The 72,089-nt window shown below is 39.7% G+C and overlaps 2 protein-coding genes across 2 annotated transcripts; one reads left to right on the plus strand and one right to left on the minus strand.

Moving 5' to 3' along the window:
* Positions 1-27,684: 27,684 nt before the first annotated feature.
* Positions 27,685-54,749, plus strand: LOC143490881 (adhesion G protein-coupled receptor E3-like). The gene is made up of 12 exons (XM_076989422.1): positions 27,685-27,713; positions 29,966-30,031; positions 30,146-30,326; positions 30,936-31,052; positions 36,687-36,868; positions 43,407-43,574; positions 43,804-44,007; positions 44,226-44,458; positions 44,560-44,626; positions 44,723-44,816; positions 44,907-44,998; positions 53,436-54,749. Exons 3-12 carry the CDS (start codon positions 30,167-30,169, stop codon positions 53,520-53,522), a joined length of 1,404 nt encoding a protein of 467 aa, XP_076845537.1. The 5' UTR covers positions 27,685-27,713; positions 29,966-30,031; positions 30,146-30,166; the 3' UTR covers positions 53,523-54,749.
* Positions 54,750-59,918: 5,169 nt separating this feature from the next.
* On the minus strand, positions 59,919-71,964 carry LOC143490882 (protein NLRC3-like). The gene is made up of 7 exons (XM_076989423.1): positions 71,840-71,964; positions 70,401-70,696; positions 68,309-70,067; positions 67,611-67,781; positions 67,320-67,493; positions 62,610-62,656; positions 59,919-61,810 (listed from the first exon to the last, which is right to left on the minus strand). Exons 2-7 carry the CDS (start codon positions 70,693-70,695, stop codon positions 61,281-61,283), a joined length of 2,976 nt encoding a protein of 991 aa, XP_076845538.1. The 5' UTR covers position 70,696; positions 71,840-71,964; the 3' UTR covers positions 59,919-61,280.
* Between the last annotated feature and the right edge of the window lie 125 nt (positions 71,965-72,089).

Below are 72,089 nucleotides of genomic sequence, written 5' to 3' on the forward strand. Positions count from 1 at the left end.
TTATGCAATTTCATTATGTTCTTTTAGTCATGATAACATCATCATCTGCTGAGACAACAACTACCCCAGCTACTACTACTACAGGTTACTCTTGGTTGTTTATTACTAATATACTATATCCACTAAACACATTAAATCCATAAGCCTACCTTTTACATGACACTGACTTGACTTCTGTTGCTGGTTTGTTCAGGAATCACATCTACCACTACAGGTATATGAAGCATATAATAAGCAAAATAATAAGTAGCAATTATTAGTAGCAAAATCATTTCAAGGGGCCTCAGATTGTATGTCTTCCTTTCTTGGTAGTTTCTGTCTACAATAATAAGACATACAGTATGTATGTAGTCATTTTGTTTTAAACAGTCCTCAGACGGTCTGTTTCTCTTTGTTAGTTTCTGTCTTGTTACATCATTTTTTCGTAAATATAACAAAGCTGGCAGTCTGAAGGTATTTGTATAGTTTAATTTATGTGCTGTCAATCAGAAATATTTCTTTCTACATATACAAGTCCTACACATTTCCTTGTTTCTCTAGGTGGTTTATCATCGACCAGTACAGCAGGTACATTCATGAATTGTTATCAAATGTGCAGTTGGTAGTTTTGAACTTTTTTTGCTGGTGATTTAACACTGAACGATGCACTAGCACACCATTTTATGATGTTTTAGTCATGAAAATGTCTTCTGCTGAGACAACAATTACCCCAACATCGACTACAGGTTACTGTACTTGTTTGTCATTACTGATAAACCGTGAACTAACCCATAAGCCCGCCTTTCCTTGACACTGACGTTTCTCTGTTGATGGCTTGTTTAGGAATCACAAGTACAACTACTCCTACAAAGAACACAGGTATAGTAATTGTACATTTTTGATGTCCAAGGTTTTTTCTAATAAGAAAACTCGTAATCTGAATTTCAATCAATCAATCAAAATGTATTTATATAGTGCTTTTTACAACAGTTGTTGTCACAAAGCAACTTTACTAGTGTCCAAATTTATATTTCTATATTAATGTTGTAAATCTGGAAAATGAATGCATATAAAATCTAAGTTTTGTGCAAGTCCTGCATATTTACTTGTTTCTCTGGGTGGTTTGTCATCAACCCGTACAGCAGGTACATTCATAAGTTGCTGTTGTGAGAGCTGTAGTTGGGAGGTGGGGGGTGGGGTTGAATATTTTCTACTGGTGATGGAGCACTGAATATTATTAACCATTATGCAATTTCATTATGTTGTTTTAGTCATGATAACATCATCATCTGCTGAGACAACAACTACCCCAGCTACTACTACTACAGGTTACTCTTGGTTGTTTATTACTAATATACTATATCCACTAAACACATTAAATCCATAAGCCTACCTTTTACATGACACTGACTTGACTTCTGTTGCTGGTTTGTTCAGGAATCACATCTACCACTACAGGTATATGAAGCATATAATATGCAAAATAATAAGTAGCAATTATTAGTAGCAAAATCATTTCAAGGGGCCTCAGATTGTATGTCTTCCTTTCTTGGTAGTTTCTGTCTACAATAATAAGACATACAGTATGTATGTAGTCATTTTGTTTTAAACAGTCCTCAGACGGTCTGTTTCTCTTTGTTAGTTTCTGTCTTGTTACATCATTTTTTCGTAAATATAACAAAGCTGGCAGTCTGAAGGTATTTGTATAGTTTAATTTATGTGCTGTCAATCAGAAATATTTCTTTCTACATATACAAGTCCTACACATTTCCTTGTTTCTCTAGGTGGTTTATCATCGACCAGTACAGCAGGTACATTCATGAATTGTTATCAAATGTGCAGTTGGTAGTTTTGAACTTTTTTGCTGGTGATTTAACACTGAACGATGCACTAGCACACCATTTTATGATGTTTTAGTCATGAAAATGTCTTCTGCTGAGACAACAATTACCCCAACATCGACTACAGGTTACTGTACTTGTTTGTCATTACTGATAAACCGTGAACTAACCCATAAGCCCGCCTTTCCTTGACACTGACGTTTCTCTGTTGATGGCTTGTTTAGGAATCACAAGTACAACTACTCCTACAAAGAACACAGGTATAGTAATTGTACATTTTTGATGTCCAAGGTTTTTTCTAATAAGAAAACTCGTAATCTGAATTTCAATCAATCAATCAAAATGTATTTATATAGTGCTTTTTACAACAGTTGTTGTCACAAAGCAACTTTACTAGTGTCCAAATTTATATTTCTATATTAATGTTGTAAATCTGGAAAATGAATGCATATAAAATCTAAGTTTTGTGCAAGTCCTGCATATTTACTTGTTTCTCTGGGTGGTTTGTCATCAACCCGTACAGCAGGTACATTCATAAGTTGCTGTTGTGAGAGCTGTAGTTGGGAGGTGGGGGGTGGGGTTGAATATTTTCTACTGGTGATGGAGCACTGAATATTATTAACCATTATGCAATTTCATTATGTTCTTTTAGTCATGATAACATCATCATCTGCTGAGACAACAACTACCCCAGCTACTACTACTACAGGTTACTCTTGGTTGTTTATTACTAATATACTATATCCACTAAACACATTAAATCCATAAGCCTACCTTTTACATGACACTGACTTGACTTCTGTTGCTGGTTTGTTCAGGAATCACATCTACCACTACAGGTATATGAAGCATATAATAAGCAAAATAATAAGTAGCAATTATTAGTAGCAAAATCATTTCAAGGGGCCTCAGATTGTATGTCTTCCTTTCTTGGTAGTTTCTGTCTACAATAATAAGACATACAGTATGTATGTAGTCATTTTGTTTTAAACAGTCCTCAGACGGTCTGTTTCTCTTTGTTAGTTTCTGTCTTGTTACATAATTTTTTCGTAAATATAACAAAGCTGGCAGTCTGAAGGTATTTGTATAGTTTAATTTATGTGCTGTCAATCAGAAATATTTCTTTCTACATATACAAGTCCTACACATTTCCTTGTTTCTCTAGGTGGTTTATCATCGACCAGTACAGCAGGTACATTCATGAATTGTTATCAAATGTGCAGTTGGTAGTTTTGAACTTTTTTTGCTGGTGATTTAACACTGAACGATGCACTAGCACACCATTTTATGATGTTTTAGTCATGAAAATGTCTTCTGCTGAGACAACAATTACCCCAACATCGACTACAGGTTACTGTACTTGTTTGTCATTACTGATAAACCGTGAACTAACCCATAAGCCCGCCTTTCCTTGACACTGACGTTTCTCTGTTGATGGCTTGTTTAGGAATCACAAGTACAACTACTCCTACAAAGAACACAGGTATAGTAATTGTACATTTTTGATGTCCAAGGTTTTTTCTAATAAGAAAACTCGTAATCTGAATTTCAATCAATCAATCAAAATGTATTTATATAGTGCTTTTTACAACAGTTGTTGTCACAAAGCAACTTTACTAGTGTCCAAATTTATATTTCTATATTAATGTTGTAAATCTGGAAAATGAATGCATATAAAATCTAAGTTTTGTGCAAGTCCTGCATATTTACTTGTTTCTCTGGGTGGTTTGTCATCAACCCGTACAGCAGGTACATTCATAAGTTGCTGTTGTGAGAGCTGTAGTTGGGAGGTGGGGGGTGGGGTTGAATATTTTCTACTGGTGATGGAGCACTGAATATTATTAACCATTATGCAATTTCATTATGTTCTTTTAGTCATGATAACATCATCATCTGCTGAGACAACAACTACCCCAGCTACTACTACTACAGGTTACTCTTGGTTGTTTATTACTAATATACTATATCCACTAAACACATTAAATCCATAAGCCTACCTTTTACATGACACTGACTTGACTTCTGTTGCTGGTTTGTTCAGGAATCACATCTACCACTACAGGTATATGAAGCATATAATAAGCAAAATAATAAGTAGCAATTATTAGTAGCAAAATCATTTCAAGGGGCCTCAGATTGTATGTCTTCCTTTCTTGGTAGTTTCTGTCTACAATAATAAGACATACAGTATGTATGTAGTCATTTTGTTTTAAACAGTCCTCAGACGGTCTGTTTCTCTTTGTTAGTTTCTGTCTTGTTACATCATTTTTTTGTAAATATAACAAAGCTGGCAGTCTGAAGGTATTTGTATAGTTTAATTTATGTGCTGTCAATCAGAAATATTTCTTTCTACATATACAAGTCCTACACATTTCCTTGTTTCTCTAGGTGGTTTATCATCGACCAGTACAGCAGGTACATTCATGAATTGTTATCAAATGTGCAGTGGGTAGTTTTGAACTTTTTTTGCTGGTGATTTAACACTGAACGATGCACTAGCACACCATTTTATGATGTTTTAGTCATGAAAATGTCTTCTGCTGAGACAACAATTACCCCAACATCGACTACAGGTTACTGTACTTGTTTGTCATTACTGATAAACCGTGAACTAACCCATAAGCCCGCCTTTCCTTGACACTGACATTTCTCTGTTGATGGCTTGTTTAGGAATCACAAGTACAACTACTCCTACAAAGAACACAGGTATAGTAATTGTACATTTTTGATGTCCAAGGTTTTTTCTAATAAGAAAACTCGTAATCTGAATTTCAATCAATCAATCAAAATGTATTTATATAGTGCTTTTTACAACAGTTGTTGTCACAAAGCAACTTTACTAGTGTCCAAATTTATATTTCTATATTAATGTTGTAAATCTGGAAAATGAATGCATATAAAATCTAAGTTTTGTGCAAGTCCTGCATATTTACTTGTTTCTCTGGGTGGTTTGTCATCAACCCGTACAGCAGGTACATTCATAAGTTGCTGTTGTGAGAGCTGTAGTTGGGAGGTGGGGGGTGGGGTTGAATATTTTCTACTGGTGATGGAGCACTGAATATTATTAACCATTATGCAATTTCATTATGTTCTTTTAGTCATGATAACATCATCATCTGCTGAGACAACAACTACCCCAGCTACTACTACTACAGGTTACTCTTGGTTGTTTATTACTAATATACTATATCCACTAAACACATTAAATCCATAAGCCTACCTTTTACATGACACTGACTTGACTTCTGTTGCTGGTTTGTTCAGGAATCACATCTACCACTACAGGTATATGAAGCATATAATAAGCAAAATAATAAGTAGCAATTATTAGTAGCAAAATCATTTCAAGGGGCCTCAGATTGTATGTCTTCCTTTCTTGGTAGTTTCTGTCTACAATAATAAGACATACAGTATGTATGTAGTCATTTTGTTTTAAACAGTCCTCAGACGGTCTGTTTCTCTTTGTTAGTTTCTGTCTTGTTACATCATTTTTTTGTAAATATAACAAAGCTGGCAGTCTGAAGGTATTTGTATAGTTTAATTTATGTGCTGTCAATCAGAAATATTTCTTTCTACATATACAAGTCCTACACATTTCCTTGTTTCTCTAGGTGGTTTATCATCGACCAGTACAGCAGGTACATTCATGAATTGTTATCAAATGTGCAGTGGGTAGTTTTGAACTTTTTTTGCTGGTGATTTAACACTGAACGATGCACTAGCACACCATTTTATGATGTTTTAGTCATGAAAATGTCTTCTGCTGAGACAACAATTACCCCAACATCGACTACAGGTTACTGTACTTGTTTGTCATTACTGATAAACCGTGAACTAACCCATAAGCCCGCCTTTCCTTGACACTGACATTTCTCTGTTGATGGCTTGTTTAGGAATCACAAGTACAACTACTCCTACAAAGAACACAGGTATAGTAATTGTACATTTTTGATGTCCAAGGTTTTTTCTAATAAGAAAACTCGTAATCTGAATTTCAATCAATCAATCAAAATGTATTTATATAGTGCTTTTTACAACAGTTGTTGTCACAAAGCAACTTTACTAGTGTCCAAATTTATATTTCTATATTAATGTTGTAAATCTGGAAAATGAATGCATATAAAATCTAAGTTTTGTGCAAGTCCTGCATATTTACTTGTTTCTCTGGGTGGTTTGTCATCAACCCGTACAGCAGGTACATTCATAAGTTGCTGTTGTGAGAGCTGTAGTTGGGAGGTGGGGGGTGGGGTTGAATATTTTCTACTGGTGATGGAGCACTGAATATTATTAACCATTATGCAATTTCATTATGTTGTTTTAGTCATGATAACATCATCATCTGCTGAGACAACAACTACCCCAGCTACTACTACTACAGGTTACTCTTGGTTGTTTATTACTAATATACTATATCCACTAAACACATTAAATCCATAAGCCTACCTTTTACATGACACTGACTTGACTTCTGTTGCTGGTTTGTTCAGGAATCACATCTACCACTACAGGTATATGAAGCATATAATAAGCAAAATAATAAGTAGCAATTATTAGTAGCAAAATCATTTCAAGGGGCCTCAGATTGTATGTCTTCCTTTCTTGGTAGTTTCTGTCTACAATAATAAGACATACAGTATGTATGTAGTCATTTTGTTTTAAACAGTCCTCAGACGGTCTGTTTCTCTTTGTTAGTTTCTGTCTTGTTACATCATTTTTTCGTAAATATAACAAAGCTGGCAGTCTGAAGGTATTTGTATAGTTTAATTTATGTGCTGTCAATCAGAAATATTTCTTTCTACATATACAAGTCCTACACATTTCCTTGTTTCTCTAGGTGGTTTATCATCGACCAGTACAGCAGGTACATTCATGAATTGTTATCAAATGTGCAGTTGGTAGTTTTGAACTTTTTTTGCTGGTGATTTAACACTGAACGATGCACTAGCACACCATTTTATGATGTTTTAGTCATGAAAATGTCTTCTGCTGACACAACAATTACCCCAACATCGACTACAGGTTACTGTACTTGTTTGTCATTACTGATAAACCGTGAACTAACCCATAAGCCCGCCTTTCCTTGACACTGACGTTTCTCTGTTGATGGCTTGTTTAGGAATCACAAGTACAACTACTCCTACAAAGAACACCGGTATAGTAATTGTACATTTTTGATGTCCAAGGTTTTTTCTAATAAGAAAACTCGTAATCTGAATTTCAATCAATCAATCAAAATGTATTTATATAGTGCTTTTTACAACAGTTGTTGTCACAAAGCAAATTTACTAGTGTCCAAATTTATATTTCTATATTAATGTTGTAAATCTGGAAAATGAATGCATATAAAATCTAAGTTTTGTGCAAGTCCTGCATATTTACTTGTTTCTCTGGGAGGTTTGTCATCAACCCGTACAGCAGGTACATTCATAAGTTGCTGTTGTGAGAGCTGTAGTTGGGAGGTGGGGGGTGGGGTTGAATTTTTTCTACTGGTGATGGAGCACTGAATATTATTAACCATTATGCAATTTCATTATGTTGTTTTAGTCATGATAACATCATCATCTGCTCAGACAACAACTACCCCAGCTACTACTACTACAGGTTACTCTTGGTTGTTTATTACTAATATACTATATCCACTAAACACATTAAACCCATAAGCCTACCTTTTACATGACACTGACTTGACTTCTGTTGCTGGTTTGTTTAGGAATCACATCTACCACTACAGGTATATGAAGCATATAATAAGCAAAATAATAAGTAGCAATTATTAGTAGCAAAATCATTTCAAGGGGCCTCAGATTGTATGTCTTCCTTTCTTGGTAGTTTCTGTCTACAATAATAAGACATACAGTATGTATGTAGTCATTTTGTTTTAAACAGTCCTCAGACGGTCTGTTTCTCTTTGTTAGTTTCTGTCTTGTTACATCATTTTTTCGTAAATATAACAAAGCTGGCAGTCTGAAGGTATTTGTATAGTTTAATTTATGTGCTGTCAATCAGAAATATTTCTTTCTACATATACAAGTCCTACACATTTCCTTGTTTCTCTAGGTGGTTTATCATCGACCAGTACAGCAGGTACATTCATGAATTGTTATCAAATGTGCAGTTGGTAGTTTTGAACTTTTTTTGCTGGTGATTTAACACTGAACGATGCACTAGCACACCATTTTATGATGTTTTAGTCATGAAAATGTCTTCTGCTGAGACAACAATTACCCCAACATCGACTACAGGTTACTGTACTTGTTTGTCATTACTGATAAACCGTGAACTAACCCATAAGCCCGCCTTTCCTTGACACTGACGTTTCTCTGTTGATGGCTTGTTTAGGAATCACAAGTACAACTACTCCTACAAAGAACACAGGTATAGTAATTGTACATTTTTGATGTCCAAGGTTTTTTCTAATAAGAAAACTCGTAATCTGAATTTCAATCAATCAATCAAAATGTATTTATATAGTGCTTTTTACAACAGTTGTTGTCACAAAGCAACTTTACTAGTGTCCAAATTTATATTTCTATATTAATGTTGTAAATCTGGAAAATGAATGCATATAAAATCTAAGTTTTGTGCAAGTCCTGCATATTTACTTGTTTCTCTGGGTGGTTTGTCATCAACCCGTACAGCAGGTACATTCATAAGTTGCTGTTGTGAGAGCTGTAGTTGGGAGGTGGGGGGTGGGGTTGAATATTTTCTACTGGTGATGGAGCACTGAATATTATTAACCATTATGCAATTTCATTATGTTGTTTTAGTCATGATAACATCATCATCTGCTGAGACAACAACTACCCCAGCTACTACTACTACAGGTTACTCTTGGTTGTTTATTACTAATATACTATATCCACTAAACACATTAAATCCATAAGCCTACCTTTTACATGACACTGACTTGACTTCTGTTGCTGGTTTGTTCAGGAATCACATCTACCACTACAGGTATATGAAGCATATAATAAGCAAAATAATAAGTAGCAATTATTAGTAGCAAAATCATTTCAAGGGGCCTCAGATTGTATGTCTTCCTTTCTTGGTAGTTTCTGTCTACAATAATAAGACATACAGTATGTATGTAGTCATTTTGTTTTAAACAGTCCTCAGACGGTCTGTTTCTCTTTGTTAGTTTCTGTCTTGTTACATCATTTTTTCGTAAATATAACAAAGCTGGCAGTCTGAAGGTATTTGTATAGTTTAATTTATGTGCTGTCAATCAGAAATATTTCTTTCTACATATACAAGTCCTACACATTTCCTTGTTTCTCTAGGTGGTTTATCATCGACCAGTACAGCAGGTACATTCATGAATTGTTATCAAATGTGCAGTTGGTAGTTTTGAACTTTTTTTGCTGGTGATTTAACACTAAACGATGCACTAGCACACCATTTTATGATGTTTTAGTCATGAAAATGTCTTCTGCTGAGACAACAATTACCCCAACATCGACTACAGGTTACTGTACTTGTTTGTCATTACTGATAAACCGTGAACTAACCCATAAGCCCGCCTTTCCTTGACACTGACGTTTCTCTGTTGATGGCTTGTTTAGGAATCACAAGTACAACTACTCCTACAAAGAACACAGGTATAGTAATTGTACATTTTTGATGTCCAAGGTTTTTTCTAATAAGAAAACTCGTAATCTGAATTTCAATCAATCAATCAAAATGTATTTATATAGTGCTTTTTACAACAGTTGTTGTCACAAAGCAACTTTACTAGTGTCCAAATTTATATTTCTATATTAATGTTGTAAATCTGGAAAATGAATGCATATAAAATCTAAGTTTTGTGCAAGTCCTGCATATTTACTTGTTTCTCTGGGTGGTTTGTCATCAACCCGTACAGCAGGTACATTCATAAGTTGCTGTTGTGAGAGCTGTAGTTGGGAGGTGGGGGGTGGGGTTGAATATTTTCTACTGGTGATGGAGCACTGAATATTATTAACCATTATGCAATTTCATTATGTTGTTTTAGTCATGATAACATCATCATCTGCTGAGACAACAACTACCCCAGCTACTACTACTACAGGTTACTCTTGGTTGTTTATTACTAATATACTATATCCACTAAACACATTAAATCCATAAGCCTACCTTTTACATGACACTGACTTGACTTCTGTTGCTGGTTTGTTCAGGAATCACATCTACCACTACAGGTATATGAAGCATATAATAAGCAAAATAATAAGTAGCAATTATTAGTAGCAAAATCATTTCAAGGGGCCTCAGATTGTATGTCTTCCTTTCTTGGTAGTTTCTGTCTACAATAATAAGACATACAGTATGTATGTAGTCATTTTGTTTTAAACAGTCCTCAGACGGTCTGTTTCTCTTTGTTAGTTTCTGTCTTGTTACATCATTTTTTCGTAAATATAACAAAGCTGGCAGTCTGAAGGTATTTGTATAGTTTAATTTATGTGCTGTCAATCAGAAATATTTCTTTCTACATATACAAGTCCTACACATTTCCTTGTTTCTCTAGGTGGTTTATCATCGACCAGTACAGCAGGTACATTCATGAATTGTTATCAAATGTGCAGTTGGTAGTTTTGAACTTTTTTTGCTGGTGATTTAACACTGAACGATGCACTAGCACACCATTTTATGATGTTTTAGTCATGAAAATGTCTTCTGCTGAGACAACAATTACCCCAACATCGACTACAGGTTACTGTACTTGTTTGTCATTACTGATAAACCGTGAACTAACCCATAAGCCCGCCTTTCCTTGACACTGACGTTTCTCTGTTGATGGCTTGTTTAGGAATCACAAGTACAACTACTCCTACAAAGAACACAGGTATAGTAATTGTACATTTTTGATGTCCAAGGTTTTTTCTAATAAGAAAACTCGTAATCTGAATTTCAATCAATCAATCAAAATGTATTTATATAGTGCTTTTTACAACAGTTGTTGTCACAAAGCAACTTTACTAGTGTCCAAATTTATATTTCTATATTAATGTTGTAAATCTGGAAAATGAATGCATATAAAATCTAAGTTTTGTGCAAGTCCTGCATATTTACTTGTTTCTCTGGGTGGTTTGTCATCAACCCGTACAGCAGGTACATTCATAAGTTGCTGTTGTGAGAGCTGTAGTTGGGAGGTGGGGGGGTGGGGTTGAATATTTTCTACTGGTGATGGAGCACTGAATATTATTAACCATTATGCAATTTCATTATGTTGTTTTAGTCATGATAACATCATCATCTGCTGAGACAACAACTACCCCAGCTACTACTACTACAGGTTACTCTTGGTTGTTTATTACTAATATACTATATCCACTAAACACATTAAATCCATAAGCCTACCTTTTACATGACACTGACTTGACTTCTGTTGCTGGTTTGTTCAGGAATCACATCTACCACTACAGGTATATGAAGCATATAATAAGCAAAATAATAAGTAGCAATTATTAGTAGCAAAATCATTTCAAGGGGCCTCAGATTGTATGTCTTCCTTTCTTGGTAGTTTCTGTCTACAATAATAAGACATACAGTATGTATGTAGTCATTTTGTTTTAAACAGTCCTCAGACGGTCTGTTTCTCTTTGTTAGTTTCTGTCTTGTTACATCATTTTTTCGTAAATATAACAAAGCTGGCAGTCTGAAGGTATTTGTATAGTTTAATTTATGTGCTGTCAATCAGAAATATTTCTTTCTACATATACAAGTCCTACACATTTCCTTGTTTCTCTAGGTGGTTTATCATCGACCAGTACAGCAGGTACATTCATGAATTGTTATCAAATGTGCAGTTGGTAGTTTTGAACTTTTTTTGCTGGTGATTTAACACTGAACGATGCACTAGCACACCATTTTATGATGTTTTAGTCATGAAAATGTCTTCTGCTGAGACAACAATTACCCCAACATCGACTACAGGTTACTGTACTTGTTTGTCATTACTGATAAACCGTGAACTAACCCATAAGCCCGCCTTTCCTTGACACTGACGTTTCTCTGTTGATGGCTTGTTTAGGAATCACAAGTACAACTACTCCTACAAAGAACACAGGTATAGTAATTGTACATTTTTGATGTCCAAGGTTTTTTCTAATAAGAAAACTCGTAATCTGAATTTCAATCAATCAATCAAAATGTATTTATATAGTGCTTTTTACAACAGTTGTTGTCACAAAGCAACTTTACTAGTGTCCAAATTTATATTTCTATATTAATGTTGTAAATCTGGAAAATGAATGCATATAAAATCTAAGTTTTGTGCAAGTCCTGCATATTTACTTGTTTCTCTGGGTGGTTTGTCATCAACCCGTACAGCAGGTACATTCATAAGTTGCTGTTGTGAGAGCTGTAGTTGGGAGGTGGGGGGGTGGGGTTGAATATTTTCTACTGGTGATGGAGCACTGAATATTATTAACCATTATGCAATTTCATTATGTTGTTTTAGTCATGATAACATCATCATCTGCTGAGACAACAACTACCCCAGCTACTACTACTACAGGTTACTCTTGGTTGTTTATTACTAATATACTATATCCACTAAACACATTAAATCCATAAGCCTACCTTTTACATGACACTGACTTGACTTCTGTTGCTGGTTTGTTCAGGAATCACATCTACCACTACAGGTATATGAAGCATATAATAAGCAAAATAATAAGTAGCAATTATTAGTAGCAAAATCATTTCAAGGGGCCTCAGATTGTATGTCTTCCTTTCTTGGTAGTTTCTGTCTACAATAATAAGACATACAGTATGTATGTAGTCATTTTGTTTTAAACAGTCCTCAGACGGTCTGTTTCTCTTTGTTAGTTTCTGTCTTGTTACATCATTTTTTCGTAAATATAACAAAGCTGGCAGTCTGAAGGTATTTGTATAGTTTAATTTATGTGCTGTCAATCAGAAATATTTCTTTCTACATATACAAGTCCTACACATTTCCTTGTTTCTCTAGGTGGTTTATCATCGACCAGTACAGCAGGTACATTCATGAATTGTTATCAAATGTGCAGTTGGTAGTTTTGAACTTTTTTTGCTGGTGATTTAACACTAAACGATGCACTAGCACACCATTTTATGATGTTTTAGTCATGAAAATGTCTTCTGCTGAGACAACAATTACCCCAACATCGACTACAGGTTACTGTACTTGTTTGTCATTACTGATAAACCGTGAACTAACCCATAAGCCCGCCTTTCCTTGACACTGACGTTTCTCTGTTGATGGCTTGTTTAGGAATCACAAGTACAACTACTCCTACAAAGAACACAGGTATAGTAATTGTACATTTTTGATGTCCAAGGTTTTTTCTAATAAGAAAACTCGTAATCTGAATTTCAATCAATCAATCAAAATGTATTTATATAGTGCTTTTTACAACAGTTGTTGTCACAAAGCAACTTTACTAGTGTCCAAATTTATATTTCTATATTAATGTTGTAAATCTGGAAAATGAATGCATATAAAATCTAAGTTTTGTGCAAGTCCTGCATATTTACTTGTTTCTCTGGGTGGTTTGTCATCAACCCGTACAGCAGGTACATTCATAAGTTGCTGTTGTGAGAGCTGTAGTTGGGAGGTGGGGGGTGGGGTTGAATATTTTCTACTGGTGATGGAGCACTGAATATTATTAACCATTATGCAATTTCATTATGTTCTTTTAGTCATGATAACATCATCATCTGCTGAGACAACAACTACCCCAGCTACTACTACTACAGGTTACTCTTGGTTGTTTATTACTAATATACTATATCCACTAAACACATTAAATCCATAAGCCTACCTTTTACATGACACTGACTTGACTTCTGTTGCTGGTTTGTTCAGGAATCACATCTACCACTACAGGTATATGAAGCATATAATAAGCAAAATAATAAGTAGCAATTATTAGTAGCAAAATCATTTCAAGGGGCCTCAGATTGTATGTCTTCCTTTCTTGGTAGTTTCTGTCTACAATAATAAGACATACAGTATGTATGTAGTCATTTTGTTTTAAACAGTCCTCAGACGGTCTGTTTCTCTTTGTTAGTTTCTGTCTTGTTACATCATTTTTTCGTAAATATAACAAAGCTGGCAGTCTGAAGGTATTTGTATAGTTTAATTTATGTGCTGTCAATCAGAAATATTTCTTTCTACATATACAAGTCCTACACATTTCCTTGTTTCTCTAGGTGGTTTATCATCGACCAGTACAGCAGGTACATTCATGAATTGTTATCAAATGTGCAGTTGGTAGTTTTGAACTTTTTTTGCTGGTGATTTAACACTGAACGATGCACTAGCACACCATTTTATGATGTTTTAGTCATGAAAATGTCTTCTGCTGAGACAACAATTACCCCAACATCGACTACAGGTTACTGTACTTGTTTGTCATTACTGATAAACCGTGAACTAACCCATAAGCCCGCCTTTCCTTGACACTGACGTTTCTCTGTTGATGGCTTGTTTAGGAATCACAAGTACAACTACTCCTACAAAGAACACAGGTATAGTAATTGTACATTTTTGATGTCCAAGGTTTTTTTTTAATAAGAAAACTCGTAATCTGAATTTCAATCAATCAATCAAAATGTATTTACATAGTGCTTTTTACAACAGTTGTTGTCACAAAGCAACTTTACTAGTGTCCAAATTTATATTTCTATATTAATGTTGTAAATCTGGAAAATGAATGCATATAAAATCTAAGTTTTGTGCAAGTCCTGCATATTTACTTGTTTCTCTGGGTGGTTTGTCATCAACCCGTACAGCAGGTACATTCATAAGTTGCTGTTGTGAGAGCTGTAGTTGGGAGGTGGGGGGGTGGGGTTGAATATTTTCTACTGGTGATGGAGCACTGAATATTATTAACCATTATGCAATTTCATTATGTTGTTTTAGTCATGATAACATCATCATCTGCTGAGACAACAACTACCCCAGCTACTACTACTACAGGTTACTCTTGGTTGTTTATTACTAATATACTATATCCACTAAACACATTAAATCCATAAGCCTACCTTTTACATGACACTGACTTGACTTCTGTTGCTGGTTTGTTCAGGAATCACATCTACCACTACAGGTATATGAAGCATATAATAAGCAAAATAATAAGTAGCAATTATTAGTAGCAAAATCATTTCAAGGGGCCTCAGATTGTATGTCTTCCTTTCTTGGTAGTTTCTGTCTACAATAATAAGACATACAGTATGTATGTAGTCATTTTGTTTTAAACAGTCCTCAGACGGTCTGTTTCTCTTTGTTAGTTTCTGTCTTGTTACATCATTTTTTCGTAAATATAACAAAGCTGGCAGTCTGAAGGTATTTGTATAGTTTAATTTATGTGCTGTCAATCAGAAATATTTCTTTCTACATATACAAGTCCTACACATTTCCTTGTTTCTCTAGGTGGTTTATCATCGACCAGTACAGCAGGTACATTCATGAATTGTTATCAAATGTGCAGTTGGTAGTTTTGAACTTTTTTTGCTGGTGATTTAACACTAAACGATGCACTAGCACACCATTTTATGATGTTTTAGTCATGAAAATGTCTTCTGCTGAGACAACAATTACCCCAACATCGACTACAGGTTACTGTACTTGTTTGTCATTACTGATAAACCGTGAACTAACCCATAAGCCCGCCTTTCCTTGACACTGACGTTTCTCTGTTGATGGCTTGTTTAGGAATCACAAGTACAACTACTCCTACAAAGAACACAGGTATAGTAATTGTACATTTTTGATGTCCAAGGTTTTTTCTAATAAGAAAACTCGTAATCTGAATTTCAATCAATCAATCAAAATGTATTTATATAGTGCTTTTTACAACAGTTGTTGTCACAAAGCAACTTTACTAGTGTCCAAATTTATATTTCTATATTAATGTTGTAAATCTGGAAAATGAATGCATATAAAATCTAAGTTTTGTGCAAGTCCTGCATATTTACTTGTTTCTCTGGGTGGTTTGTCATCAACCCGTACAGCAGGTACATTCATAAGTTGCTGTTGTGAGAGCTGTAGTTGGGAGGTGGGGGGTGGGGTTGAATATTTTCTACTGGTGATGGAGCACTGAATATTATTAACCATTATGCAATTTCATTATGTTCTTTTAGTCATGATAACATCATCATCTGCTGAGACAACAACTACCCCAGCTACTACTACTACAGGTTACTCTTGGTTGTTTATTACTAATATACTATATCCACTAAACACATTAAATCCATAAGCCTACCTTTTACATGACACTGACTTGACTTCTGTTGCTGGTTTGTTCAGGAATCACATCTACCACTACAGGTATATGAAGCATATAATAAGCAAAATAATAAGTAGCAATTATTAGTAGCAAAATCATTTCAAGGGGCCTCAGATTGTATGTCTTCCTTTCTTGGTAGTTTCTGTCTACAATAATAAGACATACAGTATGTATGTAGTCATTTTGTTTTAAACAGTCCTCAGACGGTCTGTTTCTCTTTGTTAGTTTCTGTCTTGTTACATCATTTTTTCGTAAATATAACAAAGCTGGCAGTCTGAAGGTATTTGTATAGTTTAATTTATGTGCTGTCAATCAGAAATATTTCTTTCTACATATACAAGTCCTACACATTTCCTTGTTTCTCTAGGTGGTTTATCATCGACCAGTACAGCAGGTACATTCATGAATTGTTATCAAATGTGCAGTTGGTAGTTTTGAACTTTTTTTGCTGGTGATTTAACACTGAACGATGCACTAGCACACCATTTTATGATGTTTTAGTCATGAAAATGTCTTCTGCTGAGACAACAATTACCCCAACATCGACTACAGGTTACTGTACTTGTTTGTCATTACTGATAAACCGTGAACTAACCCATAAGCCCGCCTTTCCTTGACACTGACGTTTCTCTGTTGATGGCTTGTTTAGGAATCACAAGTACAACTACTCCTACAAAGAACACAGGTATAGTAATTGTACATTTTTGATGTCCAAGGTTTTTTCTAATAAGAAAACTCGTAATCTGAATTTCAATCAATCAATCAAAATGTATTTATATAGTGCTTTTTACAACAGTTGTTGTCACAAAGCAACTTTACTAGTGTCCAAATTTATATTTCTATATTAATGTTGTAAATCTGGAAAATGAATGCATATAAAATCTAAGTTTTGTGCAAGTCCTGCATATTTACTTGTTTCTCTGGGTGGTTTGTCATCAACCCGTACAGCAGGTACATTCATAAGTTGCTGTTGTGAGAGCTGTAGTTGGGAGGTGGGGGGTGGGGTTGAATATTTTCTACTGGTGATGGAGCACTGAATATTATTAACCATTATGCAATTTCATTATGTTGTTTTAGTCATGATAACATCATCATCTGCTGAGACAACAACTACCCCAGCTACTACTACTACAGGTTACTCTTGGTTGTTTATTACTAATATACTATATCCACTAAACACATTAAATCCATAAGCCTACCTTTTACATGACACTGACTTGACTTCTGTTGCTGGTTTGTTCAGGAATCACATCTACCACTACAGGTATATGAAGCATATAATAAGCAAAATAATAAGTAGCAATTATTAGTAGCAAAATCATTTCAAGGGGCCTCAGATTGTATGTCTTCCTTTCTTGGTAGTTTCTGTCTACAATAATAAGACATACAGTATGTATGTAGTGATTTTGTTTTAAACAGTCCTCAGACGGTCTGTTTCTCTTTGTTAGTTTCTGTCTTGTTACATCATTTTTTCGTAAATATAACAAAGCTGGCAGTCTGAAGGTATTTGTATAGTTTAATTTATGTGCTGTCAATCAGAAATATTTCTTTCTACATATACAAGTCCTACACATTTCCTTGTTTCTCTAGGTGGTTTATCATCGACCAGTACAGCAGGTACATTCATGAATTGTTATCAAATGTGCAGTTGGTAGTTTTGAACTTTTTTTGCTGGTGATTTAACACTGAACGATGCACTAGCACACCATTTTATGATGTTTTAGTCATGAAAATGTCTTCTGCTGAGACAACAATTACCCCAACATCGACTACAGGTTACTGTACTTGTTTGTCATTACTGATAAACCGTGAACTAACCCATAAGCCCGCCTTTCCTTGACACTGACGTTTCTCTGTTGATGGCTTGTTTAGGAATCACAAGTACAACTACTCCTACAAAGAACACAGGTATAGTAATTGTACATTTTTGATGTCCAAGGTTTTTTCTAATAAGAAAACTCGTAATCTGAATTTCAATCAATCAATCAAAATGTATTTATATAGTGCTTTTTACAACAGTTGTTGTCACAAAGCAACTTTACTAGTGTCCAAATTTATATTTCTATATTAATGTTGTAAATCTGGAAAATGAATGCATATAAAATCTAAGTTTTGTGCAAGTCCTGCATATTTACTTGTTTCTCTGGGTGGTTTGTCATCAACCCGTACAGCAGGTACATTCATAAGTTGCTGTTGTGAGAGCTGTAGTTGGGAGGTGGGGGGTGGGGTTGAATATTTTCTACTGGTGATGGAGCACTGAATATTATTAACCATTATGCAATTTCATTATGTTGGTTTAGTCATGATAACATCATCATCTGCTGAGACAACAACTACCCCAGCTACTACTACTACAGGTTACTCTTGGTTGTTTATTACTAATATACTATATCCACTAAACACATTAAATCCATAAGCCTACCTTTTACATGACACTGACTTGACTTCTGTTGCTGGTTTGTTCAGGAATCACATCTACCACTACAGGTATATGAAGCATATAATAAGCAAAATAATAAGTAGCAATTATTAGTAGCAAAATCATTTCAAGGGGCCTCAGATTGTATGTCTTCCTTTCTTGGTAGTTTCTGTCTACAATAATAAGACATACAGTATGTATGTAGTGATTTTGTTTTAAACAGTCCTCAGACGGTCTGTTTCTCTTTGTTAGTTTCTGTCTTGTTACATCATTTTTTCGTAAATATAACAAAGCTGGCAGTCTGAAGGTATTTGTATAGTTTAATTTATGTGCTGTCAATCAGAAATATTTCTTTCTACATATACAAGTCCTACACATTTCCTTGTTTCTCTAGGTGGTTTATCATCGACCAGTACAGCAGGTACATTCATGAATTGTTATCAAATGTGCAGTTGGTAGTTTTGAACTTTTTTTGCTGGTGATTTAACACTGAACGATGCACTAGCACACCATTTTATGATGTTTTAGTCATGAAAATGTCTTCTGCTGAGACAACAATTACCCCAACATCGACTACAGGTTACTGTACTTGTTTGTCATTACTGATAAACCGTGAACTAACCCATAAGCCCGCCTTTCCTTGACACTGACGTTTCTCTGTTGATGGCTTGTTTAGGAATCACAAGTACAACTACTCCTACAAAGAACACAGGTATAGTAATTGTACATTTTTGATGTCCAAGGTTTTTTCTAATAAGAAAACTCGTAATCTGAATTTCAATCAATCAATCAAAATGTATTTATATAGTGCTTTTTACAACAGTTGTTGTCACAAAGCAACTTTACTAGTGTCCAAATTTATATTTCTATATTAATGTTGTAAATCTGGAAAATGAATGCATATAAAATCTAAGTTTTGTGCAAGTCCTGCATATTTACTTGTTTCTCTGGGTGGTTTGTCATCAACCCGTACAGCAGGTACATTCATAAGTTGCTGTTGTGAGAGCTGTAGTTGGGAGGTGGGGGGTGGGGTTGAATATTTTCTACTGGTGATGGAGCACTGAATATTATTAACCATTATGCAATTTCATTATGTTGTTTTAGTCATGATAACATCATCATCTGCTGAGACAACAACTACCCCAGCTACTACTACTACAGGTTACTCTTGGTTGTTTATTACTAATATACTATATCCACTAAACACATTAAATCCATAAGCCTACCTTTTACATGACACTGACTTGACTTCTGTTGCTGGTTTGTTCAGGAATCACATCTACCACTACAGGTATATGAAGCATATAATAAGCAAAATAATAAGTAGCAATTATTAGTAGCAAAATCATTTCAAGGGGCCTCAGATTGTATGTCTTCCTTTCTTGGTAGTTTCTGTCTACAATAATAAGACATACAGTATGTATGTAGTCATTTTGTTTTAAACAGTCCTCAGACGGTCTGTTTCTCTTTGTTAGTTTCTGTCTTGTTACATCATTTTTTCGTAAATATAACAAAGCTGGCAGTCTGAAGGTATTTGTATAGTTTAATTTATGTGCGGTCAATCAGAAATATTTCTTTCTACATATACAAGTCCTACACATTTCCTTGTTTCTCTAGGTGGTTTATCATCGACCAGTACAGCAGGTACATTCATGAATTGTTATCAAATGTGCAGTTGGTAGTTTTGAACTTTTTTTGCTGGTGATTTAACACTGAACGATGCACTAGCACACCATTTTATGATGTTTTAGTCATGAAAATGTCTTCTGCTGAGACAACAATTACCCCAACATCGACTACAGGTTACTGTACTTGTTTGTCATTACTGATAAACCGTGAACTAACCCATAAGCCCGCCTTTCCTTGACACTGACGTTTCTCTGTTGATGGCTTGTTTAGGAATCACAAGTACAACTACTCCTACAAAGAACACAGGTATAGTAATTGTACATTTTTGATGTCCAAGGTTTTTTCTAATAAGAAAACTCGTAATCTGAATTTCAATCAATCAATCAAAATGTATTTATATAGTGCTTTTTACAACAGTTGTTGTCACAAAGCAACTTTACTAGTGTCCAAATTTATATTTCTATATTAATGTTGTAAATCTGGAAAATGAATGCATATAAAATCTAAGTTTTGTGCAAGTCCTGCATATTTACTTGTTTCTCTGGGTGGTTTGTCATCAACCCGTACAGCAGGTACATTCATAAGTTGCTGTTGTGAGAGCTGTAGTTGGGAGGTGGGGGGTGGGGTTGAATATTTTCTACTGGTGATGGAGCACTGAATATTATTAACCATTATGCAATTTCATTATGTTCTTTTAGTCATGATAACATCATCATCTGCTGAGACAACAACTACCCCAGCTACTACTACTACAGGTTACTCTTGGTTGTTTATTACTAATATACTATATCCACTAAACACATTAAATCCATAAGCCTACCTTTTACATGACACTGACTTGACTTCTGTTGCTGGTTTGTTCAGGAATCACATCTACCACTACAGGTATATGAAGCATATAATAAGCAAAATAATAAGTAGCAATTATTAGTAGCAAAATCATTTCAAGGGGCCTCAGATTGTATGTCTTCCTTTCTTGGTAGTTTCTGTCTACAATAATAAGACATACAGTATGTATGTAGTGATTTTGTTTTAAACAGTCCTCAGACGGTCTGTTTCTCTTTGTTAGTTTCTGTCTTGTTACATCATTTTTTCGTAAATATAACAAAGCTGGCAGTCTGAAGGTATTTGTATAGTTTAATTTATGTGCTGTCAATCAGAAATATTTCTTTCTACATATACAAGTCCTACACATTTCCTTGTTTCTCTAGGTGGTTTATCATCGACCAGTACAGCAGGTACATTCATGAATTGTTATCAAATGTGCAGTTGGTAGTTTTGAACTTTTTTTGCTGGTGATTTAACACTGAACGATGCACTAGCACACCATTTTATGATGTTTTAGTCATGAAAATGTCTTCTGCTGAGACAACAATTACCCCAACATCGACTACAGGTTACTGTACTTGTTTGTCATTACTGATAAACCGTGAACTAACCCATAAGCCCGCCTTTCCTTGACACTGACGTTTCTCTGTTGATGGCTTGTTTAGGAATCACAAGTACAACTACTCCTACAAAGAACACAGGTATAGTAATTGTACATTTTTGATGTCCAAGGTTTTTTCTAATAAGAAAACTCGTAATCTGAATTTCAATCAATCAATCAAAATGTATTTATATAGTGCTTTTTACAACAGTTGTTGTCACAAAGCAACTTTACTAGTGTCCAAATTTATATTTCTATATTAATGTTGTAAATCTGGAAAATGAATGCATATAAAATCTAAGTTTTGTGCAAGTCCTGCATATTTACTTGTTTCTCTGGGTGGTTTGTCATCAACCCGTACAGCAGGTACATTCATAAGTTGCTGTTGTGAGAGCTGTAGTTGGGAGGTGGGGGGTGGGGTTGAATATTTTCTACTGGTGATGGAGCACTGAATATTATTAACCATTATGCAATTTCATTATGTTCTTTTAGTCATGATAACATCATCATCTGCTGAGACAACAACTACCCCAGCTACTACTACTACAGGTTACTCTTGGTTGTTTATTACTAATATACTATATCCACTAAACACATTAAATCCATAAGCCTACCTTTTACATGACACTGACTTGACTTCTGTTGCTGGTTTGTTCAGGAATCACATCTACCACTACAGGTATATGAAGCATATAATAAGCAAAATAATAAGTAGCAATTATTAGTAGCAAAATCATTTCAAGGGGCCTCAGATTGTATGTCTTCCTTTCTTGGTAGTTTCTGTCTACAATAATAAGACATACAGTATGTATGTAGTCATTTTGTTTTAAACAGTCCTCAGACGGTCTGTTTCTCTTTGTTAGTTTCTGTCTTGTTACATCATTTTTTCGTAAATATAACAAAGCTGGCAGTCTGAAGGTATTTGTATAGTTTAATTTATGTGCTGTCAATCGGAAATATTTCTTTCTACATATACAAGTCCTACACATTTCCTTGTTTCTCTAGGTGGTTTATCATCGACCAGTACAGCAGGTACATTCATGAATTGTTATCAAATGTGCAGTGGGTAGTTTTGAACTTTTTTTGCTGGTGATTTAACACTGAACGATGCACTAGCACACCATTTTATGATGTTTTAGTCATGAAAATGTCTTCTGCTGAGACAACAATTACCCCAACATCGACTACAGGTTACTGTACTTGTTTGTCATTACTGATAAACCGTGAACTAACCCATAAGCCCGCCTTTCCTTGACACTGACGTTTCTCTGTTGATGGCTTGTTTAGGAATCACAAGTACAACTACTCCTACAAAGAACGCAGGTATAGTAATTGTACATTTTTGATGTCCAAGGTTTTTTTTTAATAAGAAAACTCGTAATCTGAATTTCAATCAATCAATCAAAATGTATTTACATAGTGCTTTTTACAACAGTTGTTGTCACAAAGCAACTTTACAAGTGTCCAAATTTATATTTCTATATTAATGTTGTAAATCTGGAAAATGAATGCATATAAAATCTAAGTTTTGTGCAAGTCCTGCATATTTACTTGTTTCTCTGGGTGGTTTGTCATCAACCCGTACAGCAGGTACATTCATAAGTTGCTGTTGTGAGAGCTGTAGTTGGGAGGTGGGGGGTGGGGTTGAATATTTTCTACTGGTGATGGAGCACTGAATATTATTAACCATTATGCAATTTCATTATGTTGTTTTAGTCATGATAACATCCTCATCTGCTGAGACAACAACTACCCCAGCTACTACTACTACAGGTTACTCTTGGTTGTTTATTACTAATATACTATATCCACTAAACACATTAAACCCATAAGCCTACCTTTTACATGACACTGACTTGACTTCTGTTGCTGGTTTGTTCAGGAATCACATCTACCACTACAGGTATATGAAGCATATAATAAGCAAAATAATAAGTAGCAATTATTAGTAGCAAAATCATTTCAAGGGGCCTCAGATTGTATGTCTTCCTTTCTTGGTAGTTTCTGTCTACAATAATAAGACATACAGTATGTATGTAGTCATTTTGTTTTAAACAGTCCTCAGACGGTCTGTTTCTCTTTGTTAGTTTCTGTCTTGTTACATCATTTTTTCGTAAATATAACAAAGCTGGCAGTCTGAAGGTATTTGTATAGTTTAATTTATGTGCTGTCAATCGGAAATATTTCTTTCTACATATACAAGTCCTACACATTTCCTTGTTTCTCTAGGTGGTTTATCATCGACCAGTACAGCAGGTACATTCATGAATTGTTATCAAATGTGCAGTGGGTAGTTTTGAACTTTTTTTGCTGGTGATTTAACACTGAACGATGCACTAGCACACCATTTTATGATGTTTTAGTCATGAAAATGTCTTCTGCTGAGACAACAATTACCCCAACATCGACTACAGGTTACTGTACTTGTTTGTCATTACTGATAAACCGTGAACTAACCCATAAGCCCGCCTTTCCTTGACACTGACGTTTCTCTGTTGATGGCTTGTTTAGGAATCACAAGTACAACTACTCCTACAAAGAACGCAGGTATAGTAATTGTACATTTTTGATGTCCAAGGTTTTTTTTTAATAAGAAAACTCGTAATCTGAATTTCAATCAATCAATCAAAATGTATTTACATAGTGCTTTTTACAACAGTTGTTGTCACAAAGCAACTTTACAAGTGTCCAAATTTATATTTCTATATTAATGTTGTAAATCTGGAAAATGAATGCATATAAAATCTAAGTTTTGTGCAAGTCCTGCATATTTACTTGTTTCTCTGGGTGGTTTGTCATCAACCCGTACAGCAGGTACATTCATAAGTTGCTGTTGTGAGAGCTGTAGTTGGGAGGTGGGGGGTGGGGTTGAATATTTTCTACTGGTGATGGAGCACTGAATATTATTAACCATTATGCAATTTCATTATGTTGTTTTAGTCATGATAACATCCTCATCTGCTGAGACAACAACTACCCCAGCTACTACTACTACAGGTTACTCTTGGTTGTTTATTACTAATATACTATATCCACTAAACACATTAAACCCATAAGCCTACCTTTTACATGACACTGACTTGACTTCTGTTGCTGGTTTGTTCAGGAATCACATCTACCACTACAGGTATATGAAGCATATAATAAGCAAAATAATAAGTAGCAATTATTAGTAGCAAAATCATTTCAAGGGGCCTCAGATTGTATGTCTTCCTTTCTTGGTAGTTTCTGTCTACAATAATAAGACATACAGTATGTATGTAGTCATTTTGTTTTAAACAGTCCTCAGACGGTCTGTTTCTCTTTGTTAGTTTCTGTCTTGTTACATCATTTTTTCGTAAATATAACAAAGCTGGCAGTCTGAAGGTATTTGTATAGTTTAATTTATGTGCTGTCAATCAGAAATATTTCTTTCTACATATACAAGTCCTACACATTTCCTTGTTTCTCTAGGTGGTTTATCATCGACCAGTACAGCAGGTACATTCATGAATTGTTATCAAATGTGCAGTTGGTAGTTTTGAACTTTTTTTGCTGGTGATTTAACACTGAACGATGCACTAGCACACCATTTTATGATGTTTTAGTCATGAAAATGTCTTCTGCTGAGACAACAATTACCCCAACATCGACTACAGGTTACTGTACTTGTTTGTCATTACTGATAAACCGTGAACTAACCCATAAGCCCGCCTTTCCTTGACACTGACGTTTCTCTGTTGATGGCTTGTTTAGGAATCACAAGTACAACTACTCCTACAAAGAACACAGGTATAGTAATTGTACATTTTTGATGTCCAAGGTTTTTTCTAATAAGAAAACTCGTAATCTGTATTTCAATCAATCAATCAAAATGTATTTATATAGTGCTTTTTACAACAGTTGTTGTCACAAAGCAACTTTACTAGTGTCCAAATTTATATTTCTATATTAATGTTGTAAATCTGGAAAATGAATGCATATAAAATCTAAGTTTTGTGCAAGTCCTGCATATTTACTTGTTTCTCTGGGTGGTTTGTCATCAACCCGTACAGCAGGTACATTCATAAGTTGCTGTTGTGAGAGCTGTAGTTGGGAGGTGGGGGGTGGGGTTGAATATTTTCTACTGGTGATGGAGCACTGAATATTATTAACCATTATGCAATTTCATTATGTTGTTTTAGTCATGATAACATCATCATCTGCTGAGACAACAACTACCCCAGCTACTACTACTACAGGTTACTCTTGGTTGTTTATTACTAATATACTATATCCAATAAACACATTAAATCCATAAGCCTACCTTTTACATGACACTGACTTGACTTCTATTGCTGGTTTGTTCAGGAATCACATCTACCACTACAGGTATATGAAGCATATATTACGCAAAATAATAAGTAGCAATTATTAGTTGCAAAATCATTTCAAGGGGCCTCAGATTGTATGTCTTCCTTTCTTGCTAGTTTCTGTCTTGCTACATCATTTTTATGAATATAACATAATAAGACATACAGTATGTATGTAGTCATTTTGTTTTAAACAGTCCTCAGACGGTCTGTTTCTCTTTGTTAGTTTCTGTCTTGTTACATTATTTTTTTGTAAATATAACAAAGCTGGCAGTCTGAAGGTATTTGTATAGTTTAATTTATGTGCTGTCAATCAGGGGTGGGTTTCCCGAAACGTTCGTAGCGCTAAGTACTTCTTAACCTCGTACGTTTCATACGAGGTTACGAAGTACTTAGCGCTACGAACGTTTCGGGAAACCCACCCCTGAAATATTTCTTTCTACATATACCACAAGTCCTACACCTTTCCTTGTTTCTCTAGGTGGTTTATCATCGACCAGTACAGCAGGTACATTCATGAATTGTTATCAAATGTGCAGTGGGTAGTTTTGAACATTTTTTGCTGGTGATTTAACACTGAACGATGCACTAGCACACCATTTTATGATGTTTTAGTCATGAAAATGTCTTCTGCTGAGACAACAATTACCCCAACATCGACTACAGGTTACTGTACTTGTTTGTCATTACTGATAAACCGTGAACTAACCCATAAGCCCGCCTTTCCTTGACACTGACGTTTCTCTGTTGATGGCTTGTTTAGGAATCACAAGTACAACTACTCCTACAAAGAACGCAGGTATAGTAATTGTACATTTTTGATGTCCAAGGTTTTTTTTTAATAAGAAAACTCGTAATCTGAATTTCAATCAATCAATCAAAATGTATTTACATAGTGCTTTTTACAACAGTTGTTGTCACAAAGCAACTTTACAAGTGTCCAAATTTATATTTCTATATTAATGTTGTAAATCTGGAAAATGAATGCATATAAAATCTAAGTTTTGTGCAAGTCCTGCATATTTACTTGTTTCTCTGGGTGGTTTGTCATCAACCCATACAGCAGGTACATTCATAAGTTGCTGTTGTGAGAGCTGTAGTTGGGAGGTGGGGGGTGGGGTTGAATATTTTCTACTGGTGATGGAGCACTGAATATTATTAACCATTATGCAATTTCATTATGTTGTTTTAGTCATGATAACATCCTCATCTGCTGAGACAACAACTACCCCAGCTACTACTACTACAGGTTACTCTTGGTTGTTTATTACTAATATACTATATCCACTAAACACATTAAACCCATAAGCCTACCTTTTACATGACACTGACTTGACTTCTGTTGCTGGTTTGTTTAGGAATCACATCTACCACTACAGGTATATGAAGCATATAATAAGCAAAATAATAAGTAGCAATTATTAGTAGCAAAATCATTTCAAGGGGCCTCAGATTGTATGTCTTCCTTTCTTGGTAGTTTCTGTCTTGCTACATCATTTTCTGTCAAACACTTTATGCCATCCACCCCACCCTGCCTGCACTCTCTTCTTTACCTCTTTCACTTCCTTCTACTACTATTGAGTATACAGGTACATTATTACAGTCCTGATTTCATGGATTTGATATTTTATTCACACATCTGGTTTTCTTTATAAAATGTTTAAATACTATAACAGAAATTATAGACTACTGTTTAGCACTATAATCATATTTGTTGTATTTTAAGTATTTAATTTAAATTAATAACAAATTTCAAAACATGGTAGCCTCCATCTTCTTAATCATTCATCTGTTTCAGATATGAATTCCAGAGTGTCTGCAGAATGTCAGGTGTCTCACAATTCACACATGTACAAAGATAATTGGGACAATAACCAGTCCTTACTCAATGACTAATATCAGGGATTCTCAACCCACACTTGCTCATTTATGTCACGTTACGGTCCCCGACCCCTCCCTATTGGGCATGTGTTTACGTTGTCTGCGTCTACTCGTCTGCGTCTGTAGATCTCTGTGGGTGCGGTTACGTCTTGTGTTAATCCATCTCACCTGTGGCTCGTCTCGTCATCACTTGGGGTTTATGTTTTTTGTCTATTTAATGTGCGCTCGCAAAGTGTCCTGTGCTCGTCGTTATTTGAGTCTTACATGTCACTTTATGTGTTCTCGTTATACGTGCGCCGTCTGCGCAATTCTGTGTTAATCAGTGGCGCAAAAAGGGGGAATGCAGCGTATGCGACGCATAGGGGCGCTGCACTAGAGGGGGTGCCAAATTGATAAGATATAATACTTAATTTGTGTCCATCTTACGTTCGCCCCCCGTCAACAACTTTCGTTCGGGGGGCGCCAATAGTATGTTTGCATACATCTCAGAAAGTAAGTAATTGCACCCCTGGTGTTAATAAACGTTACGTGTGGAATGAGAGCCGGATTCCTGTCTCGTCCGTCGCTGTCCGCCACACGTCACAATTTACATTATGTCGCGACCTACTTTTATACAATACACATATTATAACAAGTTAAAAGGGTTAACAATTGTGCTTACCATGGCAACAAGAATGGTTTGCATGCAGGGCTCCAGACAAAAATTGCTCAATTACTCAAACCCTAAAAGAAAAAAATCAGGCACCAATAACTTTTTCTAGGCACCATAATAATATACAAACTAATAAGCATTGCAACATACATCAGGCCATCTGTTATTTAGGATCTCTGCCGTCCAACATGCCTGATGTCTTTCTCTTCCTTGTAACTGCAGTAAAGTTGGTTTCATGTTTGCATATTCCCGTATTCAGAATTAGATATGTTATTTTAAATGTACTACTGTCAACATCTACAAATTACCTTATGGACGAAAGTGGCGGTCGTAAAGGCCCCAGAGCACTGCACACTCTGTTTTTCTGCAAAATATTTCAATAGTTTTTAAATGATCCTTCAAAAGACCATAAAACAAGTTGTTACATATTAAGTGCATCTTAAACAACAACCTACTACTCTTGAATGGGTAGTTCTACTGTAACGCTGCTCGCACAGCGGAGCGAGAGGACGGACACAATTGCTGAGATGACCGAAATCAGGGTCAAACAGAAAAGTATTGGTCAAGTCCGATAGGGAGTCCGAACATAAAACACTTAGCGACATACTGAACACTAGGAAATGAAACACGGGAAAACGCAGACGACTGAAACGAACAAATAACACAGGGCAACAGGGCAGCAAACGGGAAGTACTCACAAGAACAGGATAACGACGCATAAAGCACAAACCAATAGATAGACAAAACCACGGATAACTAGACTGGGGAAATACTGGGACTTATATACAAAGAACTAAACTAGGGACAGGTAACGGCAATGACACGGGGGCGTGATAACAAACAAGGAATCACGGAGACAAACGAGTGGGGCGGGATAAACAGGCACAGACACAAGGGAACCCGGAGTGACAGCCAAGGGAGGGGGCGAGGCCATACGTGACATCTACTTATCTCTTTGTGGTGGTCAGTTTTTGTTTAAACATTTCAATAGCTTTTAAATGTCACGCTGACAACTCTGAACCCCTCCTTGTGGGCGTGGCCCTATGTTGTCTGCATGCCGTTATGTCCATGTTTGTAGTTCCGTGGGTGTGGGTTGTTTGTGAGCATGTTCGTTAGTCTCACCTGTGCCTTGTCTCGTGATCACGAGGGTATGTGTTATTCAACTATTTAATGTGCGTTCGCGCAATATCTCATGCTCATCTTTGTCTAAAGCTCGTGCCGTTGTGAGTGTTCTATGTTGAGTGCTTGCGCTATCTGCGCCGCACTTTATGCGTTGTGCACCAAATAAACGTTGTTTGTCAGAAGTTGTGCCTGCCTCCTCCTACCGTTACATTAAACGGTCATAAGACCATAAAACAAGGTCTATTACACAAAATGCATCCTAAATACAGTAACAACCTACAACTCAGATATCGGTATTTCTACCTTGCACCTACCTTGTCATGACCCACCAGTTGAGAATCACTGACTAATATCATTAATGATCAGATATTTAGAGGAAATCTTAACAAAATTTAAAAATGGATTTTTAATTGACTTCTTGTTGTAGGTCAGTTTCACTGTGAAATGTGGAGAAACTTTACTGAATATCACTGATGGACCTCTCTCAAAGGAGGTAGGTAATGAGGAAGCACAATCTGAAAGAAAGTGACCTTTGAAGTGTCATACTTGTGTTCACAGGATGGATGTGCATTTACGTTCTTTATCTTCCCTTCTGCTTACTGATCAGGTTGTGAGCCAAAAACTCAATATGATGTTCAACATCACAAAGAACCTGCAGTATACTAATAATTCAGATGCTCTCATAACCTATGGAAACACAATACTGAAAGTCACAGTTAAACTGGTATCTGCACTGGTGAACACAACAGAAACCAACTACTCCATGTACATCCCTCTCAATGGCTTAGGTAAATATATATTCAATTAAGTGACTTAGCATTCCAGATACTATTTGGTGCTTGGTACAGTGCTTTCTCTGGGATTGCTGTTGAGTGATTACAGTTCTAGAGTTGCTTTTATATTGTGTCAACTGAAGCCTTCTCTAGTTATCTAAATCGCAAACCACATAGAAACATCCTTCCACAAATAAACACAAGAAACCCCTGTATACTGAAAACACATTTAATTATTCAACCATTATTCAAGAACAAATGCGCAGTCTTGCATCGGTAGCCAACTATACCCAGGACGAGATTACTGAAAACATAAGCTTCTTTTGGAAGTCAACTTAAGATCTTCAACATACATAAACCAAGCATTAAATATACTTATATCATATATTTATATAAGAGAAATCCATCCCAAAACCAAACTGAAGTTTATTTCAGTAGACATATCAAAACAGAAGAAACATTACTTTAGGTATTGCTTTAAAAGTTTCACCAGATATGCATGGTAAAGGTTAACCCCTCCTACTTACTGTAATATGTAAAAATATGTCTAATATCTACAGCACTGATGGAACATGGGGCTAGATTACAATTATTGTCTTGTTATTACACTTATTGTCTTGTCAGATATCCAGGTTTTTGCAGTTGGACCAAACACCTCCATAAATGAAGTCATTCATCTTGAACGAAGCAACAACGCTTGGATGGAAATCGACCTTATCAAGATTTCACAAAAAAATAATGGTACCATTGTAATCCTTTCACCTTTACACCAGACTTCTGAGGCTTCCATCCACCAGGGTTGGGTCAGCATCAGACTGGACAGGAGGGGCAGTTGATCCAGTCATTATTCAGTTACCCTTCAGGGCTATACTCTATATATATATTATATATATATATATATATATATATATATATATATATATATATATATATATATATATATATATATATATATATTATGGCAAGCCGTTCAGGAAAAAACTATATATATATATATATATATATATATATATATATATATATATATATATATATAATGACTGCTAAGTCTGAATATATGGAATGAAACCTGAGAATATGGAACGAAAGTCTGAATATATGGAATGAAAGTCTGAATATATGGAATGAAAACCTGAATATATGGAATGAAAACCTGAATATATGGAATGAAAGTCTGAATATATGGAATGAAAGTCTGAATATATGGAATGAAAGTCTGAATATATGGAATGAAAACCTGAATATATGGAATGAAAGTCTGAATATATGGAATGAAAGTCTGAATATATGGAATGAAACCTGATGTCATCGACGCACTCGCACCATTTTGTGACTCACCATTTTGTGACTCGCACCATATTCAGACTTTCATTCCATATATTCAGACTTCATTCCATATATTCAGATTTAGCAGTCATTCTATATATATAGTTTTTTATAGTTTTTTCCTTGCCTAAAGGCTTGCCATATACAGTTGTGATCAAATTTATTCAACCCCCACTGAAATAAAGTGTTTTGGCCAGTTTGACATTGATTTTGATCATTTCAGTCATCTTATTTACAATTATATCAAAGAGGCACTTATAAATTAGACAAACATAACATAATATTTATGATGGAATAACCACAAATGTCTTTACTGTGCTCACATCATTATCAGTTTTATTCAACCCCCTAGTGACATTATTTTTTAGTACTTAGTACAACATCCTTTTCCAGTTATGACAGCTTTCAAGCGTGAAGCATAGCTTGACACAAGTGTCTTGCAGTGACCTATGGGTATCTTAGCCCATTCTTCATGGGCAAAAGCCTCCAGTTCAGTCACATTCTTAGGCTTGCGCACTGCAACTGCCTTCTTTAGGTCCCACCAGAGGTTCTCAATTGGATTTAAGTCTGGTGATTGCGATGGCCACTCTAGAATGTTCCAGCCTTTCATGTTCAACCATGCTCTAGTGGACTTGGATGTGTGCTTCGGATCATTGTCCTGTTGGAAGGTCCAACGTCTCCCAAGCCGCAGGTTTGTGACTGACTCCATCACATTTTCCTCCAAGATCTCCTGGTACTGAAGGGAATTCATGGTACCCTGCACACGTTAAAGCTTTCCTGTACCATTAGAAGCAAAACAGCCCCAAAGCATAATTGACCCCCCGCCATGCTTCACAGTAGGCAAGGTGTTCTTTTGTTCATAAGCCTGGTTCTTCCTTCTCCAAACATAGCGCTGGTCCATTGTCCCAAACAGTTCTAATTTAGTTTCATCTGACCACAGTACACTGTCCCAAAACCTTTGTGGCTTGTCCACATGACTTTTGGCATACTGCAGTCGACTTTTCTTGTTCTTTGGAGTCAGCAAGGGGGTGCGTCTGGGCGTTCTGGCATGGAGGTCTTCGTTATGCAGTGCGCGCCTTATTGTCTGAGCTGAAACTTCAGTGCCCACATCTGACAGGTCTTTTTTCATTTCCTTAGCAGTCACGCGGGGATTTTTCTCCACATTACGCTTCAGGTAGCGCACAGCAGTCGCGGTCAGGATCTTCTTTCTGCCACGACCAGGTAACGTTTCCACTGTGCCCTTTAACTTGAACTTGCGAATGATACTTCCGATAGTGTCTCTTGGAATATTTAACAACTTCGCAATCTTTTTATATCCATTGCCATTCTTGTGAAGAGCAATAACCTCTTCTCTTGTCTTCTGGGACCATTCTCTTGCCTTCACCATGCTTGGAAACACACCAGTAGATGTCTAGAAGGAGCTGAGTATCACAGTCCTTTAAAATCTGCCTAATTGGTGCTTATCATGCTTGATTGCTGCTCGTTGACATCCACAGATGTTTTCAATACCTGATGGAAAACACTGGAATGAACCTCTGTTCTTAGGAGTGGTAGTCGTAAAGGGGTTGAATAATTGTGTCAATGAAGAAATCACAAAAAGGCCATTTAATACTTTATGACAAAAAAAATTGATGCTATCTTAGTTGCATTTAGTTCTTTAACAAGTCCTTGTAAGATTTCATTATGAACACAATTACAAATGTGCACTGAATTCCATAAAACCCTTCGCAGCATTGGGGGTTGAATAAATTTGATCACAACTGTATACAGTGGGGAAAATAAGTATTTAGTCAGTCACCAATTGTGCAAGTTCTCCCACTTAAAAAGATGAGAGAGGCCGGTAATTGACATCATAGGTAGACCCCAACTATGAGAGACAAAATGTGAAAAAAAAATTGAGAAAATCATTTTGTCTGACTTTTAAAGAATTTATTTGCAAATAATGGTGGAAAATAAGTATTTGGTCAATAACAAAAGTTCATCTCAATACTGTATATCCTCTGTTGGCAATGACAGAGGTCAAACGTTTTCTGTAAGTCTTCACAAGGTTGGCACACACTGTTGCTGGTATGTTTGCCCATTCCTCCATGCAGATCTCCTCATGTTTCATCTTCATTGCCCTTGCTGATGGAAGGAGGTTTGCACCCAAAATCTCACAATACATGGCCCCATTCATTCTTTCATGTACACGGACCAGTCGTCCTGGTCCCTTTGCAGAGAAACAGCCCCAAAGCATGATGTTGCCACCCCCATGCTTCACAGTTGGTATGGTGTTCTTTGAATGCAACTCAGCATTCACTGTCCTCCAAACACGACGAGTTGTGTTTTTACCAAATAGTTCTACTTTGGTTTCATCTGACCATATGACATTCTCCCAATACTCTTCTGGAACATCCAAATGCTCTCTAGCAAACTTCAGACGTGCCTGGCTTTAGCAGGGGGACACGTCTGGCACTGCAAGATCTGAGTCCCTGACGTCGTAGTGTGTTGCTGATGGTAGCCTGTGTAACGTTGGTCCCAGCTTTCTGCAGGTCATTCACTAGATCCCCCCTTGTGGTTCTGGGATTTTTCCTCACCGTTCTTGAGATCATTTTGACCCCACGGGCTGAGATCTTGCGTGGAGCCCCAGATCAAGGGAGATTAGTAGTAGTCTTGTAGGTCTTCCATTTTCTGATTATTGCTCCCACAGTAGATTTCTTCACACCAAGCTGCTTGCCTATTGCAGATTCAGTCTTCCCAGCCTACAATTCGGTTTCTGGTGCCCTCCGACAGCTCTTTCGTCTTCACCATAGTGGAGTTTGGAGTGTGACTGTTTGAGGTTGTGGGCAGGTGTCTTTTATACTGTTAACGACTTCAAATAGGTGCCATTAATACAGGTAATGAGTGGGGGAAAGAGGAGCCTCTTAAAAAAGAAGTTACAGGTCTGTGACAGCCAGAAATCTTGCTTGTTTGTAGGTGACCAAATACTTATTTTCCACCATTATTTGCAAATAAATTCTTTAAAAGTCAGACAAAATGATTTTCTTAATTTTTTTTTCACATTTTGTCTCTCATAGTTGAGGTCTACCTATGATGTCAATTACAGACCTCTCTCATCTTTTTAAGTGGGAGAACTTACACAATTGGTGACTGACTAAATACTTATTTTCCCCACTGTACAGTTGTGATCAAATTTATTCAACCCCCACTGAAATAAAGTGTTTTGGCCAGTTTGACATTGATTTTGATCATTTCAGTCATCTTATTTACAATTATATCAAAGAGGCACTTATAAATTAGACAAACATAACATAATATTTATGATGGAATAACCACAAATGTCTTTACTGTGCTCACATCATTATCAGTTTTATTCAACCCCCTAGTGACATTATTTTTTAGTACTTAGTACAACATCCTTTTCCAGTTATGACAGCTTTCAAGCGTGAAGCATAGCTTGACACAAGTGTCTTGCAGCGACCTATGGGTATCTTAGCCCATTCTTCATGGGCAAAAGCCTCCAGTTCAGTCACATTCTTAGGCTTGTGCACTGCAACTGCCTTCTTTAGGTCCCACCAGAGGTTCTCTATTGGATTTAAGTCTGGTGATTGCGATGGCCACTCTAGAATGTTCCAGCCTTTCATGTTCAACCATGCTCTAGTGGACTTGGATGTGTGCTTCGGATCATTGTCCTGTTGGAAGGTCCAACGTCTCCCAAGCCGCAGGTTTGTGACTGACTCCATCACATTTTCCTCCAAGATCTCCTGGTACTGAAGATAATTCATGGTACCCTGCACACGTTGAAGCTTTCCTGTACCATTAGAAGCAAAACAGCCCCAAAGCATAATTGACCCCCCGCCATGCTTCACAGTAGGCAAGGTGTTCTTTTGTTCATAAGCCTGGTTCTTCCTTCTCCAAACATAGTGCTGGTCCATTGTCCCAAACAGTTCTAATTTAGTTTCATCTGACCACAGTACACTGTTCCAAAACCTTTGTGGCTTGTCCACATGACTTTTGGCATACTGCAGTCGACTTTTCTTGTTCTTTGGAGTCAGCAAGGGGGTGCGTCTGGGCGTTCTGGCATGGAGGTCTTCGTTATGCAGTGCGCGCCTTATTGTCTGAGCTGAAACTTCAGTGCCCACATCTGACAGGTCTTTTTTCAGTTCCTTAGCAGTCACGCGGGGATTTTTCTCCACATTACGCTTCAGGTAGCGCACAGCAGTCGCGGTCAGGATCTTCTTTCTGCCACGACCAGGTAACGTTTCCACTGTGCCCTTTAACTTGAACTTGCGAATGATACTTCCGATAGTGTCTCTTGGAATATTTAACAACTTCGCAATCTTTTCATATCCATTGCCATTCTTGTGAAGAGCAATAACCTCTTCTCTTGTCTTCTGGGACCATTCTCTTGCCTTCACCATGCTTGGAAACACACCAGTAGATGTCTAGAAGGAGCTGAGTATCACAGTCCTTTTAAATCTGCCTAATTGGTGCTTATCATGCTTGATTGCTGCTCATTGACATCCACAGATGTTTTCAATACCTGATGGAAAACACTGGAATGAACCTCTGTTCTTAGGAGTGGTAGTCGTAAAGGGGTTGAATAATTGTGTCAATGAAGAAATCACAAAAAGGCCATTTAATACTTTATGACAAAAAAAATTGATGCTATCTTAGTTGCATTTAGTTCTTTAACAAGTCCTTGTAAGATTTCATTATGAACACAATTACAAATGTGCACTGAATTCCATAAAACCCTTCGCAGCATTGGGGGTTGAATAAATTTGATCACAACTGTATATGTGTCTGAGAGTAGCTGTAATGTACAGTGGCCTATTTTATGTTACAGCATTCATATATGTAGCATCTGTGGAAACATTTGAGGATACAGTAGCTGTGTCACTGAGGACTGTAGAAAATAAAAGGTGCAGCAATCTAGTTCTGTCACTTTTGCATGAACTCAAGGAACTATTTGATCATCACATTCAGCATTTAAGTGCCAGTTTGAAGAAGGAATTTCTGCTCATAGTTATATAATTTCAATTGATGTACTGATGTTTCATACTTCAGGATCAGCTGCTGTGGCTTTCATGATCTACACCAACATGTCAAGCATGCTGAATTCCATCTTATTCAATACAAGTAACAATACAGTGAAGACCATCATATCCACGGTGGTGTCAGCTACTCTCCCTAAAACCAACATCACTCAGTTCACCGAACCAGTGAACATCACCCTGCGTCACAATACAGTGAGTTTTATGTCATAAAATTCATGCCTCATTTTTTTATTTTTATGCATTTGAATTATCAAAACCTGAAACACCGTTATAGACACCAGTTTTATATAAACACCACTTTTTGTGATTGTAACATTGCTGAAGTGATAGCAGCATGCAGAACCACTGGTTATTATTATTAGCAATAGTAGTACATTAACTACTATTAGCTACTAGCTACTATGATGTGGTGGTTAGCACTGTCACCTCACAGCAAGGTGGTTTGGGTTCGATTCTCGGTCTGGTCCGCTCTGTGTGGAGTTTTCTGATGCTCCAAAGGAGGCAGTCCATCTGGTTCACTAAGATTCCTCTCTGTGATGCTAAATTAATAAAGTGCAAAGCAAACTATCCGTGGCCCCATTCCAGCTTATATAACTGTATTTACTTGGTTTTTGCCATTATCTGTGGTGGCTGGGATATTTGTATTGGACATTTCTAGCTTCCACTTCACAACTGCTCCTGTCAGTACCTGCGCCAGATGTATGCTCATGCAACTATCATAGAAAGAGCGTGTCTGTAGATTTATGCTTGTTTGACTATCATAGAGGGTGAGTCTTGGGGCAGTCATGGCCTGGTGGTAGGGAACTGGTCTTGTGACTGGAGGATCGTGGGTTCGATTCCCAGACCTGAGGCCATGACTGAGGTGCCCTTGACCAAGGCACCTAACCCCAACTGCTTCCCGGCCGCCGGGCTAGGGCTGCCCACCGCTCTGGGCACGTGTGATCCACAGCCCCCTAGTAATCACTAGAGTGTGTGTGTGTGTTCTAACTGCACAGATGGGTTAAAAGCGGAGGACAAATTTCGATTGCGGTGTAAAAATCACAATTGACAAAATACGGCACATTTACATTACATTTACAGTCTCTAGCACTGAACGTCTCATCTCCCACTCCACTGTGATGAAGTGAGCAGTCACAGTCAGGTAGCTCTCTATTGCCCTGGAGGTCCAGCTGTCTGTGGTTAAGTCGACAGAAGATTTTTTGGATAATTCGTTGACAATTTTGGTATTTTCAGGTTCATAAAGAAAAATCTTCATACTGTGTACGCGCAAGGGGGTTTTGTAAAGTGGCTCAAGCACTTTAATCATACTTTTAAACCATTTGTTTTTCACAACAGAATACGGCCTCATGTCTGCAGTCCCAATAGACTTGGTAATAGCATTAGTTCTGTCAGGGCTGACTGGGATGCCACCCCTTCAGCCACCACAGGAGGGAGCTCCCGAGTCAGGACTAGACTCTCTGATCATGTGCCTGTTACAAGGTGTCTCGCCACCTTCCTCTCTCTTGGTCTTTCTCTTTTTGTCTTTGCTTATTAGAATCCCTATCTCCTGCGCCGCTTCCTGGCCCATCAAGTTTTTCCCCAGCTATATCCTTCCTATCAGTTTGTTACGTCTGAGACTCGCAAAAACTAACATGTTTGCAAAGAGAGCTTACTTTGGTTTTGCACACAAGGGGTTAAAATCTCAGTAGTAGCGGAAAGAGACGAATAACCCACAAGAACACTTGATTGCACATTTAAGTTGACGTTAATTTGAATGTACAGTTTTTATCTTAATTTTGCTCTTAATTTAATATTTATTTTGCACTCAAAGTTGTTAGTTCATACTTATTTTTTGTATTATGTTAGTGATCCCGTGTCACTTCGCGCTTCAGCTTTTGCAAATTCACTCTTTTGCGGATTTTGTGATGGGCAGGGTGAGAAATAAAATGAAAGCGATCACGCCAAGTCTCAGGGAAAATGGAAGGTTTAATAGAAAAGTGCGCAAACCAAAAACCCGTGACATGATCCAAATGAAGGATATAATGACCAGCGGTCAACTGGTACAAAGACAAGACATATATACCCTCAGGTGAGACGGATCGCGGGCTTTGCCCACCTGAGGGACGAACACAACAACACAACAACCGGACAGCTGGCGCTGTGGACGGAGGTAACCAGTAGGGGGCCTGCCGTACCGTGACAGATTTTTATAAGATATTAATGGGGAAAAATAATTTGCAGGTCTTCGCTTTTTCGCCGGTTGTCTGTGGATTCCAATCGGTGGGAAAAACATTTATTTTATGATATATATTTTTTTACATGAAAAAATTTCAAAATGTATAAAAATATATTATATAAGTATTAAATAAGTATTAATTCTAACAATAAAGGAATGTTATAAAAAATAAAATAGTACGAATTACAGTAAATAGTGCATATTTCCCCACGGAAACGAGAAGCAGCATCTTGCCTGAGACGCTACTTGCCTACATGAGATTGTAAACAACACGACTGGTTGCTCGCTGGATAAGCACACATGCACAGAACAGTGTGGAAATGGTTATTAAGGGATGGGAAATGTTTATGTAACGTAAAGGTGTAGGGAGGGTTTATAAAGCCTTAATATAGTGTATAAATACTTAAATAAATATACCGTTTCTACTTTTTTTCGGTTATTGCGGGTGGTTCTGGAGTCTCCAGAATGCGATAAACGGGGGATTACTGTATTTGTAATGTAATTTATATTTCCTATAATAAACCCAACATTTAGTTGTATATTTTTTATATATCTATTTTTCGTCTCCTGGTCACCAAGGCCGTGAACTAAACTGAAACATGAACCGTTCAGCCGTGTATCAGTTAGGTGGGTCGGAGTCCTGCCAAGCACGGAACAATTAGGTGAACAAATCTTTTGAACGATTCTTTTTAGTGAACTGATTCTAATGATTCAGTTCATCTAAAACAACTGCTGTGCCCATCACTACTCAGGAGTCACTTTCTTTTAAAAAGCAGAAACCTCTTGCCTCAATTAAAGGTCCTTTACACACGTACATGGCCAAGACGCATTGACAGACAAACTGTAGGAAAAGCGAGAGGACTAAATAGAAGGGCAACAAGGGAATAAATGCAACACATTTGAAAGCAATAACAGATGAAACAAATTAGATGAAAGGCGTGGAAAACCAAGAACGAATGCATGTACAAAGAAAAACACGGAGGAGGAAGACCCAAAGAGTGGCTACTCATTACACAGTTATATTTTGACTTTGGGAAGGGTTTTTTGTTTGACAGGGTGTTGGCCTCAGCCAGTTCAAGGATTCAAGGAGACTATTGTAGGTACCATGCTAAACCAGCAGGTGGCAGTACCACTGGCAACACATTAAACAAGCTTGCTTTGATGGAAGTAAGGGTGTGTCTACAGTCCAGGTGTTTAAATACCCTGAACAGCCATAATTTCTCTCGCTCTGGTTTGACCGACACATAGGTTAGACCTAGGGGTGGGAATCGTTTACTATCTCACGATTCGATTCGATTCCGATTTTGGGGGCCACAATTCAATTCAAAATCGATTTTCGATTCAAAACGATTTTCGATTCAAAAAACGATTTGATTTATAAAAATTTCTGCTTAAGTCTATAAAATCTGCATGATCTACTACAGTCTGCTTTGCAAGACAGAATGACAAATACAGAAAACAAAGTGTCTTTCACATTTAATCAACAAAAATAATGTGCTTTGGTAAAATAAAATGCTTTTTGTTGTTACCAAAATTCTTGAGCTTCATTTTACAAGCTGTCAGGGCTGGCTCGGATGCTGTTCCCCCAGCCGTGGCTAGGGGCACCAGAGTCAGTCCCAGACTATAGGTGGCGTAACCATACGTTCTCAGCCAGTCTCTGCTTTCTCTGTGGTTGCTTCTCGTTTGAAGGTGTCTCACCACCTCTCTGTTATGCTTTCTCTTTACTTATTCGAGTATCTATCTCCTGCGTCGCTTCCTGACCCATCTCAAGTTTTCCCAATCCTGCATTTCTTCCTATCCGTTTTGCCTTTATTTTTGTGAAGGGTTTTATTTTGCTGCGGTGTTTTTTGCCAATTACTTCTTCTGGTGTCCTTGGTTTCGTTTTCGCGTTGCATATATCCGCGCTGTTTTTTAGTTACTGTTGTTATTTTGTTTCTTTCTCCCGTCTCACTACGGTTAACTGTTAGTTTTCCCGCGTTGTATTTTGCGCGTTGTTTTTTTGTTTCTATTTGCTCCATGCCCTCACGGTTTTGATTTCTATTCGCTTGCGCTTTGAGTCTCCCGTGTTGTTTTGTTTGTTCGTTCTGGATCGCTGTGCGCGTTTCCCTCTCGCTAATACATGTGACGTGTGTCAAACGTATTGCTTTTGCGAGCCGGCACTCGTGTCCACCCTTCTCTATATTATTTCACGCTGTGTGTACGTTCCCGTGCTCACCGCGTTACACACGCCTTGCACACGAGCTACATTGTGTCAAGTTCGGTCTTCCCTAGCATTCGTAAATACCAAAATGAACCCATATTTTTGCCTTAAATGAAGACGGAACAGGTTGAATATCTCTTTCCTCCATCTGTCTTGAAACCTTTCCGCAGTGTGTCCCAGAACCTGCTGCGTAAAGTCTCGCGTAATTTTGTAATTACGTAACGCGACTTAAAATCGATTCTGAATCGTAGTAAATGAGAATCGATTTTTGATATATGAATCGATTTTTTGGCACACCTCTAGTTAGACATATTAAAGAGAGGCTCCGCCATTTCTCTCTCACCGGTTTTCTTTATTGAGAGCACACAACCTTTGATACGACTAACAGCAAACAGCTGAAAGTCGTACTACTTAATTAACGAGCCCGAGTTACGGTGTAATCTACCAACATACTGATCAACGTTACCGCGACAACAGATTCACCAAACGACTTCAATCCTACTTGCTGACACGGCCACACGGACTGAAACAAAGGCGATCAATTCCCTGTTAAACCGTGAACGAGACTCTCATTCCTGGACTTCATATCTAGAAGGACGATTCCCAGCACACCTGGACGACATCGCTTTATCAACGAGGTGCCTGTGGTGGAAATTCCCTCCTAATTCAGGGAGGACGACGACACTACCCCAAACCCTCAACATGTGAGACTCTTACCGCTGGGCATAGTTTATCAAAGGGCAAAGTTATTTGAACTGCAGACTTATCTAAGTTTAACTAAAACCTTCTCAGTGTTTTGTGTTCAACTTTGTTTAGATAGTCTTCATCAAGATTTGTATATACAAAGTTCTCTTTGCTGTGCATGCCACCATCGTTTATTTATCTGATTAATGGACAACTTGTAGTCTTCCCCATTCTCACACACCACATTAATTTTTAGTTATTTAGCCAGCGCCATTACTCTTTGTTCTGTTGGTTTTAAATAAATGTATCATTTATTTTCACCAAATTGTCTGTGTTGATGTCATTCAAAAGTGGTTGTTAGCAAAACCTCCAAAGAATTCATAGTTATATCCTTCAGATACCAAACCATTAATTACCTTTAGTTGATAACTAAACTTGTGGTTCTGGTATAATTAGAATATGAGACTGATTCTAAATTAATGAGACTGATTAATAATTAAGGTAAAACAAATTATATCTACTTTAAAGGATTAGTAGGTGAAACCCCTACACTATTGTCATTCACATCACATGTGGTACATGAGGTGGAATGAAATTAAGAATCCAGGGTCCCAGTTTTTACCCCAATAGCAGCAATATAATAAAAAAAATTAATAGAATAGAAAGAAATAAGTAAAATAAAAATAAAATAGAATAAGTGAAGTAAAAATAAATCTGTAACAAATAAATAAATCTGAGTACTTTCAAGTTATTTTTTAAAGTGACTGTGGGTAAAGTGTCCTTGTGTAAAGTGCACATTGTCAGAGAGACCAATTGAGTGCTGGTTCTCATTTAGAGTTTGAGAGTCTGACAGCTTCCGGGATGAAGCTGTTCCTCAGATGGGAAGTTCTGCACTTAATGCTCCGCAGCCTCCTGCCTGAGGGGAGCGGGACAAAAATTGAGCGTGCTGGGTGGGTGGGGTCCTTCATGATGCAGGCGGCCCTCCTCCTGCATCTGGAGGTGTAAATGTCTGTGGTGGTGGTGAGGTTGACTCCAACAAAATGCCAACACAGGAGGAAAGTGGTTACTTCCCCTGGCATTCTTAGTTCTGTTTTGTTTTACGCATTGAGTTTTTCATGTTCTCTGAGTTTTCTTTGTTATTTTTTCTCCCATCTCTTACGGTTGATTTTTCTTTTTACGTGTTATTCCGCGTTGTTTTGTATTGGCTTTCCTCCCGTGTTGTCACAGTCGAGTTTTTCCTTTGTACGCATTTTGTTTTGCGCGTTATTATTTTGTGTTAGGTATGTTACTGTGTTTGTACGCGTGGCTCTACCACTCCAACTGTACTCTCACTGTTTTTACAATAAATAGTTTTCTGTTTCTACAATAAATAGTTAACTGAACAAAAAAAAAAACTTTTGTTGTCATTTCTTTAAGGTTCAGTGTATCTTTTAATAATATATGTAACAAACTGTGATACCGTGATAACCGTGATACCGCGGTATTTTCTGAGATGGTTATCATACCGTGAAAATCTCATACCGTTGCAACCCTAGTCTCAACAAACAGACCTACTGCCTTTTAACAGTGCATGCTATGAACTCCAACGTTCTCAAGAAACAAATAAATCACCACCCTTCTTATGTCCTTAGAACGTCGCCCCTAATAGTGCTCTCATCTGTGTGGAATGGAAAGAAACTGGATGGACGGTAGATGGTTGTACAATTATTGAGTCCCACTCCAGTTACAGTGTGTGCTCCTATGTTCACCCGTCAACCTTCGCTCTCTTAATGCTGACCAATCCTTCAATGGGAGACAATGTAAGGTCAATTAAAGATTAATTACATGTAGATACAAAACATTATAAACTTTACCCAAGTATAACCTTTAACCACAAACAATTTTTCTAATAAATGCACTTAAACCCACTATTCCTCCTATCAAACTGTACTGGTCATATAAAGTAAATCAGTCCAAATGTTTAAGAATGAATCTAATTAATTAATGTATCTAACTGTCAAAGATGTGAAATGTTCTTTTGCTTTGCAGAGTAGCCCTCTGTTGCTATTAAACACAGTGGCTATGACAGTGGGACTGGTGTTCCTTAGTTTGAATCTACTAACCTTTGCCCTTTGCCTGCGAAACATGAGAGTGACAAATGTAGCTCAGATCAACTTGTGTGTAAGCCTGCTGCTAGCGCATCTCCTCTTCCTGCTCACACAACAATTCCTGCAGTATCTCCAACCTATTCAGGTCAGTTTATAGAGCTACACACATCTTTACTTTTTTTTTAGGTTTTACTCTATTTGGTCCCAACAGGTGATGATAACCAGATATCTAACTAGTAAAATAATGAGTATTATTTAGATTAAAGAATAAAACAATTAAATAATGGTATGTGTCATGTTAGAATACATGAAGATTATTTTCTTTTCCTTTCTTTTCTTTTTCCTTTCTATGTTTCTCACCAGGCGGCTTGTGCAATAATAGCAGGTATCCTACACTTCCTCTTTCTCTCCTCTTTTGTGTGGATGTTCATTGATGCTGGTCTGATTTTCATCGTTGTGAAGAACCTAACAAAGATCAGATCAAAGCATGTGGAGGTGCTAAACTGGAAATGTCTGAGTATCATTGGATACCTTATTCCCATGATTGTGGTTAGCGTGTCTGCTGGACTTGTCCCTGAAGGATATGGCAGTGAACAGTGAGTGTAGAGCTGACAAGTGTGGCTCAAGTGTGCAGTATGTATGTGAATATACTGGAGTCAATGGCAAGTCTGGTTTCTTCATTCATGTTTCTCTGTAGATGCTGGCTTAAGATGGACAAAGGCTTTATTTGGAGCTTCCTGGGTCCTGTTAGTTTAATTCTTGCAGTAAGTTCAACACTCTTAGATTTGGGAAATAATATTGCTTTGTCAATAAGTAGCCTATAGTTAATCACAATTATTGCAATTTCCTTTTATCTGCAGTCAAACCTGATCCTGTTCTTCATCATTCTACTCATCTTAACCTCAACTTTGAAACGAATAAAAAGTGACTTTTTGAAAGTCAAAGAGCCTATGAGTAATCAGCATTATTTAAGAAATGTCATCCTTAAAGCTTTGGCTCAGTTTTATATTATTGGTTGCTCCTGGATACTGGGTTTCTTCACAGACAGAAGTAAAGTGGTGGAGATCCTCTTCTTGATTCTCAACTCCCAGCAGGGCACCTTCATCTTCCTGGTCCACTGTGTCTTCAACCAAGAGGTAAGCAAACACCAAGCCAAAATAATCAAACACTTACCTGAGGTTACCTTTTATAAAAGTCATCCCATAGCTAAATCACTTCAGTGAACTAAGGCATTTACCACGTGGTTTATTTATTCAGCAAAGGAAATTACAATCTTCACATTTAGGCAACTAAATCAGAGGCCATTGTATCAGTATTCTGAAAGACTATTACAAGATCTAAAATAGAGTGCTAACAAGCAGAAAAAAAATCAGTGAACATGAACCATATCCTCCCAATCTCATCCTCCCAATGCAGACCTGTGTAACATTTCATAGAAAGAATATTCAAGGAAAGTGTACCAAACATGTAGTATGCTACTCCAAAAGCTATGAAGCAAAAATGAAAGTCAGCCAGATCACACTGGAACTGGGGCAAGCAGAGGGTCAAACACAGTCCAGCTTCAACAGTGGTAAACAAGTAAAGAAAATAGTAGAGTCTAATAATAGTCTGCCAAATGCCATAAATGTAAATAATCTATAGACTCTAGACTAGATCCAGTCTAGAGTCTATAGAAGGGGGACAAAACAGGAATAAGTTACCCAGGATACCTTGGCATAAACACAGTAACTTCACACTGAAGAGGCTGAAAATGTGAGTTTTACAGAGTTCTTTCGGTGTAGATAGATGTGAGAAGAGTGTGATTTATTAATATTTATTATTTATGCACAAATCCATAATCAGTGTTAGATAAATGTTCCGAGAGAATACCTTGAGAGGTGTCCAACAAAAAGACAAAACCAACAAATAAAGACTTAGACGACAATCACAAAATACAACACAGAATAAATGTTACCACAATGAAGAAACCAAATAACAAGAACAGGGCTGTCAAAACCAACACACTACAAAAAACACAAGTCAGTTCACAACAACACAGACGTGTGTGGCCGGTGGTTAGTAAACCTGTAAGGCAAATCAGGGTAGCAAACTGGTGGATGTAGAAGGGATGTAGGAGGCAATATGACGGCTTTCACTTGTCTTTACTGTTGGGGTCTTCTCATCTGTGAGAGCACGGGCGCTCTATGATGTGTACCTACATTTGCAGTGAGAACATGCAGAGCATTTCCCTCAAACTGCCAATGAGCAGAACTAGCTTTCACTTTTCAACTGTCATTTAGTCATTCACCTAATCTAGACTGTTGCTGACCCACAGAGTGAGCACCAAAATGTACGGATAACAACCCTGAACCTAGCCAGAGCAAGAATCCAACCTGGCAACCTGGTCTACTGTTTATCAGTAGTTGTTAGATGTTTACCTTTTGTAAATATATGCCTCATTATGAAAATTATAGCCTACTAAATTATGCCTTTATATTTATCGTAATTTTAATTTACTATATTCTATCATATTAAGTAAAATATTTAATAAAATGTAATAAAATAACAAATTTATCCATATTTAAAAGCTTACTGTGGAACTACATTATCATCCATCATTTTTACATTACATTTTATCCAGAGTCTGCTCGTCCCAGTTTTTACAGAAAGAGAGATGGTAAAAGTTTAATGCCTGGGACTTTGAATGAGAAAGAGGGGAACGTATTCACAGAGATCGGCAAGGGTTATTGTGGGTAAATCCATAATCAGAGTCCTTTAAACAGTCCATGGTCATAACAGGCAGGCAATCAGGCACAGAAGAGTTATTAATACAAGAAATGCTTAAACAAACTGAATGAGAACTTACACACACACCAGGAAAATTCAGGCAGGTAGAAGTAAATCAAGGTTACTTTCAATGACAAGCAATTGTGAGGACAAAGCACAGGGTATAAATACCTAACAAAACAAAGAACTAAACTATATACAGCTGAACACAATGACAAAGGGCGGAGATTCAAATGACAAGAGTATGACATCCGAAATGTCATACCAAAACAAAAAGAATACCAAAACAAGGAAATAAAACACAGACAGGAGGAGCTAAACTTACAACCCAAGACAAGATTAACAGGTGGGGGGACCCCAATGTGACAACAGGTCTGTAGTCGAAGTGTTGACATATTCAAGAGTGGTACCATCCTGGCTGTCTTGAAAACAGTAGGTACTGAAACTAAGGAATTGCTGATGATGGCCCAAATAAAGGCAAGGAGATCTCTTGAAATTTTCTGGAACACAGTGGAAGGAATTGGATCATGCAGCCATGTAGTTGGATTTCTGGATGTCAGCAGTTGATTGATCTTGTTTGAGGAGAGAGGGGAGAAACAAGCCAGGTAGTTGGGCTAGAAATACTGGTAGGAAGAGTGGGCACAGTGAAAAAGGACTGATGGAATGCTGCAATCAAGGTGACAAAATCCTTAGAAGTAAGAGAGGATGGAGGAGGAGAAGGGGGATGGTTAAGGAGAGAAGAAAAAATACTAAACAGCTTGCGTGGATTGACGAGTAACAGAATACTGATTGATAAGGAGAGCATAGAAATGAAAGTATTGGTAACTGTACTTTGTACAGGGAGAAAGGGAGAAAAAAATAAAAACCATGCCACCCTCGTTTGTTTACATTTGATGCTTCTCTCTGTATTCCTGCTCACAATGGACGTTGTGATAAGAAAAGGAACTGTGCTCCAAATCACTGAAACAAAAATAATGAATTATAGATACAAACACACAAAGATAGCATTTTAATATCACTTTCGCACACAGTGGCTGGAAAATGGACTCACTTATTGTTATCCACAAATTATTTTGGATGAGTCGAGTTGAGTCATTAGGGATGAGTTTCTAGTTTCAAGTCTACAAAATGGTATGACTTTGCATTCATGGGAAAGCTGCTAGAATGAATTCTCTGCTCTCAAGAAAGAACAAAGTTGCTCATTTAAACTTTGCCGGAGAGCACTTGGACGATAAATGGATATGGATATAAAGAGAAGAGCCTCCAATCAGTGAAGCAAGTTGGTGGAAATGTGACAGTCTGGGCCTACTCTTCTGCCTCCAGACCTGGATGACTCCATATTGCCTAGGGAACCATCAATTCCCAGGCATATGAACAAATTCTTGACCATAACCACATGCCATCAGTCAGTTGAAGCTGTGATGGAAATGAATTATGCAACAAGACAACGACCCACAGCATTCCAGCAAAACTATCAAGTAATGACTTATGAGAAAGAGAATTTGTACTCTTGATTGGCCCAGTCAAAGTCTGGATTTCAATCCCATAGAAATACTGTGGCAAGATCTGAAGTGGGCGGTACATTTACATTTAGAGTATTAGGGTACATGCCAGATGTCCCTCTAACCTCTCTCAGGTGATTGAGATCTGCAAGGAGGAGCGGGCAAAAATCCCAAAAAGCAGGTGTGAGACACTTTTTCATAGTTACAGAAGACATTTGGTTGAAGTAATGGCTGCAAAACAAGGTGCCACAAGCTACAAACTAAAAGCTCACATACTTTTGTACTTTTTACTTTTATTGAATAAATAATGAAAACATTTTTTTTCTGTGTGTGGTGAAAGATATATCTTGCTGATGCGCTGGGATACATCATCAGTGATGTATCCTGGGGTCTCTGGGTGTTTCGGGTCTTTCAACATCAGACACCCTCGCCCAGGCGACCCGACCGGAATCGATCAGACTCCGGTCTGTCCCAGCAGCATTCGTCCACGGATCAGCCCTCTTGATCCAAAGCCATCTTGTGGCTCTTTCTGCAGCTTCAGTTGCAGACCTGATGGCTTTCCTCTTTGCCTCACTGGTGAGGCCCAGCATGGTGAGGACTTTACAAAGGGACCGCCCTGCAAATCCTCGGCATCCCACCTCCAGAGGTTCACAGTATGTCCTCCAGCATTTGCTCCTACACTCCTCCACCAGCTCCTGGTACTTGGCACGCTTCCTTTCATTTGCCTCCTCCATGCGTTCTTCCCAGGGCACTGTCAGTTCCAGAATGATCAACTGCTTGGTGGAATCAGACACAATGAGCATATCTGGTTGGAGGCGAATCGATGTTATTCTTGCTGGAATCTTTAGCTGTTTGCCCAGGTCCACTTCCAGCTGCCAATCTGTGGCAGTGGTAAGGAGACCTGAACTGGCCCCTGCTTGAATATTGGGCTTCTCTCCAGCTCTGTGAAACCTGATGGACTTGGGCTTGCAGTGTCCCTTGGTGCTCTTAATGGCCTTGGCTATACTCTCATCAACCGCCTTTAGCACCTGGTCGTGGCGCCAGCGATAATGCCCCTCTCCAAGTGCTTTCGGGCAACTACTGAGGAGATGTTCCAGGGATCCCCGTCCTGGGCACTGGGGGCAGGATGGTGACTCTACTTTGCCCCAGACATGGAGGTTGGATGGACTAGGTAGGACATCATCAACCGCCTGGACTAAGATCCTGATGTTAAGGGAGTCTGCTCTCCAAATGTTGGACCAGGTGATCTTCCTTTGCAGAACATTCTCCCGTTTAGTCCAGGCTCCTTGCCTGCCCTCACTTCTTCCTGGATGAGCTGTTGCCGCTGTTTTCCCTGGGCCTTGTCCACCCTGATAGATGGGAAATAGCCAATACCTGCACGCCCTGATGCTATGGACCCAACCATCGCCTTCTGCCTCAGACGTGACTGCCATTTCCAGAGCCTCGTCCACCCTCCATTTTCAGCCTGTCCGCACCTGGATGCCAGCTAACGCCACCTTCTCATCCCTAGATTCCCTGTACTGCAGAGCTTCTCGAGTTCTGGTCACCATAAACTCCTCAGTGAGCCCCCTGAATGGAAGCTGCAAGATATTACTACTGCCATACAAGGCAGCACTGCTCAGGCTTCAGGGTATGCCAAGCCATCTTCGTAAGTAGCTGCTGATCTTTCTCTCCATGGCCTCTACAGTTGTAATAGGTATTGCATACACTAGCAGAGGCCACAGGATGCGAGGCAGGATGGAGTGCTGGTACATCCAGGCCTTGAATCTCCCTGGCAAGCCAGATCTGTTGACACATCTCAACCAGCTCTCAAGCTCCTTGCTGGTTCTCTGGATAGATGATGAGTCTTTTAGGCTGCAATGAAAAAGCTTCCCAAGACTCTTGACTGGCTGTTCTGTAATGGATGGGATAGTGGCTCCAGCCAGAGAGAAGCGGTACCTGTCTGTCACCTTTCCTTTCTTGAGCACCATAGATCTTGATTTTGTTGGCTTAAAGCTCATCCTTGCCCATGTGATGAGCTTCTCAAGTCCTAGCAAAATCCATCTGCTGCCCGGGACAGATGTAGTGGTGACAGTTAGGTCATCCATGAATGCTCTTATAGGGGGCTGACGTACTCCAGATTTTGTCAGGGGTCCCCTGCACTCCACCTCTGCTGACTTCACGATCATGTTCATGGCGAGTGCGAACAAGATGACTAAGATTGTGCAGCCCGTTATGATGCCCTTTTCAAGTCGATGCCAGTCTGATGTGCCCGACACAGCAGTGACTCTTAGCCTGAAATTGCTGTAATAGTCCAGGATAAGGTCTATGACTTTGGTGGGAACGTGATGTTGCAGGAGAGTAACCTCAACAAGCTTGTGAGGTATGGAGCCATACGCATTGGCTAGGTCCAGCCACAGTACGGTCAAATCTCCTTTCCCTTCATGCGCCTCTCTGATGAGTTGCGTTACCACTCCTGTATGTTCCAGGCATCCAGGCACTCCAGAAATCCCACCCTTCTGAACCGTTGTGTCAATATAACTGTTCTTCAGAAGGAACTCTGTTAGTCGTCGTGACAAGACGCTGAAGAAAATCTTGCCTTCGACACTTAACAGTGAAATCGTCCTAAACTGACTGATGTCCTTTGAGTCCTCTTCCTTCGAGATCCACACACCCTCTGCACATCTCCATTGGCCTGCCACTTGTCCCCTGCGCCAGATCACCCTCAACAGCTTCCACAAATATCGCTGTAGTTGTGGACAACGTTTATACACAGTGTATGAAACATCGCTGGGGCCTGGTGCTGATGCTGATCTGGCTCCCTTCACAACCTCCTGTATCTCAGCCAAGCTGGGCTCCTTCATCACAAACTCCACTGCTGGCGCCTGCAGGCTAATGAGGGACCTCTGTGGTCCAAGCTCTTGTTCCCTCTCTGGGTCGCTGAGGGTGTTGTGCAGAAAGATGTTTACCTCTGCCATTGAGCACATAAGGTTGCCACTCTGTTTATCCCCAGTTTCTTGGTGAAGATAAAGGGATTAGAGATGAACGCAGCACGCTTCCTTGCTCTCTCCTTTCTTCACCTTCGGTCCCCTTCTGCACGTCGCAGCATCATGAGCTTTTTCCTCAGAATGTTTCTAAGGTCTGCTAGGGGTTGTTGTTCTTCTTTACCTTCCATCTTTTACTGCTTCTTAAGGATCTGCAGTTCTTTCCGCAATTTTTGGATCTCAACAGCATCACGGTTTAGTGTGAATTTGGTCCTCGGGTTCCTGCCCTCACTGAGGCCAAACCTCTCTGCTGCATAGCTGACTATGATGGATGTCATGGTCTCAAGGCATCTGTCCACTTCTCCCTTCGTGGTGTTTTCCAAGATCTGGCTTACGTCTGTGTCGAACTGTGCCCATACTGCCCGGCTAATGGCTGAAGGCCACTTGATCCGCTTCTGATGGAATGATTTGCAGGGGTTTAGAGGCTCTACTGCTTGGAGAGACTGGGCACTATGGGGTGCTTCCTGGCCGAGCTCCTCCTGCATCTCACCAGGATCAAATCCTGTGCATTGCAATAAGTTCCCCTGGTCCCTACATTTCATCCTGGCCAGATGTATCTTGAGGCCACGCAAGTTCTTGCACACTTCTGCAGATGCATTGCACATTCGTAGTTGAGTTTCCATTGCCATATGTCGATACCGTGTGATACTGGCTCTCATTCTTCCCCCCTCTCGGGCTCCCCTGGGGGTATATCTCAGAAGGCTTATCCGTAGCAGAAATTGTGTTCCTCCCTCATGGGAGACACAGGTTGGGGTGCTAACACTCCCTGCCCTGTTTGCCGTCTTTCCGAGCTGTCAACTGTCTCTCCAGTTGTCACCAGACTCTCCCTGGTTGTCACCCAGTCTGTTCCTGAGTGTCACTGGCTAAGCCAGATTGACAGGTGAAAGATACATCTTGCTGATGCGCTGGGACACATCATCAGTGATGTATCCTGGGGTCACTGGGTGTTTCGGGTCTTTCAACATCAGACACCCTCACCCAGGCGACCCGACCGGAGTTGATCAGACTCCGGTCTGTGTCCCAGCAGCATTCGTCCACGGATCAGCCCTCTTGATCCAAAGCCATCTTGTGGCTCTTTCTGCAGCTTCAGTTGCAGACCTGATGGCTTTCCTCTTTGCCTCACCGGTGAGGCCCAGCATGGTGAGGACTTTACAAAGGGACCGCCCTGCAAATCCTCGGCATCCCACCTCCAGAGGTTCACAGTATGTCCTCCAGCCTTTGCTCCTACACTCCTCCACCAGCTCCTGGTACTTGGCACGCTTCCTTTCATTTGCCTCCTCCATGCGTTCTTCCCAGGGCACTGTCAGTTCCAGAATGATCAACTGCTTGGTGGAATCAGACACAATGAGCATATCTGGTCGGAGGCGAATCAATGTTATTCTTGCTGGAATCTTTAGCTGCTTGCCCAGGTCCACTTCCAGCTGCCAATCTGTGGCAGTGGTACTGGACTGAACTGGACTGAACCTGAACTGGCCCCTGCTTGAATATTGGGCTTCTCTCCAGCTCTGTGGAACCTGATGGACTGTGGATATATTGATTAATAATTATGAATTATAAAATGGGGCACCATCCTGATTTAAATACCATACTCCAACTTTAATTTAACTGAGTGAAATGCAAGTAAAACAACTTTAAAAGGCTAGATGAATGAAAGCAAATTTGACTAAAATGACATAAAACAACGTAGTTCTTTATCGTAGTAAGGGCAGTCAAGGGCAATACCCCGGGAATTACACATGGGCGGGTAGCAAGACTGTAGGGGTGGATGTGGATTATAGAGGTGGATGATACTAAAAAGGTAGTCCAGCATTACTGTGCACTGTGTTTTATTAACTCACTACATTTTTGGACAAATCAGACAAGTTACACTTCAAAATGAGGGTCGTTAAGCTTTCACCAGATCACACTTCCAACATATGATCTACTCAATGCATTACTCTTTAGTAATACCAACGGTTGCCTGCAGTTAACCACAGTCCTCTTAGCAGGCACAGGTGGTGGTCATAGTGTTCACATCATGAGCGAGGAGGGATCTCCCTCCGTACACCTGATGAGTCTTATACGTAAAGCTCCGACCCTGGCTAAACCAACTTCCCCCTCAAGGAACGACGTCCTTTAAAACAAATTTCCACAATACATATACGTACATACATACATACATATATATATATATATATATATATATATATATATATATATATATATATATATAATTTCATTACTTTATATTGTCCATCACTGACCTCAATATCTTTTTAACCTTTAACCTTTGTGATTTCCAGGTGAGACAAGAGTACAGAAGGATATGGCGATCGTTGCTCAAGAAAAAAGTTGATAGTATGTTGATGTCACAAAGTTCAGGGAAGTGATGTGACTTGTACTATGTTACCTTTGTCAGTTCTTCCATGTATATCCACTGCATTTAAATAATCAACCCAGATTTCAGTCTGAATGCATGATGTTTCATTTTCCTTTTCATGTGTATGTATGATGCTGTGGCTATATTACATCAATAATTATTCAAAATTTTAGTTATCAATTTATATCTATTACATAAAACAGAAGAGGCTGTTGTCATGATGCAAACCAAATGCTAATCTTATGCTATGACTTGTGCAACATTCTAATCAAATAAATAATTAGCATAAGTATGGAAGACACACTAAACTTGATAGTCAACATAAAAATTTTACAATAATTTCATTATCTTGTTCAAAAGAATATTTGTAAACAGATTACCAAACAAATAAAGTTTGAAGAAAACAGGTCAGATTTTATGTTCTAAAACACTATGTTCAGGTGGCATTATAAATTAGTAATCGCAACTTTTTGAATTTATAAAATTTGTATGTTTGTTTATGAATGGTGTGTTCTGGAGCTCGTTAAATAACCATATACTGTGACGGGCAGGTGTGAGCAACAAAAAGGAAGTGATCACGCCAAGTCTCAGGGAAAAAGGGTGGTTTAATATAAAGTGTGCAAACCTAAAACCCGTGCAATAGATCCAAATTAAGGATATAATGACCAGCGGTCAACTGGTACAAAGACAAGACATATATAGACAGACAAACGACCATCAGGTGGGAACGGATCACGGGCTCCGCCCACCTGAGGGGCGTACACGACGTCACAAAACAACAACAACACAGCCGCTGTGGACGGAGGCGGCCGGTAGGGGGCCGCCTCACCGTGACAGACCCCCCCACCAAGCCGCACTCCCCTCCACTGGGTGTGTGGCACACAGCGGCTGCACAACAACACGAAGGGGCAGGAAGGCAAGGACAGGCAGGGACACACCTCCTGCAGTCCACGAGCTGAAACACAAAACACATAAAACATTACTCAGCTCACCTCCCCGGGCGGGACCCTGGACCGACCGGGCCGTTAACAACACATAACCACGCCCCAGTCGGTCACAGGGCCCTCACGCCCTAACCGGCGTTTAGCCAGAGAGCCCCAAGGGTGTGCGGACGAGGAGCTACGACTCCTTTGTCGTCCTTAGTGTGTGCGTGTGTGCAGGTTACCTCCCCGAGGCGTGGCTACTTCACCTCCTGGACCTACCTCCTCCCAGAGCTGACCCCTGCCTTCTGCTAGGGGTCACCCCAGCTTCCTGGGGGAGCCAACCCCTCCCGGGGTCCCTCATCACAAGGTGGACTCCTCCACCCAACCCAGGAGCGCCAGAGACCGAGGCCCAGAGCGCCCCCGACGCAGGCTAGGGAGCAGCCCCAAGGGCCTCCTGGTCACCCCGGGCAGGAGGGAGGATCTCCATCCCCAGCAGGAGCTTTTCAGACCGGAGCCCCATGGTCCCCAAACATCCGGGGGCCCCAGCCCTCTAGGGAGGGGCTCTTCACGACCGGGCTCCGGTCACCCCACAACACAAGGGGGCTCCTGCCAGGTGGAGACCCCACAAGGTCCAGGAACACCACGACACCGCCAAGGGGAAGCACCTGCACAGAAACAGCACTCACACACACACACACACACACACACACACACCCCAACACCAACATAGAACACCAACGCGCCTCAGACGCCCTCCGTGCCATACCCAGTGGCACGGGACCACAACCGCCCCCCTCCCAAACACACATTTAAGGGGAGGAGCAAGCGTGGAATTACACTTAACAGTAGACAACACGCTAGGACAAAACATACACACAAAGACTCGACAAACAGAACTTAGTGCGCAGACATTGAACGAACGGGACCGATACTTACGTGCACTACACAAATGATGGTGACGCGCCGCTCAGAGTCGCAGTCGCTCCCCACATAAAAAACACACGACACACGGGGAGCGAGGCGACAGTGACGAGCGGCGAGCGCGTCACACACACAAAACACTCAACATATAACACACGCGCACGCACACGGATCCTCCCGTCCGTTACCTGGACACACTAACACCACACAATAAGAAGAGTATTTCCAGGACGACAGTCCTGTCCCTCGCCGTGCCACTAACACAACACATGGGCACAGCGGATCTCTTCACACAAACAAACAAACAACAAACACGAAGAGTATTTCCAGGGCGAGAGCCCTGTCCCTCGCCGTGCCACAAACAACACAAAAGCACGGCGGATCTCTTCAATCAGACACCACGCAGACAAACACTTACCACGAGACATGACCACGAACGAAGGAGAAAGAAAAAGAGACTCGGCGGCTTCCGAAGAGGGCTGGTCATTCTGTGACGGGCAGGTGTGAGCAACAAAAAGGAAGCGATCACGCCAAGTCTCAGGGAAAAAGGGTGGTTTAATATAAAGTGTGCAAACCTAAAACCCGTGCAATAGATCCAAATTAAGGATATAATGACCAGCGGTCAACTGGTACAAAGACAAGACATATATAGACAGACAAACGACCATCAGGTGGGAACGGATCACGGGCTCCGCCCACCTGAGGGGCGTACACGACGTCACAAAACAACAACAACACAGCCGCTGTGGACGGAGGCGGCCGGTAGGGGGCCGCCTCACCGTGACATATACAAAAAGATAGATAGATAGATAGATAGATAGATAGATAGATAGATAGATAGATAGATAGATAAGAATAGAATAAGTTACTATTACAAAAATAGATTCACTATGGATATGGGTATGTAGATATGTACATGAACATGTTGGAGACTGTATTGCAACTGTATTGATCAACTATTGTGATGTGTTATTTACATGTCAGCTGAATGTACAATTATGCGGTGGTAATAATAATAGTTGTAATAACAACAGCCCTGATTGCTGAGAGTAGTATGGAGGCAGAGTTGGTAGTGCGCTGTGTGCAGTATGAGTGGTAGTGTTATCGGTGAGGTGTGCAGTATGAGTGGTAGTGTTATCGGTGATGCTCCTATATCTCCTCCCGATATGGAAGTAGGTTGAACAGTTTGTGGTTGGGGTGGGAGGGGTCCCTAATGATGCTGTGTGGGGTGGGAGGGGTCCCTAATGATGGTGTGTGGGGTGAGAGGGGTCTCTAATGATGCTGTGTGGGGTGGGAGGGGTCCCTAATGATGGTGTGTGGGGTGGGAGGGGTCCCTAATGATGCTGTGTAGGGTGGGAGGGGTCTCTAATGATGCTGTGTGGGGTGGGAGGGGTCTCTAATGATGCTGTGTGGGGTGGGAGGGGTCCCTAATGATGCTGTGTGGGGTGGGAGGGGTCCCTAATGATGCTGTGTGGGGTGGGAGGGGTCCCTAATGATGCTGTGTGGGGTGGGAGGGGTCTCTAATGATGCTGTGTGGGGTGGGAGGGGTCTCTAATGATGCTGTGTGGGGTGGGAGGGGTCCCTAATGATGCTGTGTGGGGTGAGAGGGGTCTCTAATGATGCTGTGTGGGGTGGGAGGGGTCTCTAATGATGCTGTGTGGGGTGGGAGGGGTCTCTAATGATGCTGTGTGTGGTGGGAGGGGTCCCTAATGATGCTGTGTGGGGTGGGAGGGGTCTCTAATGATGCTGTGTGGGGTGGGAGGGGTCTTTAATGATGGTGTGTAGGGTGTGAGGGGTCTCTAATGATGCTGTGTGGGGTGGGAGGGGTCTCTAATGATGCTGTGTGGGGTGGGAGGGGTCCCTAATGATGCTTTGTGGGGTGTGAGGGGTCTCTAATGATGCTGTGGTTGGGGTGGGAGGGGTCCCTAATGATGCTGTGTGCTCTACGCATAGCAATACTCCATTTAACTGTTTTTCTTTAACTGTCTTTACACTGATATCAGTTTAAACCAACAGTAATGTTAGAAATGACATTAGTTGACTGGGTCAACTGATACCATTAATGTTGGACCCAGAAACTCTCACCTGACAAACAAAACAGCTTCCAGAAGCTTCAAGAAACTAGACCTAACTGTGAGGTCACCCTGCTATAATAAGATTAATTTTGCAAAACAAAATTTGGAGAATAGGTTGGGGAATGGGCTCTGACTGTTGTTTGTGCTTATGCACCAAATGGCAGTTCGGAGTACCCGGCCTTCTTGGAGTCCTTGAAGGCGATACTGGAAGGTGTCCCTCTGGGGATCCCATTGTTCTGCGGGGGACGTCAATGTTCACGTGGGCAATGACAGTAAGACCTGGAAGGATGTGATTGGGAGGAATGGCCTTTCCGATCTGAACCCGAGTGGTGTTTTGTTATTGGACTTCTGTGCTTGTCACAATCTGTCCATACCGAACATCATGTTCAAGCACAGAGGTGTCCATAAGAGCACATGGCACCAGGACACCTTAGGTCGCAGCTCAATGATCAATTTTGTAATTGTGTCATCGTACTTGCGACCGTGTGTCTTGGACACTCGGGTGAATAGAGGAGCTGAGCTGTCAACCGATAAGATCAGATGGCGGGCGAGGATGCCGGACAGATCTGGAAGACCCATACGTATCATTTGCTGGGAACGTCTGGCAGAGGAACCTGTCAGAAAGCTCTTTAACTCCCACATCTGGCAGAGCTTTGACTGCATCCCGAGGGAGGCCGGAAACACCTCGAATGGGGATGTCATTAGGTAGTGGAAGGAATACTTCGAGGATCTTCTCAATCCCACAATCATGTCTTCCATAGAGGAAGCAGACCTAGGGGACTCGGACGGGTGTTTACCTGTCACTCAGGATGAGCTGACCAGGGTAGTTGTGAAACTCCTTGGAGGCAAGGCTCCAGAGGTGGATGAGATCCGCCCTGAGTTCCTTAAGGCTATGGATGTTGTGGGACTGTCCTGGCTGACACGTCTTTGCAACATCGCGTGTACATCGGGGGCAGTGCCTCTGGACTGGCAAACCGGGGTGGTGGTTCCCCTTTTTAAGAAAGGGGACCGGAGGGTGTGCTCCAACTATCGGGGGATCACACTTCTCAGCCTCTCCGGTAAAGTCTATGCAGGGGTACTGGAGAAGAGAGTCCGGTCGATAGTCGAGTCTCAGTTACAAGAGGAACAATGTGGGTTTTGTCCTGGTAGTGGAACACTGGATCAGCTTTTCACCCTTTTGAGGGTCCTGGAGGGTGCAAACACAAGTGCACATGTGTTTTGTGGATTTGGAGAAGGCATTCGACCGTGTCCCTCAGGGATTCTTCTTGGGGGTGCTCCGGGAGTATAGGGTATGGGGCACGCTTCTACGGACTATCCAGTCCCTGTACAAACGGAGCAGGAGCTTGGTTCACATGGCCAGCAGTAAGTCAGACTGGTTCCCGGGGGGAATTGGACTCTGCCAGGGCTGCCCTTTGTCACCGATTCTGTTCATAACTTTTATGGACAGAATTTCTCAGCGTAGCCAAGTGGCAGAGGGGGTTCGGAATGGTGGCCTCAGGATTCCATGTCTCCTTTTTGCGGGTGATGTGGTCCTGTTGGCAACATTGTTATGAAGAGAGAGCTGAGCCAAAAGGCAAAGCTCTCAATTTACTGGTCAATCTACGTTTCGACTCTTACCTATAGTCACAAGCTCTGGGTACTGATCAACTTGGAGGAGACCCCGGGGAAGACCCAGGACATGCTGGAGAGATTATATCTCTCGACTGTCCTGGGAATGCCTCGGTATCCTCCCAGAAGAGCTTGAAGAGGTGGCTGGGGAGAAGGAAACCTGGGCCTCTTTTCTTAGGCTACTGCCCCCACAACCCGAACCCGGCTAAAGCGGATGAAAATGGATGGATGGAATATTAATCAACATTAACCATTTTTTTACCTTTATCAGATGTTTCCTACCCATGTTAATAAATTTACTAAAAGTGCAGTTGTAAGATGATTAAGTTGCTAGCATACATAGCAATTAGCAAACAGTCATTTGTGTGTGGAATCAGGCATTTGTGTTGGCTCACAGCACTCTAGCAGTACCACTGCAGCCCACTGGGGGGCAATAGCCCTCAGGCTGAAAATCACTGCTACATATAAAACAGCAATAGTGCATGTATCTGCTGAAACAACACAGAGAACAGCACTCCGTAGAGAGCCTGAGGTATTACTATTACTATTTTCTTCTCTGGATTATAGATGTTAATATGAAGTAGCTCAAAATTGGCTGTATTCTTTGTCCAGCTTCAGTCGTGTATGAACTATATATAAGAACATCATCAGAAATTACTGATCCCTGATTCCATCTCATTCTCTGGCAATGTTTTGAACATTTATATGAAGTAGGATTTATGTTACATTTGATGTCCAGTCGTTGTGTGGCATTACTGACACCTTGCTTCACCATTCAAAAGTTCAAACAGAAATGGGATTGCATTCAAAGTCAGCATTGTGACTTGTTTTATATAATAACTTTAAAATGCTAGTGAACCACTAAAGTAACACAAAACACAACATTTCAGTGTCAAGCATTGTTTTACATTATATCCTCCAAAGGGTGGGCGTCATTACTGCCACCCCTCAGTGAGCCCGGCTCATGATTCAATTTTTGCCTGACACAGTAGTGGTTCAAGTAAGATGCTATGGTCCTGCCCTTCACAAGAATGTTAGAATTCATAGGAGGGGAAAAACAGTAAAGGCTTTAAGACAAGGCATCAGCAATGCATAGTACAATTACATGGGACACAAAGAGCTGTGAGCTGAGAATCCTTCAAAAGAATAAGCAAGCAGATTTCCCACCAATGTCATGTTTGAGAGGACGCTCATGAAGAGCATAATGCAGAAATGTAAGACGGATTATACCCAAACTGGCCTGGTATGTTCAGCACTCGCACACAAATCCATTTGCTATGCACTTGTTCACAGAGCAGAGTACATAAATCCTGGTGGCACATCTGAGATGTATTATCCATGAGATGTATTAACCGTAAGACCCTAAACCCATATTCATAAATGCTGAGAGGAGCATAATCCAGACTCAGGGTCATAACAATAGTCCAGGGTCACAGAGACAACACATTTCCAGACACGGATCCAGAATACATAATAAACAGACCATGAAAACTATGAACAAGAAACTATGAAACAACAAAACACATGAGAAAACAGGCTAAGGATGAACACAGGCTAGTACAACAGAGTACTATGAACAGGCAACAGGCTAAAACCAGCTATATAAAACACACTAGGACCAGCGATATAAAACACACAGGTTAGACGGGCTAGGACCAGCTATATAAAACAGGATTACCATTGTTTGTTCTAGGAATCAGATCTCAGATCATGTCTTGTTCTTCTCATGACTATGTATCAGCCTGGTCAACATGTTCTTCAAACATTCTGTGCAGAAATGACTGTATAGGGCACCAATAGGGCACATTGTGGAAAAGGATTTGCTCTTAATGAGCATTTTGGAAGTGAGAACTGGCACCTGAACTGTTGTCTGAGCCCATAAAGGCAACCTGAGAGACTGAGCTATAAGAGTGTGCCTCTAGGTCTCCACAAAACACAGACTTCAGACTTTCGACATATTTTTGTATATACAAGATTATGCATTAAGTTCAAAGGATTAAATTCAACATATACCCATAACAAATATGATATCCAAAATGAGTAATGCTTTAATTATTCAATAAAGTATTTATTTTGAAAAGCAGTGATTGTGACTAAAGAGGTTACGCAGACTAGCTTGTCAGACAGACAACACTAAATCTACTAAAAATAAATTCAAAAACAAGGACATGAAGGCCTACTAAAGTAATCGCTGAGCAGCTGAATGTCCAAAAACCCTATAAATGTCTAATAATCAAATCATCAGATGGAACAGAACCAGGCTGAGGAGTGTAGCACTCGTAGGCCAGGATACAGGGGCTCTGTGAAAGTGGACTGGAATGTGTGCAGGTGGGTCAAGGCTCTCGTGTCCTCAGAGACGTTGAAGAAGGACAGAGTTCCAGCTTTCCAGTCCAGGAACACGCCAATCCTGGCATAGCAGGGTGACGACACGTGGACACTCCTCTTGTTGTGCCAGGCAGTGTAACTGTCGTGGGTGCAGTACAGCTTCCATGAGTCGCTGCTGTGGCCCAGCCAGCAGTCTGCCCCACGGCCGTCCCGGACAATCTGCCTGTAAGTCACTCCGACGTGAACCCCTTCTCCACTCCATCCCACTTCCCAGTAGGAGCGTTGGGAAAGAGGCTCTCGACACAGCACCTGCTCTTCAAACAGGAACCTGTCTGGGTGGTCAGGGTACTGCTGTTCCTCCTGCACCCACACCACCCACCTGTTGCCCTCAGACAGACGGAGATGCTTGTGTGCTGTGTTTGGGTCCAGTGTGAGCTCACAGACATCTGAGAGAAAGGGTGAAGGTTATAAGATCAAGATGCACATGGTTTGATGAGGAGGCAAAGGAGAAACCAAAAGAGGTTATGTGCAGTATGAAGACGTGAGCAGCAGTCTTTAATATTCAAGTTCTGTTTAAACTTTCTTCATGAATGAACTGTATTGAGTTTATTCTTTAAGAATATACTAAGTTATAAGGATCCTACAACTGAGTCTATGCCATATGTCTGGTTATTTAAACTTCTTTTCCTGGTTATCCCTTGGACACAGTACAGGTGGTGGGAGATAGGAGAATGCTAAAAAAACTAGCAACTCTTCTAGACAATGAATCCCACCCCATGTATGAGACTTTATCAGCTCTGGGCAGCACCTTCTGTGACCGACTGCGTCACCCAAAGTGTGTTACAGAGCGTTACCGGAGATCCTTCACCCCTGCTGCAGTTAGACTGTACAATCAGCACTGCTCTCGATAATAATATACTTTTTTGCTTATAGTTCCTTTGCTTATATTCTATATGTGTATATGTATCGTGTAAGATTGGAGTTGTCATTTGTACTATTGCCACTTTGTACTACTGTCACTTTGTACTACTGTCACTTTGTACTACTGTCTCTTTGTACTACTGTCACTTTGTACTACTGTCACTTTGTACTACTGTCACTTTGCTGCTGGGAGTTGTGACTTTCCCCATTGCGGCACTAATAAAGGTTTATCTTTTTATCTTATCCAGCTGTTTGTTTGAATCATTTTTAAGCACATTTGTAAGCTTTTTAAGATGAGTTTTTTAAAATAAGACAACCACTCACACTTCGGGGGGCCGGCCACCATTCTCCAAGGTCCATGGTAGTCAAAACTGTAAGCACAGAACCCAACAAAAATAATGTCTAAATGTTTAAAGTTCAATCATTGTTACATAGGAACTGTAGCAAAGTGTGTAATGTTGAGGAAGACAATAAACAGAAAAAAAACAGGCGAGGTGTCCCGCCTTCATTTTTTACTTCAATGTAAAAAATAAGACCCATTTATTTTACAACAATCGCTACATGTTGCCCCCTCGGCCACTCGACAATCGTTACACGCACCCCCCCCCCTCAACAACTTATGTTGGCTCCCCCTTCCCGCTCAACAACTTACGTTCCGAAAATTATGTTCTGGCGCCGGCCCTGGTCAGGTGTGTTAGATTAGAGCTGGTTCGTAATGACCAGAACAAGCAAAATAGACGCACATGCAGGAGAATTGGGTTTTAATCAGGATAATTAACAAAATGGTAACAAACAATAAACCAAGCAGGGAGAAACATAAAACGAGACTGGGATAACCAGTGTTGCGAATAATGCCGTTAAAAATAACGGCGTCATTTTGTCAGTAACGGGATAATATAATTAATTACTTTTCCTGTCGTTACAACGCCGTTGACGTTACTGGTCATTAGAAGTGGTGCGTTACTATATTGATATACTAACAGTAATCCGAGCGCACCGCTGCCCAGGCTAGTGAGGAGTAACAGATCTCGATAGGTCACAGTTCTCGGTGTAACACCTGTTTAACTTAACAAGTCAGTAAGCGATTGGCTAATGCAGCGTTATGGTAGCCAATCAGAGCCAGTGTTTTTACACACGCAAACGGAGAAGAGGCAGAAATGGCAAGTCAGGAGCAAGCCGAGGAAAAATTAACATTTTCAAGGTGATATAAACATTATTTAAGAAAATACTTGAAGTTCCTGAATGTCTACCAGACTGGGTATTTGATTTATTTAATTAAGAATAGAGGCTTTATTGTTAAGTTTACTTCTATTGTGAACAAACCAGTTGTCTCAGGTTGAGAGAATTTAATTTAATTTGATAGATGTAAATGCACTTTATATAGTGTAACTGTTTACTTTTACTTTTATTTTTTACAAAGATTTGGGATTTTAAAGGATTTTATCCTGCACCAGGGGCGGACTGGCATACATTGCTACCGGGGATTTCCCCGGTGGGCCGATGGGTTAGTGGGCCGGTGGGCCGCCGGTGGTTTAACCAGGCATGAAAATCTGTCACCTTTCGGCGAAATTCGCCGTTTTGAAGTTGAAACGGGTGGCCTGCATGAATCGTGTAGATCCGATGAGTTTTTTGTTGGGGGGGGGGGGGGGGGGGTGCGGGAGATTATATGTATATATTTTAATTATCATTGACTTAATAAGCAAACAGAGCACTTCCGAAATCAGCAATTTCAATGACACAGTGGCCAGCAGTTTCCGCCCCGAACCATCATAGAGGCCAAATAGCGTTTCAATCATACCAACGCTCTTCATTCATGTTATTCATTTACTGCTAAGCGGGACGAGAAGCAGGACCTAGTGCTACACCGCAGACAAGTCAGAAGAGCGTACATTTACCACTACATTTACCAGATCGTACATTTACCACATTTACCAGATCGTACATTTCCCAGTGGATTTATTTGGGTTATTAATGGTTTCAATCGTTTTCATATTTTGCGGTAAAACAAAGTTACTGCCATTACTGCGTTGAATACTGTCAGAGCCACAAGCTCTTGTGATAAATAGGTAGATAGATAGACCTATTAAGTTTGCGTAAACCCCGTGTAGTTAACGGTGACATAAAATAAGAAACGAGATTTTTTTTCTAGTGTGTCTGTAGTTGTAACTGGTGAATCCAGGGACGGGTGAGGATAACATTCACGCCAGGGCTGAAAAGGTTGAAGATGAAGTTGTAAACTCTTGTCGTTTGAGTCTACCCTGTGCTTTAGCCCATGTTAGAAAATAAAAACACGTGAACCTGGTATTTTTACACTCATTTTTGCTGCTGATGTATTTATTGGTTCATTAAGACGTAATGGTTTTGACTGAGCCATCTGGAATGGCGAAAGCGGCCTCTCGCGTTTAAGGATCTGGCTCCATACATTGAATCCATTGACAAGACAGTCAAAAAAAAAAATTTAATGGATTTTACTATATTTTACGGAGCCCGTAAGGTGACATCATGTAAAAAAAAAAATAACGCGTGGCCACGACTTACTAACGCGTGGGAACGAGATACTAATGTCGCCTTTCACACGCGGCAACAAAGTTTATTTTTTCACAGCAAAGCAAGCAGATCCCAGGGATGTTCGCGAACTGACTGCCCAAGGAAGGTAAACCTGGCTTTATATAAAGTAATAATAACCCCCCCCCCCCCCCCCCCGTCGCCGTATACCCATGACGTCACATGTTAACGCCCCGTATCTCCATGACGTCACATGCCCCGCCCCCCGGTCTTCTCACCTTTTTAGCCCCTGACCCATTTTCATGTCTGTTTAACTCAGCCCGGTGTTATTACCTCCGATGGGTTAGTGGGCCGCCAGTGGTTTAACTCAGCCCGTGGAGGAGCCACTGCCACACACTGCGGCCCCGGCCCGTAGTCACGCTGCTGTTTAACGGTGCCTATTACCTCCCCCGCTCCAGTCAGACTAACCTGCTCAGCGCGGCCGCGGACTGGGCCTGTAAACACATGAACGAGTTAGACCGCGGCCGCGGACTGGGCCAGCTGATGAGGGCTGATGGTATGCAGCGGAGATCAGAAAAAAAACCAACTTGTCCCAGAAACTCCGGGCCGGACTACGAAAACATACAGCAGTTTAAATTGTAGATAACGTTATTTTAAACGTACTGCTGTCGCCTCTGCAACGTCTAAGGCACCATCTACAAATTACCTTAACACGGTTAACACGGACACAAGTGGCGGTCTTAAAGGCACTGTTTTTTTTTTCAAAGCTATTGAAATTCTTAGATTACCACTAACCACCACAAATAGGTAAGAGGAAGAAATACCCATGTTAGAGTTGTAGGTTGTTCTTTAGGATGCACTTTGCGTAAAACAACTTGTTTGGTGGTCTTATGATGGACTATTTAAAAGCCACTATGTGGCTTTGTAATCATATTATTGCTGGAATTAATATTGTCCATATGACAATAAACGCCGTCATATACACTACGTGCCATGTATAGATTCATATATATATATAAGTGCTGTATATATATTGACAGCACTTATATATATATATATATATATAAGTGCTGTCAATTCCAGGTGCCGCGATTAAAAGTCCTCACCAGGATTTTGCTCAGGCTTCCTGGATTGTGTTGATTCCACTAATTTTACCTGGATTGCTAATTAGCTTGAGCAAAGTAAAATCCTGGTGAGGACTTTTAATCGCGGCACCTGGAATTCACAGCACAAAAGTTCTCACCAGGATTTTATTTTGCTCAAGCTATATATATATATATAGTGGGCCAGTCTGTCAGGAACTCCCGGGCCACTTTTTCTCCCCAGTCCGCCCCTGTCCTGCACTGGTCTGTGGATGTGCAATAAATATCAAACGTTAAACACCTTCCTGATCTACTCATTTCAACTGACTGTAAAAACTGCTTTTTCAAAAAAAAAATCCTTATTCATTGGCATATAACTTTTTTTAACTGTAACGCAAATAGTTACTTTCCCTGGTAACGAGTTACTTTTATTATAGAGTAATTCAGTTACTAACTCAGTTTTGAACAAGTAGTGAGTAACTATAACTAATTACTTTTTTAAAGTAACGTTCCCAACACTGGGGATAACCTAACATGAACCAGGGCTAACAAACATGAGGGAAAAACAAACGGTCTAGATCGAGACTTAAATACCTACACTAACCAGCAGAAACATGACAGTGAAGGAACGAGAACCAAGACAGGCAGATATAACTAACACAGAACAAACCAGTAACAGGATTCACAAGACACACAGCAAGATCAAAGAACATGCGAACTTACATGAAACTAACCAAGAAACATAGGATTTACTAGGGTACTGGATTCGTGGGGGGAACAGAGCGCAGGGAAAACAACAACAACATACACGGAATACAAGATGTAAGGGAATTTGTGATTTACTGTCTGTGACCCTCAGTCAGAACACTATGAAATTCAATTCACTCCCTTATCTGTGTGTGCTCCTCAGTTAGAACCTCTCTATCTATCTATCTATCTCCCTGTATTTTTCCACAACCCTTATATCCAGTCCTGATAAGGAGAACACCAATCATACATATGTTTTATTATTCTTACCCAATTGTGTTAAGACACATCTTTATTCTGTATTTAACTATATGTATTATTATTAAACTTTAGTACTCTTTCCTGACACCCATGTGTTGTGAATCTGTTCTCCCAGCGCTGGGCTACGGAACACTGAGAGCTGAGCAAATTTATAATCCTGATTATGAACCCTGATGGTTTTGATGTACATCTGAAAAATGATTCCAAAATAAACTTTAACACAAGGTAGCGGGAGATCCCCGACAAACATGGAAATCAACTTACAATAACTGACAATGGGATTATAAACACAGACTAAACGAGGAATTAAACAAGACACAGATCTCCAGAATTGGACTTGGCCACCCTTGTCTTAAAACATAATGGAATTACAAATCTCAAAGATTTTGTAAAGGAATTACTAAATGACAGAAACCACAGCAATTTCAGCTTTACTCACCTCAGCTTTTCAAGTTTACAATTTGGGTCATGCTGCCTAGCACTCAGCAACTGCACCCCAAACTCTCCTGGGTTATTGTAACTTAGATCAAGCTCTTTCAGATGTGAGGGGTTTGATACTAGGGCTTCAGCCAAAGCAGAACAGCCTTCTTCTGTGATCAAACACCCAGACAACCTGCAAAAATATAAAAGCTCTGTGGGCTCTTGAAGTGTCTAATAATAATTCATTAATACATTTCCTTCATAATATTTTACTAGATGAAATAATCTTTCAGACTGCAGTAGTATTTACCTCAGCATTTCTAATTTACATTGTGGGCTCTTGAGACCATCAGAGAGCTTTTTTACTCCTGAGTCCCCCAGGTCATTGTTAGTGAGGTCCAGGTGCCGCAGATATGAAGAGGTGGAGATTACAGAGGCAAGTCCCTCACAACTTGCTTCAGTGAGGTTGCACCTGTCCAGTCTGGTTAAAACATTTAAGAGTGCAGTTCTAAATTTTGGCATGCAGAAGTTAGTCATCCAGGGTACATTTAGGGGAAAAAAAACATGGACACATTATTTACCAGTTAAATGCACTTTAAGTGACTTTCAAGAGCTTATATCGATGAAATGAAATGAAAGAATAATTATTGAATTATTCATATTGATATATGTAAGATATTTTTTCTAATTTTCTTAGGGAGACTATATACAAAATGTATTGTAGCAACAGTGAGGAATGGGACAGAGAGTAAGAGTTTATTTTATTAAAGAAACTTTGCTTACCTCAAATAGGTGTAAGAGGAAAGAGAGGAAGCACCCCCACTAGGGGGAGTACTCAAACACACAACACACATTCAGGGTGGCATTAACTAACTGTACGCTGCCATCTGGGGCCTCACAGACCCCGCCCAATGGTCACCCATTGGCAGGCGCTACAGTCTTTTCTTTTTTTTTATGAATTATTTTTATAATGAGAAAATGAATGATTTGACAGTACATTTTACTTACAAAGAGTGGTTTGAATGTCCCACAACAGGAAGTAGTCTCATCAGCCCTTCATCAGTTTGTGTGTATTTCTTCAAGTCAAACAGCTTCTGAGTATCCTCTGAAGTCATTAACAGAAAGACGAGGGCTGACCATTGTGTGGGAGACAGTACCTCAGAAGAAAGAGTCCCAAACTTCACATAGCTCTGAACTTCTTCCACAAGGGAGTTGTCTCTCAGCTCATTCAGGCAGTAAAACAGATTAATGCTTCTCTCAGGTGAGAGGTTGGACCTGATTTTCTCTTTAAGGTGCTTTATGGTGTCATTGATGTTCATGTCACAAACTCTCATTTCTGGCAGGAGCTTCTTGATTTGTTTCTCGTTAGATTTGATTGACAACCCTAGCAGGAAGCGTAGGAATAAGTCCAGACGGCCTGTCTTACTTTCCAGGGCCTCATTGATCACACTCTTGTGCAGATCTAGAATCGTGTGATGGACAACCCATTTGAACTTCTCAGTAATCCTCCTCAGGACTGGATTTCTGCTGTTGTTTCTGTGCACATAAAACACATAGAGAGCAGCAAGGAACTCCTGAATGCTGAGATGCACAAAGCTAAAACACTTCTTTTCCTGCATTTCAAAGTCCAGCTTGAACATTTCTGTGCAGATGCCAGAATACACAGATGCTTCTTGGACATCAATGCCAGACGCCTTTAAGTCCTCCTCATAAAAGATCACATTACCTTTCTGCAACTGCAGAAATGCCAGCCGGCCCAGTTTCAGTACTACGTTATTCTTTTCATGGTACTTCTTCTCAGTCTGCTTGTTCTGAAAGATCAAGAAGCGAGTATACATTCCAGTCAATGTCGAGGGGATCTCCTGATCATCTTGTTGATTGAGCATTTCGTGAAGTACAGTTGCAAGGATCCTACAAAAGACAGGTATGTGGCACATTATGTGGAGGCTTTGGGATGTCTTCATGTGGGCAATGATTTTGTTGGCTTCATGTGGATCACTGATCCTCTTCCTAAAGTACTCCTCCTTCTGTTCATTGGAAAATCCCTGGATTTCTGTGATCTGGTTGAAACACTCAAGGGGAACCCGACTGATCGCAGACGGTCGAGACGTGACCCAAACCAGAGCAGCAGGAATGAGCTCTCCTGCAATTAGATTGGTTATTATGGCATCCAAGGACGTTTGGTGCTGAACATCATTCACAATCTCATTCTTGGTGAAGTTCAGAGGAAAGTGGCTCTCATCAAGCCCATCAAGAATAAAAAGGACCTTACTTTCATCAAAGGGAAGTGTGTTTGTGTACTTCACATCCAGAAAGAGGTGACGGAGCAGCTGCATCAGGCTGTATTTGCCACTCAGAAGGTTTAGCTTGCGAAAGGTGAGAGGGAATATGTAATCAATGTCCAGATTGGCCTTCCCCTCAGCCCAGTCTAAGACGAACTTGTCCACAGAGACGGTCTTTCCCACACCAGCAATGCCCAGAGTCAGCACCTTTCTGATATCTGTCCTGTCTTCAGGACGTGCCTTGAAAATGTCACAGTGTTTGATGGCTCTCTGTGTTGTGGCAGAGACCCTATACAATGATTGAATATGTCTCACTTCATGCTCATTGCAGACCCCACCAGTGCCACCCTTTATGATGTAGAGATCTGTGTAAATGTCATCCAGATATAAGGAAGGGTTGTCCAATGAGGGCTCTTCATGAATCAAGCCATGTTTTATCTTGAGTGAGGATTTTAACTTCTCACGGACTCGCTTGTGATCTGCAGCTGAAATAGCAAAAAAAAAATCATATTCATTAAATTTTTTGTACCTCATTGTAAAAAAGGCTAAACTCATAATTGTTTAGAATGTACATTTAATTTGTATGTTAGAATTGATAAATTAGTCATTACAGACTGACATGACATCTTTTTGATGGTCAAGTGCTTACAACATATCAACAAATGTCAGATTAAGTTGATAGGTATAACGCTGACAAGTCATTTATGATGGAGAAGACAGAGTAAGCTAACGTTCGGGTTTTAATCATGTGACTCCCAGGTGTTGCAAATTTGCAAGTAACAAGCATTAAATTACATCACAGCTGTGAAGACTTAGACCTTTTCCCTTGCAAATGCTGGTTGTGGACTTCCCAGAGCTCCTTAGTTGGTCTGCAAGTTTGTTCTGGTTCATTTTTGTCAGAATGTGTACCATCATTTCTAAAGCGCCTGTTTCACTGTAGCTTTCACACATGGTGTCCACGATACTTTCGGAGCTTGTGCTTTCCAGGCGAGCCTTGGGTATGGGAGGAAAGTCTGGAAGCTGAGTGTGCTGAAGATGCCACCGAAACCTCTTCAGGTCCTTACTGAGCAGCTCCTCTAAAGTTCTGAGCAGGAGCTCAGGAATGGACACCATCCTGGACAGCAGCAAACGCAGGAAGAAAATGGGAGTTATGCACAGCACATGTTTAACGCACCTACAGTCAGGGTCCAAAAGAATGCTCACACACACCTCACACACACGCTCCAATTCACCTGCTTCGGTTCCAAAAGGATTTCTTAATCAGAGGTGTTAAAGAATGAACAGTAAACTGTGGAATGCTGCGGCCCCCTGTGGCACCACTGCAGGTGAGCTGTGAGAGGAAGCTTCTCTCTGATGCTGTCAACCTGTTCCTGTAGATCTGCAGACTGTTTTTTAAGAGTTGAAATATGAAGGGTATGAGTGGGAGCAGTGCTTGGATGTGGGTGTGTGAGTGAATGCGTACTATAATTTTAAAAAGGTACATGAATATCAGGAAATGGACAAAACTTTACTAGATAAATCAGTAGGTGATGTTATGGAAATATGCAGTCCTGATTCTGCACCTGCTTTGATGTTTTAAAGAGTTTTGAATTTTATCTGCTTGCAGTGTTATCAGGGGCTGTTTGTGGTGTTAGTGGAGAGTGTTTTGCAGTGTTTACATTGTGCACATATCAAAGCTCTTTGCAAACTTTACTGTGGTTTGGGCTTCCTGTGGTTCATCATTCTCTTATGATATGTCTCTTCATGTTTCTTGTAAAATCCTCATAGAGAGTTCAGTTTGTGATTTGAATACAGGGGGTCTCAAATTGTTACTGATTCTAAATGAAATTCTCATTGGCTGAATGTCAGGCAATTATAAACTAGTTTGTGACTTCTCTCCTAGACGTGTTGTTACTAAATGTGCCTCTTTGTTGAGATTAATTAATGTGATGTTGCCCTGTATATAATAGGTGTTATCACCTGGGAACATTGTTAAACAGGACATTTCAGCCAGAGATGCTTCATCAAGCAAAGCTGCACAGTTCTTGGACCTCTGTCCAAAACCTTCTAGTTTTTACTACACTTCCATTTTTCTACTCCATCTTTAACTATAGTACATTGTTATTAGTCCAAGTCAACTTTAAAGTCCCTTTTGAATACTGCCATGCAGAGTGTGCAAAAAATTGTAAAAACAATATTTAAAAATCTTTTTACTTGACCACCCATAGTGTTGCAGTGGATGAAAAATAATGTTATTATGGATGACAGCATGACTTACCTGTATCTGTTATACCCAGATCAGCAGGAACCTTTGAAACAGTCAATGTTGCTCCTGGCTTGCATGTGTGCAGGTTTGTAAGGTTGGTCATGAAGACCTGATGACAGCCACAAAGACCTCATGTGATGTAGTTTCCCTTTCACCACAGCTAAAGGAAGCTGCTGCTGCTTTCTGTTGTGGATGTAAACGATCACTTCAGATGATGTGAAAAGATGCCCCTGTGCCTGCCTTCATGTGTTTTTCTTTACAT

Source organism: Brachyhypopomus gauderio, unplaced genomic scaffold, assembly GCF_052324685.1.
Source record: "Brachyhypopomus gauderio isolate BG-103 unplaced genomic scaffold, BGAUD_0.2 sc67, whole genome shotgun sequence".
In the NCBI taxonomy this organism is placed as follows: Eukaryota; Metazoa; Chordata; class Actinopteri; order Gymnotiformes; family Hypopomidae; genus Brachyhypopomus; species Brachyhypopomus gauderio.

Bases quoted from the DNA above. Each gene is read 5' to 3' on its own strand.
- LOC143490882 (XM_076989423.1), bottom strand. From the start codon at position 70,695: ATGGTGTCCATTCCTGAGCTCCTGCTCAGAACTTTAGAGGAGCTGCTC. The intron at 70,068-70,400 runs GTCTAAGTCTTC...TTGCTATTTCAG, and splicing joins CAGCATTTGCAAGGGAAAAG to CTGCAGATCACAAGCGAGTC. The intron at 62,657-67,319 runs GTGAGTAAAGCT...CTGTGCTTACAG, and splicing joins TGTAAACTTGAAAAGCTGAG to TTTTGACTACCATGGACCTT.
- LOC143490881 (XM_076989422.1), top strand. From the start codon at position 30,167: ATGATGTTCAACATCACAAAGAACCTGCAGTATACTAATAATTCAGAT. The intron at 36,869-43,406 runs GTGAGTTTTATG...TTATGTCCTTAG, and splicing joins TCACCCTGCGTCACAATACA to AACGTCGCCCCTAATAGTGC. The intron at 44,999-53,435 runs GTAAGCAAACAC...TGTGATTTCCAG, and splicing joins ACTGTGTCTTCAACCAAGAG to GTGAGACAAGAGTACAGAAG.